General features: G+C 40.9%; 1 long non-coding RNA gene across 1 annotated transcript; it reads left to right on the forward strand.

Moving 5' to 3' along the window:
• The first annotated feature begins 16598 nt into the window (after positions 1-16598).
• LOC110218975 (uncharacterized) lies at positions 16599-55437 on the forward strand. The gene is made up of 4 exons (XR_002327463.2): positions 16599-16965; positions 44563-44747; positions 46104-46218; positions 54535-55437. It is a non-coding gene; the product is annotated as an uncharacterized LOC110218975 (long non-coding RNA).
• The last annotated feature ends 16652 nt before the right edge of the window (positions 55438-72089 follow it).

The following is a 72089-nucleotide window of genomic DNA, read 5'->3' on the forward strand; positions in this document are numbered from 1 at the left end:
TGTTGGACTCGAAACTTCTACTCATTTGCTCCTGGTCCTCTTCTCTAACGCCGGAATCAAACAAGTTTGAGCTTTCTTACTTAGGTTGTTGTTTGGTTGTGTCCAATTCTTCTTGACCCCATTTGGGGCTTTCTTGGCAAAGATACTGGGGTGATGCCATTTCCTTCTCCAGCCCATTTTGCAGGTGAAGAAACTGAGGAAAGCAGGGTTAAGTGACTTCCCCATGGTCACCCAGCTAGTAAGTGTCTGAGGCCAGATATGTACTCTGGAAGATGAGACTTCCAGGCTCAGCATTCTATCCAATGTGGCACTTGGCTGCCCTACGCAGGACAGCTCTCTAAGTCCCAGTGACTCCTCAAAATAAAACTCCCTTCCCTGACCATTCCCTTAAATGTGTTATCTCAATTTATTAGAATTTAAGCTGCTTGAGGGCAGGGACTGTCTTGATTTTGTACCTGCATCCTCAGCACCTAGTGTCGTGCCAAGCACACAGTGAGCACTAAATAAATGTCCTCCCTTCCTTTCTTCCTTCCTTCCTTCCTTCATCCCTCCTTTCCTCCCTCCCTCTCCTTGTCCTCCTCATCATCCTTCTTCTTCCTCCTCTTCTTCTTCTTCTCTGTCTTCTTCATCTTCTCCATCTCCTTTTTCTTCTTCTCTTTCTCCTCCTCCTCCTCCTCCTCCTCCCCTCCCCCTCCTCCTCCTCCTCCCCCTCCTCCTCCTCCTCCTCCTCCTCCTCCTCCCTCCCCCTCCTTCTCCTCCTCCCCCTCCTCCTCCTCCTCCCCTCCCCCTCCTCCTCCTCCTCCCCTCCCCCTCCTTCTCCTCCTCCCCCTCCTCCTCCTCCTCCCCTCCCTCCTCCTCCCCCTCCTCCTCCTCCTCCCTCCTCCCCTCCTCCCCCTCCCCTCCTCCTCCTCCCTCTCCTCCCCCTCCCCCTCCCCTCCTCCTCTCCTCCTCCTCCCCTCCTCCTCCTCCCCCTCCTCCCCCTCCTCCCTCCCCTCCTCCTTCCCCTCCTCCTCCTCCTCCTCCTCCTCCCCTTCCCCTCCTCCTTCCCCCTCCTCCTCCTCCTCCTCCCCCTCCTCCTCCTCCTCCCCCTCCTCCTTCCCCTCCTCCTCCCTTCCCCTCCTCCTTCCCGTCCTCCTCCTCCTCCTCCTCCCCCTCCTCCTCCTCCCCCTCCTCCTTCCCCTCCTCCTCCCCTCCTCCTCCTCCCCCTCCCCTCCTCCTCCTCCTCCTCCTCCTCCTCCTTCTCCTCCTCCTTCTCCTCCTCCTTCCCCTCCTCCTCCTTCTCCTTCTCCTTCTTCTCCTCCTCCTTCTCCTCCTCCTCCTCCTTCTTCTTCTTCTTCTTCTTCTTCTCCTCCTCCTCCTCCTCCCCTTCTTCTTCTCTTCTTCTTTGTCTTCTTCTCCATCTCCTCCTCCTTTCTCCTTTTTCTTCTCTTTTTCTTTGTCTTCTTCTCCATCTCCTCCTCTTCTTTCTTCTTCTTCTTCTTTGTCTTCTTCTCTCTTTCATAAAGGCATTGTGGTGTAAGTGGAAAGAATATTGGAATTATTACTATGATGATTGTCATAACCTACTGCTAGCCACTTCTGAAAGTGCCTTCATGCTGGTGTCTGGGAGCCCCTTCAGCTCCTAACCCCAGTGCTCAGCATGTTGAATAACGTGTAAAGCCCAAACACGTATTGTACCATGTCCTTAATTTAGCAGCATTATCATGTTTCTATAACTTCTAAGCTTGCAGGAATGAGGAATGATGAAAGGTTCCCTCCCCCTCCTCTCTTGTCTTTCTGTCTAAATATTATGGCACTGTTTATCATTGTAATACCTAGGCCTTTTGATGGAGAACTAAATTAAAGTGAGACAATGTGAGGGGGAGGGAGGAGGATGAATATTCTTTCCTTTATTTTGTTCCTTTAAAATTCCCTTGGCCTCTTAGCTTCCCAGAATTCTCTCTTGCATTGTATTTTCCAAGTACAGAAACAGCAAACTCCTGTCAGGTTCATCATTGTTGGAAATGCAGCTCACCAGGGATTAGGGTTGGTCTGAAAATTGGCTCTAATGACCAGTTTACAGAGCTCACCAAATGTCTGCAACATGTGAAAGAATTCCAAAAGCCTCTCTCTGTGTCACCCTCTGGTTTCAAGAGGAAAAGGGCTTTTGTCTCAAGGGTTGTTTGTGAGCACATGTCATTTGGTTCCAATATTATTTTCCCAGGAGCTGAAGACTGAATTTCCAGGAGCTGTAGAGATGTAGCTCTAGCTTCTATGCCAATTTTACTTAGGCTGGAGGGGAGGTGCCTTTCCATGGGATTTTACAGTTTGCTGAGTACTCTAAGCAGCAAAATGCAACTATTTAAAAAAAACAGAATAAGAAAAATTCCACCAGTCCAAGAACCCTGACAGACACGATTATTCTGTCTACATGTCCAGAAGAGTTTATTCCTCAGTGACTAGTGATGCCGCGCAATGTAATGGAAAGGACACTGCTTTTGGATTTCAAAGAACTGAATTTCAGTTTTTTAACACTTGATATAGGACTCTGGAGAAGTCAGTTTCCTTTTCTGCAAAATGGGGTTGATAATATCGGTATTCCCTATCTCAAAAGATTTGTGTGAGGAAAGTACTTTTTGTGCAGTAGATAGAGTACTGGGCTTGGAGTCAGGAGGACCTGAGTTCTAATCTTGGTTCACTCTCTTACTCACTATCTGTGTGACCCTGGGCTAGTCACCTAAGTTATACTAGCCTCAGTTTCCTTATCTGAGGGAGTTGGCTTTGAGGGCTTCTCAAGATCATTCCAGTTCTCAATCTATGATCTTTACAATCCTTAATGAATATGGGATATTAAGGCTATATAACTCTGACATAGTCTAAACTATATTATAATGGAGAGGGGAAAAGGGTAACCCAGTTCTTTAGACCTTCATTTTTTCTGAAAGAATATTAAACATCATTCAAACACAAGGCAGTTTTTCCATAGGATCTATAAGGGACTTTAGAGGTACTCAAGTCCATTCCTTTTATTTTACAGATAAGGAAACTGAGTCTCAGAGAAATAAAGTGACTTGTCCAGAGTCACACAGCTAAGTAAATGGCTGAGCCAGGATCTGAAGACTAGCCCTCTGGTGCCAAATCCAGAACACTTTCAACTGTATCAAGCTGCTTTTGCATCAGTAATATACATGTGTACATGGCAGCCATCAAAGCCTGTGTGTGGCATACAGATATCTTATCAAGGATCAGGCCCATCCCAACTCCCTGGGAGACTGTAATTTCTACTTTTGCAGTGAGTAGGAGGTGGGCTGTGCTGATAGTACCAGTAGTCTACTGGGGGAAGGCCATGAAGGATCCTGGTCTGTTTTGGCTAGAAGACCTATCCTTCATTCTCTGATCTCAATGAGGGGTATCTGGCTAAAATTATATTCTCTATCACATATCAAATACCTGTAGTCTAGGGTTAGGATAGGGGTTCAGAAATAAAAGACATTTTGTCTGATCACTCTCAAGGAAAAGGTTAATGGTTAACTTATTTTCACTGGCCTAGCCCCCTCTCACCAAACTCTGGTTATACAAAGACCATCACAAGTGACTAGCCAATCTCTTCATCAAAGTAAGCGATACATAAAAATTAAAGAAATTAAGTATATTATAATAGAAAAAGGAATACACAAGAATAAACGAGACGTTTGGAGGAGAAACCTATCTGCCTGTAAGGGGGAACTTTGTCCTGAGAAATCTCTAGGGTTGCAGGCTTTGGAGAGCAAGGGAAGAGGCTGGCTTCCCCACGTGTGTGGCTCCAGGGAGATCTTCCATCTTTTATTGAAAACCCTGCACTTCAATCTTCCACTTTTCTCTCAAAACTCTTCCCAAATTCCCTCTAACAACATAAAGTCACATCTCCCTCATGGGTGCTGTCTACAGTGTTGGGGGCTCAGAGTTCTCTTATCCCACTAGGAGTCATGCCCCCTTGCACTTATCCTTCAGAGAACCACCCAACTTGAATGAGTGGAGGGACTATATGAGTGCTTCTTATTTAGTGCCTCCTTCTACTCAAGATTACTTTATATTCTCATTGTCAAACTACTCTCCTGGCACCTAGAGAGAAGCTGGTATCAGGTAGCCATGTCAACCAAAGGATTTCAGTCCTCATGGCATCCACTGAGTTCAGGTTCACTCCTTGTCATCTCCAACTTATGGTCAATTATCTCCAGAAATGAGCGACCCATCACATTTCAACTTCTGCTTCCTAATCAGCCTGTGGAGCTATAAGTGAGCTTAATAAGGGAGAAGAAATCGTTCTGCTCTTTGTGTGGTAAGTGGTGAGTAGGAATAGAAACCCAGACCTCTGTTACAACTGGCCGACTCTCTGGGAGGAGGGGAGCCATTGGCTTTACCTTCATCAAATGGGAAGCCAAACGCTTACAAGTCATTCTCATTTTTAAAAAAATCCAATTACATTACAGGGTCTGCCTAATCAGTTGTAATAACCTAAGGGAGGCAATACAGCAAATGATATTAATGCCATAAATTACATTTTATAGAGTATGGTCTCCCCACAAAGAGGCTTCTTTGCAAGGGCCAGCAGGTGTACCATTGACAGAGGTCACAGCAGGAAAGGTGTGACTACAGGCGTACTGGGGCAGAGAGACAAGAGAGAGGGACATATACAACAGGATGTACAGGCTACCTAGAAATCAGAGCTAAGCTCTTAGCTTAGCCTCCATCTCCCACATTCTTTGTGGCTGGTGGATTGAACATGCTTAGCTTTCTAAAAAAAACCCAAACCACTCAACCCTGTAGCCTTTCTTTATCTTCTCTCCTTCCCTGTGCCTGTGCCTCTTTTGCCTATTACTACAATTATTTATCTCGCCAGTAGGCCATTATCTAAATATAGGATCGATAGATTAAAACAGAAAAGAACATCAAAAGCCACATTCCCCAGATGAAAGTGAAAGCCTCCTACAATAGCTGAGAACAGTGAGAGGCCACCAGAGCCCAGGGTTCGGTTCCAGCCCAGCCATTCATCACTATTGATTCTGCCAGTGAGAAAGGAAGAGCTTCACTGGTTTGACAAAGAATGATTTATCCTCCATCATAAGACAATTTGTAGCCTTCGGCTTCATTTGAATCATTTCCCCCAGAGTCTTAATTTTGACAGGAGAAACCCACCAAGGAATTAGGTTTTTTGTTGTTTTGGGGTTCAGTCTTTAATTACCTCTCATAGTAAATGGCTCTAAAGGTTGGAATTTAATGATTTTAAAGGAAAGAAGAGAAAAATTGGTTGTTGCCAATAGGTCTGAAATGCCGTGTGATAATGCTTATGCACCAGGAATTGATGGAAAAAGGAACGGCTCAGGAGTGTGAATAAGGATGCAAGAAAAATGCCCTGTTACAGAGCTTCATTTGCTTTTCAGGGAGCCCACCTGGTATGGCAGGTGCTGCTGTACCCAGGCTTGCTGTGCAGAATTCCCTGCAAGCATGGAAAGGCTAGTCCTTAGGAAGTGGCTTAATCTTCCAAACTATTCTGGGTGTGGTGGAAAAGACAGAGCAGCTGTTTCTTGGCAAGTCACAGTGTTGGGGTCATGGATTTTGTAGACAGTGTGGAGTAGGGCAGAAGAGACCTCAGCTCAAAGTCTCTGATGTTGATTAGCAATTCAACCGTGGGTTAAGTCACTTAACCTTTATGAGGCTTAGTTTTCCCACTTATAAAGCAACAATGGGAAGACAGTTTATAGTCAGAAGACCTGTCTCTGTGGCTGCCTCTATGACCTTAATCTTTTGGGTATGTGTAAAATACTTAACATGTATTCCTATCTCCACCTGACCCTAAAAGGGTCATTGGGTGGGTTTAGGGAACCCTCTATTAGCACAGATCAACTATACCCGGTCTCTGACTTAATAGGTCTGAGGGAGTTTACTGAAGCTCCGCAACATTAAAGAACATGCCAGAGATCATACAGGAGTCCCAAAGGCCTGTTTGGAGCCTAGTTTTTCCTGACTTGAAGCAAAATATTCAGTCCACTACATCATCCTGCCACATAGTGCTGTATAAATGTCAGTTATAATTATTATCTAATCAGTATGGTCTGAGGGCTTTTATGAGACTGGGAGCCGAATCTTGGTTATATTTCATTAACAAGAAGAGACAGTGGAAAGCGCTAGATCTGGAAGGAAACAGGCATTTATTAAGTGCCTACTATGTACTAGGTACTTTACAAACATTATTTCACTTGATCCTCACAACAACTCTGGGAGGTAGGTACTATTATTACCCTCATTGTACAGTTGAGGAAACTGAGGCAAGCAGAGATTAAGTAACTTGTCACACAGCTAGTAAGTGGCTAAGGCTGGATTTTAACTTGGGTAGTAATAGTAATAATTTATGTAACACATACTATGTGTCAGACACTGTGGTAAGTGCTTTGCAATTATCATCTCATTTGTTCCTCACAACAACCCTGGGAGCTAGGTGCTATTATTACCCCTATTGTGCAGTTCAGGAAACTGAGGCAAACAGGGTTAAGTGACTTGCCCAGGCTCACACAGCTAGCAAGTGTCTGAGACTAGACCTGAACCCGGTGTTCTCTGTCCATTGTGCTACCTGGCTGCCTCTAGGGTCAGAGAACTTGAGTATAATTCCTGACTCTGCTACTCCTTAACTGTTGATCCCTGGACAATTCATTTCACCTCTATAAATCTCAGTTTTCTCATCTGTAAAATGAGGGTATTGAACTAGATCAGAAGCTTCAAACTTATAGTCAGCAAACTCCCAAATGTGGCCTGAACCAGAATAAAATGTAATTAGGAAATGTTTAACAAAATAAATAAAAATATAATACAACATAGATAATGTTAATTTGTGGTTTTCTAAGTTACTATGGGCCTACAAGGATTTGGTTCTATTTGTGTTTGACACCATTGGACAAGATGGCCTAGAAGACATCTAGCTCTAAATCTATGATCCTAAATAGTTAATTACCAATATACCAAGTATTATGGAGGTTACAAAATAAATAAGACCTGCCCTCAGGGATTTTCCAATCTGGTCAAAGAGTTAAAATATACACACAAATGACTATCAGAAGGAGGATATAACTATGTAGGATATATATATAGCTATATATATCCCCTATCTCTCTCTCTCTCTTTTATATATATATATATATATGCCCTATTTATATCTCTCTCTATAGATATGGATACAGATAGGATAGATATACTTATCTCTCCCTCTATCTATCTATCTATCTATCTATCTATCTATCTATCTATCTATAGATACCTCTATCTATATACCCTATAAAGATCTATACTTCTCTATAGAGAGATATATCTATATATATGGGATATATATCTACATATTTAGGCAGATAGATAGATAGATAGATAGATAGATTGATTGATTGATAGAAAGATAGATAACTATGAGAGTGCTTAGAGAGGGAACAATCACTTCTGGCTGTTGAGGGAAAGTTGTGGAGAAGCGAATACTTGAGCCCAGCCTCAAAGGATGGATAGATTTCAAGAGCCAAGGATAAGGGTGGGAGTGTAGGGGAGGCAGTACATTCTAAGCACAGAGGATGGTATGAACAAAGGCATGAACAAATGTCAACTGGTCTGATTTATCAGGAGTATGTAGTTCTTGAAAGAAAGTAGTGTGAGAAAAAGCTGGGAAAGCAGGTTTAAGTCAGATTGAGGAAGACACTGAATGCCAGGTTAAGCAGTTCAGACTTTCTATGGTATACAAAAACAGAAAATATGGTAGCATGATCCAAAAGAAGGAATTCTGGTTTGGGATTGGAAGGCCTGGGTTCCAATTCCAGCACTGCTATTTTGTGACCTTGGGAAAATCACTCAACCTGTCTGTTCTTCTGCTCCTTCATTCATAAAATAAGTTGGCTAGACTAGAATATCACCAAGGTCCTTTCCAGCTCTGTCTATGATCCTCTGATCCCTAATGAAATAGGAAAAGGAAAAAGTCATAGCCTCAGAACAAAGAAAGAATGCATCCCCTTTGTTTGATAAAGTATCATTGGTGCTCAATACTATTTGATAATGACCAGCCAGCATCATTATTGTGGCATTCCTTGGCTAAGTGCTGTACTTCTCACTATGCCTTTTTAAAGCTGAAAGTAAGAGTTTGACATTCGGGGGATGAAAAATTCAAATTTCTAATCCATTAAACCTAAGTGCACCAAATAGGCAAGGGTGATTATTATAGTACTAAAAATATCATAGACACTAACAAGGGGGCTGACTGTATTGCCAGACTATATGATGTGTTGAGGGCACTTCACCCTAAGTTTACGCTTCTATGAAAGTAAAGGTGGGGCAGCTATGTGGGGCAGTGGATAGAGCACTGGCCCTGGGGTTAGGAAGACATGGGTTCAAATCTGGCCTTAGACACTTAATAGCTATGCGACCCCAGGCAAGTCACTTAACTCTGATTGGCATAAAAAAGAAAAAGTCAAACTAAGGTGGGTATCCTTGAATTTCACCCATGTTCTGTGGGAATGTTTTTCACTTTTTATTAGTTTGATTTGTATGGAATGGAATGGAAGGACACAAAGGTTGGAAGGGAGCTTAGTGACCATCTAGTCCAACCTGTATCAGGTTTTTTCCTTACCATGGAGCTGAAATCTGCTTGTCTGCAACTTCTTGTTGCTCCTACTGCTGCCTTCTGGGTAAAAAAAAATATCAAATTCCTCTTCCTTGTGATAGGGCTTTCATCAGCTATCCACCCCCCCCCATTGGAATGATCACTTTCTCTACTTTGACAACTAGTTCTTTCCCATTGGTCAAAGTTAGATTCAGAAGAGTAGTTCTCTTTTCTGATTCCTCCACTATTAGGAGAGTAAAATTATAATTTATTTTAGTTAATATTTTAATTAATTATCATCAACTTAAATTAAATTAATGAAAGTCAACCAACTAACAATTACTTGTGCTGGGCATTGCATTAAGTGTAGAGGATAAAAGGAAAAGGAAAAACCATCTGTTTTTTTACAAGTAATTGGAAAAAATAAAATATTTAAAGAATAACAAAATCAATAACCACAAAAACAAAGGAGAAATCATCCCTGTTCTTGCCTTTTTTTTTTAATTTGGTGAGGCAATTGGGGTTAAGTGACCTGCCCAGGGTCACACAGCTAGTAAATGTCAAGTGTCTGAGATCGGACTTGAAATTCATCCCTGTTCTTGAGGAGCTTACATTCTAATGGTGGAAACAACATATCTGAGTATGTATTGCCAATACATTCAAATTATGTAAAGAAGAGAGGGAAATCTCTGAAAGGAAGGTAATAGCAACTATGGGGTCTGGGAAGAAGATGGCATTTGAGTTGAGTCTTAAAGGAAGCCAAGGAATATGAGTGTGAGGATGAGTTGGAGAATATTCCAGGAAAAGGAGAAAACCATTGCAATGGGAAATGGAACATTACATACAAGGAAAAGCAAGTAGATCAGTATGACTAGATTGTAGAGTGAGCAGGTAAATGTTTAACATGGTTCTCTGGGGAGGAAATGTTCGTATGAGAAAATGGGGACTGAGAAAAGGTCATTGTGTTGGGCAATTAAGAGGATGCTGAATGATGATATTGGAAGCCAGATTGCATTGGGTTTAGAAGAGAATAAGAGGAGAGGAATCTGAAACATTGAATGTCAACAGCTCTTTCAGTTAGTTTAGCTGAGAAGGGGAGAAGATATATAGGACGATAGCTAGTAAGCCATGGTAGGATCTAGCGAACGTTTTTATAATGATTGTAGAGACTAAGACATGTTTGTAGGCAGCAGGGAATGATCCAGTAGATAGGGGAAGATTAAAGATGAGAGAGTGAAGGGGGGGAGGGGAGGGGGAGAGGGAGAGGGAGAGGGAGGATGAGATGGTGAGGGCAATTTACCAGACAAGATAGGAAGGCTTGGAAGCAAGGATCCAGGTAGAGAACTGTGCCTTGGCAAGCAGGAGTGTCACTTCATCATCAGAGGCCAAACTGAAGGATGAGATAATGGAAGATGATGTCGGAGAATTATGAGATGAGGGATATGGGAGAAGAGAGATCTCTCAGTGAATAGCCTTGATTTTTTTTTTTGTGAAACCAGGTCCTCAGTAGAAAGGATGTGGGAGAAGAAGTGGTATAAGAGGTTTGAGAAGAGAAGAAAAGATTTGGAACAGCTACTGTGTTGAGAGGGATAGGGAATCAATTAGAGAAAAGGAGTTGGATTGCCTTCCTGAAGTGAGAGCCCATTTGAGGTTATCTAGGAGAAATTTGTAGCATGAAATTTGAAGTGAATCAGGTCAGCACAATTTCATGATTTCCTCTATTTCTGTTTAGAGGCAGGTAAACACTGGGAGTCCCACTACCTGCCTCCGTGGTTCATGCTTACCTGCTGGATGGAGTTCAGTAAAATGTGATTGCTGATAGGACAAGGGAGCAAGGGATTCAAATGTAAAGTTGAATTGGTTCATCAAGGATCAAGATTGAGAAGGGAATGGAATGTAGCCACAGGAAGGATAATACTGAGCGAAAGAGGTCACTGTGAGGAAGAAGAATAGGTTTAGGGAGAGTAAGGCAAATGGAGAGATGGAAAGATAGGAGTATGATCAGATAAAGGAATTTATGCTACATTGATTTACATATGTACTTGTTCCACATTTTCTCTCTCCCTGCCTTACACACTCTCTCTGTCTCTGTCTCTGTCTCTCTCATTTCAGTCATTCCAGTAGCTTCAGCCCTTACCTCTAGTTGGATGATCCAACCCTAACCTCTCTCCATGGCTATACACCCTCATCTAGAGCCAATGGGACAATTCCAAATAGCTGTCTCAAACCCCATATATCCAAAAGGAAAATTATCCTCCTCTTATGTACTTATTTGAGCATTAATCAATTCTCCTAGTTATACTACAAGCCCCTTGAAGACAATTACCTGATCATTTTACCTCCCCCAGAACCTAATGCAATCCTTTGCACAGAGTAAGTGCTTAATCAATATTTGTTAAACTGTTGAAATCCTTCTTTCCAATTTTGGAGGAAGTTCCAGGGCTAGATATGCATAGGTGGAGTAAGCTATCATTATATAGTATTATTTCAGGGTTTAGGAAAGCCTTCATGCTGCCAAGTACCCCCTCCTACCTGATGACTGATGCCTAAAATTCGGTACTTAGAGCTTTATTCCTTAGCTTAAGGTTTCATCAGCTTGTTATAAAGTAAAATCTAAATGGAGAGGAAGATGGCATAATGAAATAAGAATTGCACTTAGAATCAAAAGAAATGGTTTTATGTCTCAGGTCCAACATTTCCTAGCCAGGTGTCTATGGACGAGTCACTTAACCTTGCTAAGCCTCAGTTTCCTCATTTGTAAAATGGGGATGCTGTATAAATGTGAATTATTCTTATTACCCCTGGCAGGGGTAACTCTTCAAGCAATTAATCACCTAATATCCTCTCAAGTTTGAATACGCCTCAGATCCTTTCCTGGCATATGTTTTGATACTTGAGAATGGGGAAGAAATATGAAAACATTAGGCAGATGAGGGAGGGCATGAGGAAGGACTGGGGCGCAAACTAAGTAGTGAAGACAAAGTTTTATCTAAGGCTGTCCTTGCTCCCTCTCCTTTCCAAAGCCGAATCCTTCATCTACACTCTGTAGCCTTATTCACCTTATCACCTCCAGAGGAGCTTTGCTCCTGCATGCACTTTCTTTAGTAGCAGGAATCTTTCCTTTTCCACTGGCTTCTTCCCTCTTGTCTTCAAATGTAAGGGCTTCCTCCCCACTTGTTGTTGCTTGGTCATGTTCAACTCTTTCTGATCCCATTTGGGTTTTTGGGTGGGGCAAAGACACTGGAGTGGTTTGCCATTTCCTTCTCCAGCTCATTTTACAGATGAGAAAACTGAGGCAAACAGGATTAAGTGACTTGCCCAGGGTCACACAGCTAGGAAGTCTGAGGCTGGATTTGAACTGATAAAGATGAGTCTTCCTGATTCTAAACTCAACACTCCATCCACTGCCCCAACTGGCTGCTCTTCTTCCTCACCTTGAAAACAAACAGCATCACCTCCTATCTTGACCTTATTCTTGACCTTATCGTTGATGACCTTATTCTTCCTTCTAGATTCTCCCCATTCATCTCATTTTACTGCAACACTCCTGGATAAACCATCTTTATATATTGCCCCCACTTCCCCACCACTCATTTCTTTCATAACCTCCTGAAATCTGTTTCTACTGTATCCCTTTATAAGGTCACTTATGAGATACTCTTCCAGACAAATCCAATGACCTATTTTTATTTATTTATTTTTCTGGCCAGCCTCTTAGATATCTTTTTGTACTAGACACTATATACACTGGGTGATGGGAAGTATGGTTCTTCGTATGTACTTGCAAAAGTCCAGAATTCATTTATGGTTTGTATGACAGTGCATTATTCCTGGTCCTCCTTTTACCTCTCTTACTGCTTCTTATAAATTTATATGTAGTTTGGGGGAGGGGGATTTGAACAGAACATGCCTGATCAGCTGATTTTACATCAGAGCAATTGACTGAAATCAGAGAGGATAAGGGCAGGCAGCAAAGAGCTTTGGTGAGAAGAGCAGAGAACATATACACGGAGAGAGGGGCACATGGAGGGAACACAAGTGGCCCAGCCAGCTCATACCTTCAGAACTACAAGGTCCCTACATCCTTTCCCTTCTAGAGGTATCCTGTTGCTACTTCCTCCGGGCATAGCATCTCTGATGAGCAGGTCACTCAGCTGGTCTTCTGGGGTCTGATCTTCTTCACAGCTCAACTCCTGATGGCCAGAACTGGCTTTCCTCTCTACCCATAACCCTAAAAATTATTTCCTCCAACTATTCTGGAAGAATGGGAACTATACCCAATTGGGAACTGTACCCAAAGGGCTATAAGACTGTGCATAACTTTTGACCCAGCAATACTACTGCTAGGTCTGTATCCCAAAGTGAGGGTCGTGTTTTTTTTTTTTGGTGAGGCAACTGGGGTTAAGTGATTTGCACAGTCACACAGCTAGTGAGTGTTATGTGCCTAAGTACAGATTTGAACTCAGGTCCTCCTAACTCCAGAGCCAGTGCTGTATGCACTGCGTCACCTAGCTGCCTCCCAAAAAGATTTCTTAAAGGGAAAAAGACTTGGATGTACAAAAATATAGCAGCTCTTTTTGTGGTGGCAAAGAATTGGAAATTGAGGGAATGCCCATTAATTGGGGAATGGTTTAACAAGTTGTTGTATATGATTATGATGGAATACTAATTTGCTATAAGAAATGGCAAACAAGATGCTTTCAGAAAAATCTGGAAAGAATTACATGAACTGGTGCAAAGTGAAGTAAGTAGAACCAGAAGAAATAGCAATATTGTATGATGATCAGCTGTGAATGATTTTGCTATTCTCAGCAATGCAATGATCTGAGATAATTCTAAAGGACTCATGATGAAAAATGCTATCCAACTCCAGAGAGAGAACTGATGAAATCTGAATGAAGGTTGAAGAATAGTTTCCTTTGCCTTTTTCATTTTTCTTGTTTGTTTTTTTAGTCTGTTTTCTTTTGCAACAGAGCTAATATAGAAATTTTTTTTTTTTTAAAAAAAGAACAAACCAAAACTCCTGTCTCCTGCTTCAGCCACCTCCTTAGCAAATATGTTTTACATTTTAAGGGACAGCCAGGGGCATGGCAGGTACTTGAAAGTCAATGGTGAACCTCCTTCTAATGCTGTTAGTTCTGATCCCTAGCTTCCTTTCAGCTTAAGAGCAAGCCTGCTACCTATTCTCCATCCTGCTCAGAATGCTTAAATCTATGCCCTACTGCTTGAGAATGACAGGAGCTAGTTTTTAAATCCCCAGCAGTCCTGTTGATCTCTGTCCTCTTCTGCCAGCTCCCCTGTGATACAACCCACTGGACCTCATAAGGTAAAACTGTCTGCAGGTAGATCCTAAGGTGCTCAGCTCTTTGTGCCAACACAGCGTGCCCATCTTGTGTCCCTAGATACTAGGCTGCTGACATCCCCTTACTTTCCTGGCTACCCAGAAGGGATTTCCTTTCCAGCATTTAACTATGATTTCTATGCATTTGATTCTCAAATCTACATGTCCATCCATTCCCATCTCCTCCCTACTCATCCTACAATGAGTCCATCCAGGAAATCAAGTGGAGATCTGAACCTGGAAGGGCCTAGACTGTCCCCCAATTCAACCTCTTCCTTGTCACTCTCCCATGATTTTAGTAATCACACTGATACCCCTTCCTCAGAGTCCTTTGAATTCCTTTACACCTATAACCTTCCTCTCTGCTCTGTCAGCCCCTACCAAGATGGGAGGCAGGGCCTTGAGCTTGTCCCCAACAGAAAAAAAATGTACAGCATCTCCCCTCTTCCTACCCCAGGATGTGTGGGAAAGAGTAAAGAGAAGGGGGAGGTAAGTGAAGTTGAGAGATGAAGATCAGAGAGGAGAAAAGTAATGAAGTAAAGGAAAAGGACCATCATGGACTGGCTAAAAATCTTAACACAGGATTTGTAGTGCTAAATAACAACAAAATACAAACATGCCCTGCCTGGTATACAATTGAAATGTGGAATGGGAAAAGAAAACTGACTCTTAAAGAACAAAAATTAAAATGTAAAGAATATATAAAAAATAAATCACAAATATATCCCATGATTGCACTTTCCAAGTAAATCCTTGTGCAATGCAACCTAGAAAATGTTGACTTTTCAAATTACAATGCTCATTTAATGCAACATAATTGAAATTAACTACTTGTAAAATACACCTGCTTTTTGTTTTTCATTAGAGTGTTAAAATTTCAGTTTCTGTAATTTTGGCATGAGAAACTATAATTAGAAATAGTTTTTAAAATAAAGTTTATTTTTGGTAAAAAAAAATAAACATGTTGGCCATTTAAACTTTTGTAATTAAAGAAAAACAAATATATATATATATATATGTATGTATGTATGTATGTGTATATTCTTATAACAAAGTAAAGTTATGCCCCAAATTCCCATCATATAACTTTATTGATTAAAAAAACTACATTTAAAATCATTAATTCAGGAAAGTTTTGATTTCACACAATGAGATGAGACTTCACTGTCATATTGTCAGTGCAGAAGTAAATGTTCCATCCCTCTAGAGTCAGAAATATTTGGAAAGGCTAAGTTTATAGAACAGGTTTAGCATAATTTTCAGAATGGTGTGTGTATTAAAGATGAAATATATATATATACACATATATGCTTTGTTGAGGGTAACCTTAAAATATAATGTAAAATATAATTACATTATAATATATATTATAATATATAATATATAATTGCATTATATTTCAAATATGTAATTAGTAGTTCTCTGGTTGACTGGAGGTTTTATTGGCTAATACCTGGTAGAATTCTGTACATCATTCTTGTTTTCTTTGGAAATTCACCAATTTTACCATAGACATTATCAGTAGATAGAAAGATTGACAAACAATAATGCAAAATAGATGGGTCCCAGTCTCCCTTTAGGAGCACAGGAGCACCCTTCAGATAGTTTGTATCAGCTTCTTCCCCCACCCCTACTTTTCTTTGACTTGGTCATAGCACCTCAGATCAACCACGCCATTCATTGAAACTGCTCTCCCTTCTGGGACTCTGAACTCTGGCAGTCTTCTTTCATTTCCTCTTTTCCTCTTCTTCACTCTTATTGTGACTTTCTCTGACTGTTCTTTTTAATCAATCAAAATCATTCACTTCTTTTTTTTATCCCCACCCAGGTAAGACCCTAGGGGCAGGTCTGTCCTTTCACAGAATTATGGAATCTTAGAGTGGAAAGGGAGCTCAGAAGCCATTGAATACAAACTGCATTGGGAACAAAATCACCAATACAACATAAGTTGTGACTTAAGTTCCGTTGGCCTTTGACTGAAAACCTCTAGGAAAGTGGAATCCATCACTCCTTGAGCTACCACTTCTGGATACGTCTAATTGTTAGGAAATGTTCCTTTCTATCAAATCCATATTTGCTTCTATGCAACTTCCACCCACCGCCCCAAGTTCTGCCTTTGGGGGTCAAGCCACAAAAAAAAAGATCCTTCCATCTTCTGCATGATAGCCCTTGAATCCTTGAAAAGGACTTTCTTTCCCCCACCACTCCTCTTCTCTTTTCCAGTGTAAATATTCCCAGTTTCTCCAATTAATCCTCATTGAATGATCTCAAGTCCTTTCACCATCTAAGTGGCCTTTCTAGGACCTCTCTAGCTTCCCAATGTCTTCTGACTTCAATAAGTCTTCTTAGGACTTCTCTAGCTTATCAATGTCTTCTGACATCAATAAGTCCTTCTAGGATCTCTCCAACTTTTCAATGTCTTCTAACCCCTCTTTTTCACCCTTGAATCCCTTGACCTCTTATTGTAATCTAACATCCCTCACTTTCAATATGGTGCCAGCCTACTTCCTCTTCTGATCATGCATGCCCTTGATGTCCAAGGACAATGACATGAAGGTATTGTTTGACAAAACTGTACTGTCTAAGGACTCTGGGAAAGAGATTCTATCACTGATATAGACAGATCTATTTATTCGTTCCATTGGGAGTAACGACTCTTGGGAGTTCCAGGTATGCAATCTCTGCTCCTTTAAGAACATCAGTGACATTGATGATGACCAGATGAAGGCCCTTTCAGAGTCTCAGAGCTTTTCAAATGCAGTATAAATTCTTCCTCATTATTCATCTTACCCATGATGCTGCCTACAGTAGTCTTAGAACACTGGGTTGTGGTATCCTTCTGTCTCCCTCCCTCTTCTAATCAGGTGCTGGGAGGGAAAAAAAGAAAAACAATTTTAATGAGGTAGTTTTGATCCTTTATTTTGACTTGTAAACATATTTTGGCTGAGTTGCTGTCACTAGAGAAGAGAGAAGTCACTCCAGATCTGTAAGTCTCTGCACCACAGCCCCTGAAGATCCCTGGAAAAGCAGATGAGTTTAGGTAAACCAGAAGAATTCTCCTGGGCACTCCTGGGCCAATGGGTTTAATTGGGTTGCAGCTGGTCGCACTCTTCCCCAGAGTGCTTTTCCGTTTCATTTCATAGACAATGGGGATTTACCAGCTAATTGGCTGTTTTTCCAATTGCCTTTCCTTGAGGCGTTTCCCTCTTTCCTCTGTTGTTACAAAGCACTGCTCTTAAAAGTGTTTGCTTTCCTAAAGACACTAAAGGTGAGTGGGGCCAGCTTTTTTTTTTAATCCTTTGGGTCTTTAAAGAAAGCAAATCGATTTGGGTAAATGGGTCCTGTTGTGTGTCTGAGCTATTTCAGTGAACGAGGAATCCAGTTGGACTGCAGCTGGTAACATGGATGATATAGTGTGGTGAGGCATTGGTCGAGTTTCATGTTTCAGAACCAGTCTGACCAGTTAACCCAGTTTCTTTTTGTTTGTAGCCACTGAGGGGAACAGAGGACACTTTGAGCTCAAGCAGGTGAATATTTTACCCAGGAATTGTTGAGAAGGGTTAGCCAGCTAGGATTTAGATTTCCCAGACTTTTGTGGCCAGTGTGGTCTTTTTCTGCTAAGTCCCAGAATGGCAAGAGGCCCACTGGCTCCACTAGTTTCCTAGCTCTGCTTTCATGCACGGGCTGCCAACTCTTGCTGAACTTGGCTAAGACTTGGCATGACAGTTGGCCAAGATCAACACAGCAGGTCAGTTTGTGTGTCTGGAGAGCGGCAGGTTGCATGATCGTAATGAGTCTGATGGTGGCCTGGATCTCCTCCTCTCCTCATGCTGGGTCAGAACCCTTCTACCTGCCAAGCTCACACAGAATTCTCTTCTTTACTTTCCAGTGGCAAATATTGTTGAATCTTCGATGTTTAGGATACCTCTTTTTTCATAGGGCTCTCTTCATCTCATAATAAGGAATTTTAAACCCCTCCTATGCCAGATCTAATTTGGGTTCCCAACACATCTGATTATTTTTTTGTTTTTTGTTTTTTAAACAAGTTCTTACCCAGGGAGATTAAATGACTCAAGGTCAGAAAGCAAGTTAATCTCAGAGGTAGAGTTCAAACCCAGGACTTCTGATTCTAAATCCAGGGTTCTTTCCACTGTACCATTAGGTCTACTGAAACAGCAAGTACATTCTGGCTTGCTCAAATATTATTTCTCCTGGGAACCTTGGAGAGGTTGTACAAACACACTGTAATCCAGCTCGGTGATAGGTTCATGTTAATAATAATGATTGCCTTGCCAGTACAAAGTATTTAACAATGCCTATTTTGCATTTTCATAATACTTTTCCCTTTTCAGATGCAGAAGTATTTTAAATCTTTTTATTTGGGGGAATGGGAGCAATTAAGTATATCACTTTGAGTCACCTCCTCCCTTTCCCCACCTCACCAGAGTGAGCTGACCAACTGGAAAAGTATATGAGGGGGAGTGGTATTCCCTGGAGGCCAGCTGGTCATGGGGAGGAGCAACTTCATGGCTGCCTCCAGGACCTCTTCTCTCCTCCCTCCCCTTTCCAGGCTGGAACAACTTTATTCCTCCCCTTAATTCCTCCTACAAGTCTAACTACGTGCATTAGAGCTATTAAAATGCATATGTCATTGGGCTGGATGCAAGAATCTTCTAGTAATGGGGTCCCAGAAATCATTATGGGGCATATAAAAATGTAATTAACTGGGAGAGGGACTTCCAGCTGGGATCAGGGTATCCTCAAATTGGTCAGTGCCCTAAAGAGCCCTCGGGTGGTTAAAGCCCTAATATATAATCTCATTTTGTCCTCATTAAAAACCTGCTCTCTCATCTGTAAAATGAGGGGGTTGGGCAAGTTCCCCCTCCAGGTCTAAATCCTTTTGATCCTAATGATACAAGTAAGACAAATACATTGTGTTCTCTCCCAGAGTGAGAGAGACAGTTTGTTGTGAGAGACTGAGAGTCTGAAAACTTGGGTTTGGGGTAGTCAAATCACTTAAGCTCTTATCTGTAAAATGGGGATTATATAGTATTGGTCTGAATGAAGGTTGTACATGTCCCCAAAATCTGCCTTCTTCAAAACCCATGTAGCCTGTAATTATACTCTTAAAAGGACAGCCAAAGAGATGAAAGGTAAAGGGGGCAGTGATGATAAAACTGAAATAAAACATTTTTATTTGAATTGAAAGAATTAAAAAGAACCCTTCCATATTGATCAGTAATGCTGATTTCCTTTTTGTATTTAAAAATCCTATTTTTATATGAAATGGCTCTTTGGGAGGGGACGGGATACTGGGGGAAATTATGGTGATGTAAAAAAAAAGACATCAAAAACTTAATTTAAAAAGAAATAATGAAGGTGATATCTCAGAGAAATCTGGGAATGCACACAAATTGATGGAGAATAAAGTGAGCAGAACCAGGAGATCAATTTCTATAATGCTGAAAAGATAAGCAACTCTGAAAGTGACCAACCACTATTCCAGAGAACTAATGATGAAACATGCTAGCCATATCCTGACATAAAGGCGATAGGTTCAAATTGAGATATAGTTTTCTGGACACAGACAATGGAGGAATTTGTTTTGCTTGACTACGTGTATTTATTGTAAGGGTTTTGTTTTTCTTTCTTTTTTAATGGAGGGTGATGTTGGTGGTGAAGAAGAGAAGTAGGATTTTTAATAATTGAAAAAATAAAATCGAAAATGAAAATGAAAATTTCCACAGTAAATGTTTTTACGTGGCAATTTGGTGAGTGAGCTACAGCTTAGCCTTTCTTCCCTACCCTGGGCTCACACCTGGTGGACTGGGTCTGATTTCAGAGACTGACCCAAAGAGTCATATTCTCCACCCAGACTTTAACCTGGAAAATCTCCCCCAAAGCTCATGTCTAGATTTCCGAAAATGTTTACAACAGCTCCTGTACAAGTACTCAAGGTAACAAATGCATATTGAGTACAGTACAATCTTTATTTCATACCACAGAAAAATGGAGAAAATGCAAAGTACTCATAGGTACCCAAAAGTAGATATAGGAAAAAAAAACGCTTTAAGTAATAGTTTCCCTCAGAAGGGAATTAGACTTGGGGTTTCCTATGGGGCAACTCTAACATTTGGGTGAAATTCTTCTTTCCCACAGCAATCGACACAGTTCCTCCCAGATCTACCTGTGTGTGATTTGGGCTTCTACTCAGAAGGAATTGTGCTTTGGGAATGCTAGATAGTCTTCTTGCCAATGAATCTGCACATTCTAAATAACTCACTATAATAGCAGAAGATTGGGGGAGAGACAAGGCCCGATTTCTTGCTTTCCCATGTTTTATGATTTATCTACTTTAATCTCCTCTAGCCATGAGGCCTTATGGGTGACCTTTTCTTTCTCCAAGAAGCAAGCTGCTCAGAAACTCCACTTCTGTCTCAAGAAAATCTAACCCTCAAATTCTCAAATTTGGAGTTACTCTTGACGGAACCCCCAAGCCTAGTATGGCCCCCAAATCTCCCTTATCTCTAGAAAGCTAGATTCAGAAACCATACCTCTTTGTATGAAGAAAGTTTTCTCAGAGGCAGGAGCTCAAGAAAACTCAATTAATCAACTATCAAAAATCAGTCAATTAATAATCATTTATCAAATGCCTACTGCAGAACAGCCAATCTGAAAGTTTCCTCTCTGTGAGTTCCCTATGCTAATAAAATCACGAGTCCAATAAAAACAACAACAAAAACCCATCAGCAACAGCAAAAAAAAAAAAGGTGCCTGATACTGTCCTAAGTGAAGTACCAGGGATACAAAGATTTAAAAAAAAAACAACAACCTGTCCCTGACATCAAGGGGTTCAAATTCTATTAGACAGTAGGTGACACAGCACACAGACTGATGGACTTGGAGTCAGGAAGACCTGAGTTCAAATCTAGCCTCAGACACTTACTAGTTGTGTGACCCTGGGCAAGTCACTTAACCTCAGTTTCCTCATCTGTAAAATGGAAAAAATAATAGCATCTACTTCCCGGCACTGTTGTGAGGCTCAAATAAGATAATCGTAAAGCACTTAGCATAGTGCCCGGCACATAACAAACACTATATAAATATTAGCTATTCTTACTTCCAAGGCTTGCTAGGTGATGCAATGGATAGAGTGCCGGGCCTTAGAATCAGGAAGACCCATCTTCCTGACTTCAAACCTGGCCTCAGACACTTACTATCTGTGTGACCCTGGGCAGGTCACTTCACCCTGTTTGCCTCAGTTTCCTCATCTGTAAAATGAGCTGGAGGAGGAAATGGCAAACCACTCCAGCATCTTTCTCAAGAAAACCCCAAAAGGAGTCACAAAGAGTCGGACAAGACTGAAAAAAACAAACGACTAAACAATAACTCATGTCATTACGGAATTGCTGTGATTCCTCTCCTCTCTCCTATTCCCTTTGTCTATTCAGTCACTGTGCCCTGTTAGTACTTTCTTTATGTGGTTACTGCAGTAACCTCCAGTTGAAAGGTACTTGGTTCTCCTCCCTCCAGTCCACCCTCACTATCTTTGCTTGAGAAATCTTGCTAATTCTTTGCTCAACGTTCACTTCTCCTTTAATCACTATTCACAGAGTTGTGAGAAAAACACCTTATAAATCCTAATAAATGTTGAAGTGAATTGAATAAAAGTATGATTTTTAATAATAACTCATTGATATTCAAAAGCCTTCAGTGATACCCCATCTTCTTTCACTGCTCATTAAATAAAGTTTAAACTCTTCATCCTACCACTCAGGTCCCTGTACAGCTGGTTCCAGTCTGGACACAGCACCTCAAACATGTGGCCTGCACTGCTCTCCATTGAGGCCCAAACCAGATTAAAGTGGAATTGGGAAATATTTAACAAAACAAATAAAAATACAACAAAACATAGATAATATTACAACTTAAAACTAAGTCAATCTGGGCCTATAGGGATCCTTATTTCTAGACTTTGACACCACTGCTCTAGGGCATTGGGCCTTGATTTGTTACAAGAAGAGGTGGGTTTGAATCCCAATTCTGCTATATGTGTACCTTTAGGCAAGTTCCTTAACATTTCCTGCATCTCAGCTTCTCACCTGAGAATAAGGGAATTAGCTAATTGTAGAAGGCAGGATGATATGTTTGGAGCTTGAAGGGACCTCAGAAGTCTAATTTTCTCATTATACAGATGAGGAAATTAGGCCCTGAAAAGATGAAGTGACCTGCCCTTCCAAAGTGACCTTGAGTTTTAAATGTCTGTGGTTCTGGGGACCATTGCCAGTTGTCCTGACCTGTGTCTTACCCTTGGATTCTTGATGACTCTGGAGGAGAGAGTGAGGCCGATGACTTTGCACAGTCCTGCCTCACTTAAATCCAATTCACCTGCAAGTTATGACATCCCCCTCCTGATGTCCTCTCAGAGAATGAAGTATCAATCAATTGGTGGTTCTATTGCACTTGGATTATTTCTCCCCTAATACACCTCAAGCCTCCCGAAAGCCCTGTGACATGTAAACAGACCTCTCAGATCAGGTTAGTTTGTGGGTCTGGGCAGCTTCCCTTACGGCACTCCACTAAGTAAGTAGTGTTAGTTTACAGATGAAAAAAAAAGAAAAGAAAATCAAGTTTCAAGGTGCTACTGATACTTAAGGATCCCCTAGACTAGTTCCAAATGAGTCATAGGGCTCTTCAGTTCCTTTTAATGTAATTTTAAGTCCTCTGGTTGAAGTCCATCTCTAAGAGGTAGTTAACACTCAGGGCTTCCAATTCCCCTAAGGCCTCATTCAAAAGAAAACATGCCTCGCTCAGATAGGGCTAAAAATAAAAATAGGATTTTGTCTTACCTTTTTCCCCACCCCACTAATGTGAAAGCTAAAATTTTTAGAAAGTAGTAAGTCCTATGGCCCCCACAATGGCATCCTTGCCTCGACTGGACTTTAATTAGATATTACAGTATTTGCCTAAATGGACAGGCAGGAGTTTAACTCCTGAACCGAGGTGCAATTAGTTGGGCATAAAACAACACTAAAGGGATACTAATTACATTCAGAAAGATGAATTGAGTTGAGCCAGAGGAGCAGAAAATTACCTTTGCTGAGAATCATCTTGGTTGTTTAGAAAGGGAGGGCTTGTTGAAAATGCCACAACCAAAGGATGATGGCTAAGAGAAAGCTCTCTACTTTTTGGAGGTGTGTTCAGAGGTCACGATGGCAGGAACTTTGCATTCGGATTCCATGGAGGATGCTAGACCAAGTGGTCTTCCTCTGCTTTGCTCAGCAGTGCATATGCTTAGCACCAGACCAGTGGGGCATTCGACATTTTAGGATAATGACTCCTCAAAGGAGGCTTTTTGAGTGGGATTTCTGCCCTGCCTAAGTGCAATTCATATGAATTCCTTATAATATGTAGGTAGGTGGGGTTTTTTTTGCTTGCTTGTGTTTTTGCCTAGATTTGTATTTTCATCAGTGAAGGGAACTCCCAGGTGAAGAAATTCCCTCTACTATTGCAGATCTGTAACTATCCTGTAACTTGTAGTCTTAGGAAATTGCTTGGGGCAGTAAAAGTAAAGTGACTTGTCCAGGATCATGTGGCCAGAGTTAATATTTTAACACAGGTCATCTAGTCTGTAAATGTGTATATGTATACATATGTGTGTGTGTGTGTGTGTGTGTGTGTGTAGGTAGGTATAGTCATTCCTTACACATTGCAGGGGTTAGGAATGTGGTGCCTCCAAGATCTGGAAAATCCCCATAAAAAATATTAGCCCTCCTTTAGTAACAGGGAAGTCTGATTTTTTTCTTTTTCCTTCATGGGGTGTTTTACAATAACTTATTGTAAAATTTGGTTAAGTATTTGGTCATAGTCTCTGTATAGCCTGCTGGCCTTCGCGTTTCATCTGTATCTTCTGCAAAAATCTCCCAAAATTCCCATTTAATTTCTTATGCTGACTCATGATATATCAAAACGTGTTGGGGAAAGTCATGATGTGGAAGAGATAACTGTAGATACATAGATAGATGAATGACAGAGTCCTCCTACTGGCTGCAGATTTGAAAGAGTTAATGACGAAGTAGGTGTACAATCCCTCATCTCCCACTTCTTTTCCAGCTTCAAACCTACATATATCCTAGATAGAGACTATGCCAAGTTAGATACTATAGGGAGTAGCTTCAAACCATGCAAAGAAGACCAAAAAGAAACTTGTAGTTGAGAAGAGAGGAAAATGGATTGGCCCCAGACAGCCTTTGGCATTTGGAGGAAAGCTACTAAAACATTTCTGAAGATTCAGTTTGACAATTGGATATAAAGCAGGAGTTGCAAGGACTTTCTAACCTATAGTCATATGAATACTTGGGACAGAGACCCTTCCCTTGGTGATAAGGCAGTAGAGATTTAAAAATGGACCCAATGCCTATGGATACTATTTAGCTGACTGACTGCTCTATGTTCAAAAAAGACTTTGGCCTGGAGACAAAGAATCCCCTTTTCAAAAAGGAAAAGCTTATTGTAGCCCAAATTCTGTGAACTGATTGTCCCATGGGGAGGAAAGAAACTAAGGTCTTTTCCATAGGCTGGTCTTGTGTCATAGCATCTGTGTATACCTATGTACTAGTTATGTGAGGAGCCTGTCTTTCTAAAGGAGGTGAAGCTTATTACATTAAAAGAGAAATGGTAGGATTCACTCCTCTTCTTCTCATGGTGAAGAAGTAGCACTGAACTGAAAACTGAAGCCAGAAGCAAGATGTAGAGAGCTCTACAAGCAGAACCATGCCTGGTACCAGTGGAAGCATCATAAAGGAAGAACAGCTTTGAAGGACTTTATAACTCTGATGAATGCAACGATAAACCATGAGTCCGAAAGACTCAAGATGAAACATGGCACTCAGAGGTGATGAACTTAAAATTCAGAAAGAGATATGCATTTTCCAACATGGCTAATGTGGGAATTTGTTTTGTTGGACTATGCAGTTACATCATTATGGTTTTCTCCTTTCTCTTTTTAAAATTTGCTCAACAAAGATGGGAGAAGGTAATAAGAGAGACAGGTTATTTAAAAAAAAAACATTCCCCCAAAAAGGTTTGCATCCACTTGATTGAAGACTACACTGGTCAACCCCCCCTTATACATTATATAATATTAGTATTGTTATTATTTTGGGAATAATGGGAAATTAGACTAGAAAGAATGTATTTTTTTGGAGTTTTCCAAAGTCTAATCAAAAGGGCTTTAAAGCAAAGAAGGGAAGAAAGTGGGAGAAAACTCGCCTACATATATCCTAGATAGAGACTATGCCAAGTTAGATACTATAGGGAGTAGCTTCAATGTAGGGAAAAGAATAATAGTAAATATATACAAACTTCACTGGATATAAATTTAAGAAAGGAGCTAGTGACAAAAGCCATGTCCTCAAATGTCTATGTCTATGTGGATACAGGACTGTATCGCATAACAAGGTGAATTGAAATCCTAATTCAAGGAGACAAACTGGAACTCATAGATGAGGTATGACCCATGACTTATGATTCTGGAAGGAAATGCTTTATGTACATATTAGAACCATTTCTCTATTGACTTGAATTTTGGAGTTGAAGATAATGAAGATGGTGGATCTTGCAGTCAATATGTGTCTACAATAAAGAATAGGCTGCGAGAAACTTATTATCCTGCCATTGCCTTGGCTCAGAAAAACACCAGTAGAATCAAAGATGTACAATGCCCAAGTTCAGTGTCTAGATCTTCAGAGAGGTGATAGGGTCATTAGTTGAATCATGATTTCAAGCCCACAAAAAGCCAAACTGCTACAACTGTTCTCTACCACTTTGTAGAGAGAATGGGAAACTTACTAGCTTACAAAATAATCCTTGAGAATGGCCAGGGCCCTAAAATACAATGTACTGTTATCATCTGTGTTAACTGGCTTCCTGATAAGCCATCAGACAATAATAATGGACAGTTGCCTAAAAATATTTGAAGAAAAAGAGCCAATCTGCCTGTTATAGAAAGACTGACAGAGGTGTAACTCAGAAATTTATGATGTTTTTGATGAGGATGAAATTATCCCCCAAAAGATCAGAGGATTAAATTGAGATTATTTCAGTCATAGGGGCATACAATTCTGATGAGAGAGGATTTAACCTGGAGGCAATCCTAATGTTCTAGTTATAAGGAGAGAATAGAGTGCACCCATATGAAACTGTGTGATAGCCGACTAACCAATTTACAAGCTCAGTTACCATTACATAATGCTAATAACCATCTAGAAATTTAGAAAATCAGGATAAGAGTATAATACCTATTAAGTCAATGAATAGGCTTACACATAATGTACCAATATGATTGACCATGAAGCGATAATTTATACAGCTAATTGCCATTCCTTAATGGTGTAGGTGTAATATGTGCTTGTATACAACTACATTTTGTTCTGGTGTATGCCATTCATTATTATTATGAAATGTTTTTCACTATAAAATTATATCTATGCTTTCATGTATTCGTATTGTTCACATATATAATTTGATAATGCATGTCACCGGTGTATTTGCCATATACAGGAATGTTATATATGAGTTATGCTTTAGTTGTTTATGTGCTATATAATTTTTGTATACATATATATTGATTGTTTTGAATGAAGAAATTACATTTTATATTGAACTAGTGTAACATATATTATGTAAGGTATTTGAAATTATTGGTTATATGCTGTTTGCATACAACTTGAAATTCTTATTTCTAATTTGCAGAGACTGCAAATGTTCAATGGGGTTGGAGTGGGAGGGAGAAGTAAGATAAGTCCCTTTCTTATTCAGACATTTTATTTATTGAAAGGGGTAGGAAAATGACATTTGTGTGAGACCTGACTAAAGCAGCTTCTCAGCACTTGGACAGAGACACAGCAAGTTCTGGAGATCTGAGACAAAGCAACATCTCAAATATACTGAGTACCTTAGGGGAAAAAAAACAGTTTCTCAGGGGGAAAAGCATACTTATTGTAGGCAAATAGAGCCAAAGTACCTTATTTCCCAGTAACTAATTTACATATGATTATTGTAAGGATTTTGAGCTCTTTTGTGGTGGCAAATAATTGGATATGGTGGGGATGCTCATCATTTGGGGCATGTCCAGACAAATTGTGATATATGATTGTGATGGAATACTATTGTGCTATATGAAATGATGAGCAGGATGCTTTCAGAAAAATCTAGGAATATTTACATGAACTGATACAAAGTGAAATGAGCAGAACCAACAGAACATTGTACCCAGTAACAGCAATATTGTTCAAGGGTCAACTGTGAATGATTTGGCTATTCTAAGCAATACAAAGATCCAACACAGTTCTGAAAGACTTATGATAAAAAAAAAAATGCTGTCCACCTCCAGAGAAAGAACTAATGGAGTCTGAATGCAGATTGTAGCATACTTTTACTTTCTTTATTATTCTTGGGTTTTGGGGTCTATATCTTCTTTTGCAACATGGTATTATGGAATCTTTTACATGACTGCAAAAAAAAAAGCCACCTGTAATAGGTGTCTCTACTTTCTCTCCTTTTACTTTCTTCTTAACTCCTTACAATCTAGCTTCCAACCTCATCATTTCAACAAAACTTCTCTCTTTGAAGTTAATGATTGGACTTCCTGGAGCCAAAATGATGGAGTAAGCAGTAAATTGCTGTAACTCTCCCATATTCACCTCCAAACCACCACAAAAATGCACCCCAAAACAAATATTGGAACAACAGAACCAGCAAAAAGAGAGGGTGAAACAATCTTTAAGCCCAAGAAACGTGGAAGATCAGCAAGAAAGGTTTGTCTCACTTGGGTAAGAGAGAAGCAAAGTCAAGGACAGGAAGTATCCCAGCAAGCCCCTCCTCAGCAAACCAGTGGGACATCCTGAGCCTTCATGATGGAGCAGGCAGATACCACCACCAGGACTCACCATGTGCCTCAGCCTAGCCAGGGAAACTGGTAGACTCCAGCTGCAGGAACTACCACATGCTTCAGTGTAACCCTGAGCAAACAGGCATCCTCCAGTGGCCAGACCTCCATGTACTTCAGCACAGCCCTGGGCAAACAGTCAGATGCCAACACTATGGGTGCCTAAGCAAACAGGCAGCCACCAAACACAGTCCTGGGGAAACAGACAGCTTCCAGAGGCCAGACTGCCAAGTGCTTCAGTGTAGCCCCAGGAAAAGCAGAAACACCCCACCAGCACACACCACCAGACACTACCACTAGGATCTCAATTCAGCACCAGGTAAGCTGCCAGACCCCTACAGCCTCCAGCAGTGCCAACTACCTCCCACCCCACCCTCTCAGTGCAGCACCAGACATGAGGGCCCCATGTAGGCCACAGGGCAATATCAGTGCAGCACCGAGTAAACAGCTAGGACCTGCAGCCACTGGCACAAGAAGCCTGAGACAGTGCCCCTTCCACCCTGGGAGCAGAGCTCAAATTTAAAAGAAAGGGAAATGGCAAAATAATAATAATAATAATAATAATAAGCAAAAAGCAGCAACAACAAAAAAGAATCTGACCATTGAAAGTTATTATGGTGACAGGGAAGACCAAGACATAAACATGGAAGAGGACAACAGTGTCAAAACACCTATGGGCAAAATCTCAAAGTAAAATGGGAAGGGATCTCAAGTACAAAAAGAACTCATGGAAGAGCTCAAAAAAGAGCTTAAAATCATATATAAGAGAGGGAGAAGAAAAATTGAAAAAAGAAATGAGATAGATGCAAGAGAATTATGGAAAAAAGAGTCAACAGCTTGTAAAAAGAAAGCAACTGCTTAAAAAGTAAAATTAGCCAAATGAAAAAGGAGATACAAAAATCCATTGAAGAAAATAACTCCCTAAAAAGTACAATTGGCCAAATGTAAAAGGAAGTACAAAAGCTAACTGGAGAAAACAACTCCTTAAAAGTTAGAATTGGGCAAGTGGAAGCTAATGATTCTATAAGGCATCAAGAATCAATCATATAGGGCAGCTAAGTGGTGCAGTGGATACAGCTCCAGCCTTGGAGTCAGGAGGACCTGAGTTCAAATCTGGCCTCAGACACTTTACACTTACCAGCTGTGTGGCCATGGGCAAGTCACTTAACCCCATTTGCCTCACCAAAAACCAAAGAGCAAAAAAAAATCCATCAACAAATTGAAAAGAATGAAAAAAATGGAAGAAATATAAAATATCTCATTGGAAAAACAAATGACCTAAAAAATAGATCCAAGAGAGACAATGTCAGAATAATTGGACTACCTGAAGGTCATAATCAAAAGGAGGATCTGGACAGCATCTTTCAAGAAATTATCAAGGAAAACTGCCCTGATATCCTGGAACCAGAGGGCAAAATAGGCATTGAAAGAATCTACTGATCACTTCAGGAAACAGATTCCAAAATAAAAACTCCAAGGAACATTATAGTCAAATTACAGAGCTATCAAATCAAGGAAAAAATACTGCAAGTGGCCAGAAAGCAACAATTCAAATAGTGGAGAGCCACAATCAGGATTACACAGGACTTAGTAGCTGCAACATTAAAGGATTGGAGGTCATGGAACATGATAACTTTGAAGGCAAAGGAGCTAGGACTACAATCAAGAATCACCTACCCAGAAAAATTAAGCATAATACTCCAAGGAAAAAATTGGTCATTCAATGAAATAAAAGGATTTCAAGCTCTCATAAGAAGACCAGAATTGAACAAAAAATTTAATCTCTAATATCAAGACCCAAGAGAAGCCTAAAAGGGGAAAAAGGGAAAAGAAAACATATGGGATTCAATGCAGCTGGATTGTTTACATCCCTACATGGGAAGATGATACTTGTAATTCTTTAAAATTTACCAGTAATAGTACAGCTAGAAGGAATATACTAGACAGAGGGTACAAGTATAAAATGAATTTAAGGGAATGACATATAAAAATAATTAAGGGATGAGAAAGAGGAATACACTGGGTACATAAGGAAGGGAAAGGTAGAATGGGTAAATTATTTCAATCAGTTGAATTTAGAAATCTATCTTACCAGACGGTAGAGTAGGAAGGGAAAAGATTGAATAAAGGCGGGGGGGTGGGGAGAAGAGGGGAAATGACAGAAAACAGGACAGACTGGGAGGGTAGACAGAGGCAAAATTGAAAAAGGAAAAAGTGAAAGTGGAGAAAGGACAAACAGGAGGAAAAATAGGATGGAAGCAAATAAACAGTCAGCAATCATAACTGTGAATGTGAATGGGATGAAATTTCCCACAAAAAGAAATGGATAGCAGAGTGGATCAAAAACCAGAATCCTACAATATGTTGTTTAAAAGAAACACAGTGAGACACACACAGAGTAAAGGTAAGGGGCTGGAGCAGAATCTATTATGCTTCAGCTGAAGTTAAAAAAAAAAAAGCAGGGATAGTAATCCTGATCTTAGACAAAGCTTTAAAAAGATAGAAAAGGAAACCACATCTTGCTAAAAGGTAGAATAGACAATGAGGTAATATCAATTCTAAACACATATGCACTAAGTGGTATAGCATCCAAATTCTTAAAGGAGAAGTGAAGTGAGTTACAGGTTCATGACCAAATAAGAGATAGAAAGCATTATGAAATGTAAAATAGATAAGTTTGATTATATTAAATCAAAAAGGTTTTGCACAAACAGAACCAATGCAACCAAGATTAGAAGGAAAGCAGAAAGCTGAGGAACAATCTTTATAGCAAGTGCCTCTGATAAAAGCCTCATTTCTCAAATATATAGAGAACTGAGTCAAATTCATAAAAATATAAGCCATTGTCTAACTGAATGGTCAAAGGATATGAACAGGCAGTTTTCAGATGAAGAAATCAAAGCTATAGGCATATGAAGAAGTGCTATAAATCACTTTTGATTACAGAAATGCAAATTTTAAAAACTCTGAGGTACTACCTCACACCTATCAGATTGGCTAATATGACAAAAAAAGGAAAATGATAAATGTTGGTGAGGATGTGGGAAAATTGCGACACCCATGCACTGTTGTTGGAGTTGTGAACTGATGCAACCATTCTGGAGAGCAATTTGGAGCTATGCCCAAAGGGCTACCAAACTATTCATACCCTTTGATCCAGCAATACCACTACTAGGCCTGCATTCCAAAGAAATCATAAAAAAAGGGAAAGGACCTAAATGTGCAAAGATATTTATAGCAGCCCGTTTTGTGGTGGCAAAATACTGGAAATTGAGGGGATGCCCATCAATTGGGGAATGACTGAATAAGCTGTGGTATATGAATGTAATGGAATACTATTGTGCTGTAAGAAATGAACAGGCAAATTTCAGAAAAACCTGGAAAAGCTTGTATGAACTGATGCAAAGTGAAATGAACAGAACCAGGAAAACATTGTACACAGTATCAGCAACATTGTGCGGTGATCAACTATGAATGACAGCTTCTCTCAGCAACACAATGATCCAAGACAAGTACAAAGGACTCACAAAGAAAAATGTTATCCACATTCAGATAAAGAACAGATGGACTCTGAATGCAAATCAAACATACTTTTTTCACTTGATTTATTCTTTTTTGTGTTTTCTTTTCTTTTGATCTGTTTCTTCTTTCACAACTGTGACTAATATGGAAATATGTTTTATATGACAGCACATGCATAACCTATATCAAAATGCCTATCATTTTAGGAAGAGGGGTGGGGAAGGAGAGAGAAAAGTTTGGAACTCAAAATCTTGTAAAAATGAATGCTAAAAATTGTCTTGACATGTAATTGGGAAATAAAAATAAAGTACTATTTAAAAGGGGGAAAAAGTTAATGATTTCTTAACTTCCAGCTTCAGTTCCCTTTTCTCAATCCCTGTTCTTTTTTACCTCTTTGCAGCCTTTGGCATCATTGACCACTCTCTTCTCCTTGATACTTTCTTCTCTATATATGTTCAGGATATCACAGTCTTTGGGTTCTCCTACCTATCTGACCACTCCTTCTCAGTCTCCTGTGTTGGATCCTCATAAGAATCATGGCCTCTAACCTTAGGCATCCTTCGGGGCTCTATCCTGGGCCCTATTCTCTTCTTTCTCTATTCTGCATCACTTGGTAATCTCATTGGCTCTGATGGATTTAATTATCAATCCTATGCTCATGATTCTCAAATCTACCTATCCTGTCCTAACCTCTCTGCTGACTTGCAGTCTCACATCTCCAACTGACTTTCAGGCATTTCAGACTACATGTGCAGTAGACATTTTAAATTCAATTTATCCAAAACTGAACTCATCCTCTTTCTTCCTAAACTCTGCTGTCACCCTCTAAATTTCCATATTACTGTGGAGGGTATCACCAACCTCCCAGTTCCCCAGGCTCACCACCTAGCTGTCATCCTTGACTTCTTACTCTCACCCCTCATATCCAATCAGTTGCTAGGACTTGTCGATTCCCTCTTTGAAATATCTCTCAAATATATCCCCTTCTTTCCTCTGATACTACTGCCACCTTGATACACGTCCTCATCACCTCCCATTTGCACTATTTCCATAGCCTGCTGGGTAGATAAAGAGCTAGAAGGGACATTAGACCTCATCTAGCCCAATATTTCCAGATAAGGAAACTGAGGCCCAGAGAGATTGTGATTTTCTTGGTTCAAATAGGTAGAACTAAAATTTGAACTAGGTCCTCTAACTCCAAATCCATTATTCTTCCAACTGCCTACCTCTATTCCAAAGGTAACAGTGGTTTTGGATACAGGAAAGCCTGTGTTTCAGCCCATAAAAAGTGTACAAGAAACATAGGATTAATATTTTCTTGACTCAACTTAGTGGTAATTTCATCCTTCTATAAGATGCAGAGATGAGAAACATAGCATTGTATACTCATGAGAAGAAATCTGGTATTTAATAAATTGTGTGTTTTATTTAAAAGGAAATCAATTCTATTGAAATAGAAACTTTTACCCCTTCAAATTCATGTTTCTCTTGAAGCCCCTGGGTAAGAGTGGGGTGGGGGTCTTTGGACCCCACCTCTACAACTCCTGATCTAGACTGCAAAAGGAAATCGAAAAGGATTTTGCACTTAACACAGTGCCTGGCACGTAGTAGGCACTAAATGTTTATGGAATAATTGATTTAGGGAAACAGAACAATGGCTTAGGTGTAATGTGGTAGGGATAGGACATTTCAATCATTTAGACATCTAAAAGGCGGTGTGACGTACATAGAGTGCTAGGTTTGGCGTCAGAAAGACACGAGTTCAAATTACGCTTCTGACACTAGCTGTGTGGCCCTCTCCAAATCACTGAATGTCTCTGAATTTCAGTTTCTTCATCTATAAAATAAAGACTAGGATCACAGTTTTAGAGCTAAATGAGACCTTAGAGGACATTGAACTGATGACCTCTAAGGTCCCTTCCAACTTCTGCTTTAGCTCTCACTTGACCCAAAGCAGAGTAGCTGAGAATTTCTTTTTTTTCTTGTAGTTTTCTTTCTTTCTTTTGGTAAATTTTTATTCATTTTAAACTTAAATACAAAATGAGAAAAGAAAAAAAAGAACATTTTCATGTACATAGCAGAACATAAGAGATGATTCAATATAAAACAATAAAACCTATGTAATAAATACTACACCTTGTTTTCAAAGCTATCCAGCTTTTCTTTGCTTCCTTGTAGTTTTTTTTTGTTGTTCTCAGCTGTGCACTTTTCACTTTATCCTTTCCCCACTCCCCTCAAAGGCTACAATTAAATGTCGATAGCTAATAATTTCTTCGACTTAGTGGTAATTTCATCCTTCTAAAGGTAGAGGAACCAATGAGGCAAACCACTTATTTGATCAGGTTCTCAGCAACATGGAGAAACTATTTGCTGGTTTAGAAATGATAGTAACCTTTGGGAGGGGCTTGAAGTAGCTACTGCATTTTAAAATTTATGATAGAGAAGGATGAGGAAGCCCACCATAGTCACACGTATTCTTTTAGGAGAGAAGATTTCAGGGGTTAAGAGAAAAGATAGGTAAGATCCAAATGGACTAAAATTCTGCAAGGGAAGTCAGTCTGGGAAGAATAGGAAGCTTTCAGTCATAAAGAGAAGAAATTCTGATGGGGAGGAGAAGGGTAAATTATGGAAAGATAAGATGGAACTCATCAATTCATTTATTTTAAAAGTTATGTGTGTGTGTGTGTGTGTGTGTGTGTGTGTGAAGAAAGGACAGGAAAGAGAGGATGAATATACAAGCATCATATAATTATATATATGTATATATGTGTGTGTATATATGTATATATATGTACACACACAATAAAAAAAAATTATCTAGTATCTACCATGTGCCAGGCATTGTAGTAAGAGCTGGGAATACAAAATTTGCAACTTTACATGTTTTCTCATTTTATCATCTCAAGAACCCTGGGAAGTAAGTGGCATTATTATCCCCATTGTACAGATGAAGAAAATGAGACAGGCAGAGATTGCATAGAATCACACAGCTAGTAAGTGCCTCCGGCTAGATTTGAACTCAAGTCTTCCTGATACCGGGTCCAGCTCTCTATCTGCCGCACCACCAAGCTGACATGGTCCTCTGTGAGGAGTGTCCAGAATGCTAAAGCTCAGAATAAGTTGAAGCTGGAAATTACAGACAACAACAAAAAAAGGATTTATTTTAAAGCCATATTAAGGTAAAAGGAGTACTGAAGAAGAGAGAGGACTGCTCTTCAGGGGGCCAAAGATGATTATAACTTAGGAAAGAGAAGGTGGAGTTGCTCAATTTTTATTTTGCTCCTGTTTCCTTTGCCAAGAACAATGATCTTTGGACTGAAAGGATAAAACCAAAATGACTAATAGGGAGTTGTTACCTAAGATAAATAAAGACATAGTAAACATGTTACGTAGATGCCCTTGATGAGTTCACGTCACCTGGACGAGATGATCCATAACCTTGGGTATGGAAAGAACTGCCCTATCACTATCAGAGATGTCTTTAAAATTCTGGCAAATGAGAGAGAGAATTAACACATAACTGGAGAGGAGAAAATGCCCCCACCCCTCCCCCTCCCTTTTTATGGAAGAAGAATGTGAAATAGGAGCCAAGAGGCAACCTATAGACAAGTGGGCTTATCTTTTATTCCTGGCAAAAATTCTTGAATTGATTTGCAGCAAGGGTGTAAGGGAGAGTGGAATTTGAACCTGCCTTATCCTTGGGAGTGGGCCTATGGGGCCAATTCCATGGAGCATTTGTAGCACTCTTGGGATGGGCGTCTTTGGTAAAGCGCAGGAAGAGTTGCCTCCTCAGTAGACTTTAAAGGAAGAGATAACCTTTGCTTTCATCCTCTTCTTCCTCTCTTCTGAATACATGGATTGGAACAACAACAGCTCTCCCTTGGACTACCTGGTAGGGTGGGGAGGGGATTTCTTCTTCCTCTCCCTCTTAAGAGTTGTGGCCACTGCTCCCACCTGTCAGTAAGAGTATGTGCTGGCTGAGTCTGTGACTAGCCCTCAGCATTCTCTTCTGCTTTGTATCTTTCCTTGAGCACAGGTGACTGAACAGCAATCGTGACTTCCCTTAAACCTGATGGTGACTTTGGGAGTCTAAATAATAATAGGTAGCATTTATATAGTGCTTTAAAGCTTGAAAAGCACTTTACAAATATCTCATTTGATCCTCTCAAGGTAGGTGTCAGTATTATCCTCACTTTATTTATTTATTTTTTGCTAGGCAATGGAGTTAAGTGACTTGCCCAGGGTCACACAGCTAGTAAGTGCCAGTGTCTGGTCTGAGGCTGGATTTGAACTCAGGTCCTCCTGAGTCCAGGCCTGGTGCTTTATCCACTGTGCCACCTAGCTGCCCCTATTATCCTCACTTTAAACTGAGATAGACAGTGACTTGCCCAGGGACAAACAGCTAGAAAGTATTGAAGGTTAGATTTGAACTTACATCTTCCTGACTTTGGGTCCAGCATTCTATTTACTAAGCCACCTTTCTCTACAAAGTAGAGTTTTAAAGGTCATGGGTTCCTCAGGCAATGCTGGCTACCCCATGGTAGGTGCTCCCTGTAACCCTTACAATGTTTCTTGGAAAAGAAGATAACCATCAATACGAAGATGAGCCCAAGCTATGACCTGGCTTACCAGAAAATATGGACCTTGAATGAATTGTTTGAGCAATGTAGAGCCAAGGTACAGGTGCAATGTTTGTTCAAAAGTACTACAAAGTATTTCATGTTTTAACGCTGTAAGCATCATCTCCTGGGAGAGTACAATAGGAGTAATGGCTTACTATATCATGCTTTAAGTATCAGAGCCTTAAAAAGCAAGGAGGGGTAGCTAGCACATTGGATGACAAATGTCTGGACAGGCTAGAACTTTGGGCTGAAACTAATAAGATGAACTTTAGCAAAGATGAACATAAAGTCTAACACTTATGTTAAAAAAAAAAACAAATGGGGCAGCTAGGTGGCACAGTAGATAGAGCACTGGCCCTGGAATCAGGAGGAACTGAGTTCAAAACTGGCCTCAGACACTTACTTGCTGTGTGACCCTGGTCAAGTCACTTAACCCCGAATGCCACAAAAGCAAAAAAATCAAACAACTATGAGAAATGGTACAGCTAGACAGAAATTTTTAAAGGACTTGAAGGTGTTAGTGAACTGCAAGGTCAATATGATGTAACAGTGTGACATGGCAGTCAACAAAGTTTAGAAGGCCATAGATTACAGTAATTAAAATTCAGACTGCCCAGGACTAGGGATATGATAATCTTACTATACTTTGCCCCGATTAAACCACCTCTGGAGTGTAATTCTGAGCTCTAGGTACCACATTTTAGGATGACATTGATAAATTAGAGACCTTCTAGAAGATGATGACCAAGATGGTAAAAAGCCATTAAAATGCAGCATACCATAGTGGATAACAGGCTGCACAGGTGTGCAGGCTTGAGGTTATATGGCACAGTGGGTAGAGTGCTGGACCTAGAGTGAGGAGGACCTGAGTTCAAGTCCCACCTCAGATGCTTCTTACCTGTGTGACCCTGGGCAAGTTACTTAACCTTCTTCAGTTTTCTCATCCATAAAATAGAGATAAAAATAGCACCTACTTCCCAGGGTTGTCATGAAGATCAAATGAGATAATATTGGTAATGTACTTTTCAAACCAGCACTACATAAATGCTAGCTACTGTTACTGTCAAATTAGGAAGACTTAGATTTAAATCCTGGATCTGACATTCTATGTTATCATAAGGCAGAGATTTAACCTCTGACTCTCTGTTTTCTCATTTGTAAAATGGAGAGATCAGTAGACTCTATCTCATAGAATTGTCCTGAGGCAATGCCATTACTAGATCTGTATCCCAAAGAAATCATAAAAAGGAGAAATGTACATGTACAAAAATATTTGTAGCAGCTCTTTTGTGGTGGCAAAGAATTGGAAATTGAGGAGATGCCCATCAATTGGGGAATGGCTGAACAAATTGTGCTGTATAATTGTAATGGAATACCATTGTGCCATAAGAAATGATGAGCAGGCAGATTTCAGAAAAACCTGGACAGACTTACATGAAGTGATGCAGAGTGAAGTGAACAGAACCAGGAGAGCATTATACACAGTAACAGCAACATTGTGTGATGCTAAACTGTGATTGACTTAGTTCTTATCAGTAATGCAATGATGCAAGACAATTCCAAAAGACTCATGTTGGAAAATGCTATGTACGTATAGAGAAAACACTGATGGAGTCTGAATGCAGATTGAAGCATACTATTTCACTTTATTTTTTTTTCCTTTGTTCTGTTTCTTCTTTCACAACATGATTAATGTGGAAATATGTTTTACATGATTGCACATATATAACCTACATCAAATTGCTTACCAGCTTAGGGAGGGAGGAGGGAAGGGAGGAGAAGGAGAACATTTCGACTCAAAATGTTACAAAAAAATGAATGTTAAAAATTGTCTTTACGTGTAATTGGAAAAATAAAATACTATTTAAATGAAAAAATAAAATAAAGTTGTCAGACAAAAAAAGAATAGTCTTGAGGCACCAATGGGATGTGTGTAAAGTATTTTGTAAAACTTTAAACAGCTATAGAAAAGTTAGCTATTATTATTATTATTGTGTAAGAGAACCCAGTTGAAGGACTTAGTGATGTTTAAGCTATATGTATTGGGAGTGGAGGGATGAAACTAAGCATATGTCCTACCCCTCTCTGGTGGTCCAAACACCCTGGTACTTCTGGATAAAGGACAGGCATGACAAGTGGCTCCTATTTGGCTGTGTTTCCCATGGCTTTTCTTCCTCTGGCTAAAAATGCCCAGTTTCTTCAACAAATTCTCATTGTCACAGACTCAAGAAATAGACTCATGTCTTTTGTGGTGAAGAAAATTAATAGCTATTCTATAGCTGATATCTACTTTGTACATTTAATATCTTTTTCCATGACTTAGGTCTATGTCAGTGAGGACTGATGACTGAGTTGGAAAGAGCTGCCCAGTCCATGGGAAATAAAGAGAGAAGAAAGATGTCATCTGGACTCTTTCAAGGCAGCACCTTTGTTTGGACCAAGTCAAAGCCAAATCACCTGTGGATTTCCAGGGAAGAGAAGGCGGGGATGTCTTGCCTTTCTCCCCTCAATTCTGGCAACAATGGTGACAAACATACACAACAGTGTAGTTCAGTGAACAGAGTGCTGGGCTTAGAGTCAGGAAGACCCGTATTCCAATTCTGCCTTAGACACTTATTAGTTGTGTGACCCTGGGCAAGTTACTTAATCTTTCTGGGACTCAGCTTCCTCATCTATAAAAAGAGGTTATTGGACTCAATAACCTTGTAGGTTCTTTTCAGCTACAGGTTTATGATCTATGACCTAAGGGATCCAGGGATTGGACCTCATGTCTCTTATTGCCTCTTCTGTTTTGTGTTTCTTTCCCTGAGTTCAGGTTACCTAATAGCAACCCTGAAAAATGGATATTTCCAACCCTGTTGATAACCTCATGGTTTTAAGAGGTGACAGGCGGGTTGCCCATTAGGAGATGGTTTCTGCTACAACTTCTTGGATGAGAAGATTACAGCCAGGAGGATTACCGATGCCTGACTGCCCCAAATATCTGGACTTGGTGGGGTGTTTGGACAGTATAAATCTAAGGTGAATGTGAAATATGTTCACAGCAGTCCAACAAAGTAGTCTTCACCTCCTGGAAGAGCATAAGTGACAATTCCATGTTTTAAGTATTAATGCTTGTTAGTCTTTTATGATTTAAGCATCTCACTGAATCATAGAACTGCAGGATGTTACAGCAAAAAGGGATGTCAGTGGTCCTCTAGTCCAACCCAAACACAAAAGGAATCCTTGCTATAACACACAGAAATGGTTATCCAACATCTCTTAGAAGATTTCTTAGGAAGGGGAACTCATCACTTCTCAAGGACCCATTCCAACTTTAGGTAGCTCTAAATGTTAGGAAATTTTTCCTGACATCAACTCTCTTTGCCACTGCTACCCGTTGCTCCTGATTCTGACCTCTGGGACCACACAGAACAAACCTAATCCATTTTCCATTTGGAAGCCTTTCAGATACTTGAAAAGACCTACCATGTCCCCTTCGGATCTTTTCTTCCTCAGGCTAAAAATGCCCAGTTTCTTCAACGAATTCTTATTGTCATGGACTCAAGAAATAGACTCATTTCTTTTATAGTGAGGGAAATTAAAAGCTATCCTATAGCTGATATCTACTTTGTACATTTAATGTCTTTTCTAGAAGAGACTGTGTTAATCCCCTTTTAGGGAGACCCTAGACATGAGCCATACTTAAGCCTTATTCATGAGAGTTTCCTCAGAATCTTAGAGTGAGGGGCAATATGACAGAAGAGAGTTTGAGAAAAGCCTGATGTCCCTGTATTTGGGGTCTAGCCCAGGCCCAGGTCCAGGACTAATTTGGGTCCACTTGTGCTTAAAGTTGGTACCCCTTTTCTAGGGGAGGAGGGGTAGAAAGGGAGTCTGTGCTGCAGGTGACATGCTGAAAAAAAGATAGGGTGAAATAATAGCTACCTTTGAATATCTGAAGAGTTTGGCCAAAAAAGGACTGAATTGGTAGCAAATGACTGAATGAAAAGCATTTATTAAGTATTTACTATTGGCCAAGCACTGTACTAAACATTGGAGAAAGAAATACTAAAGCAAGATAGTCCCTACCTTCAAGAAGTTTACATTCTAATGAAGGAACCAACACAATGGCTGAAGAAAGGAATAATCATCAGGGAAATCACAAAGTTGGCAAGTGGTAAAAATAGGGCAATCTACTGGCATACCCTTACCGGAGGTAATAGTAGTGGTGATTTGATGACAGTTCTTGAAATAGGTGGAAAGTGATAGGGGTAGGGTTTGGGGTAAGGCCATGTGCTCAGTGATAGGAAAGGATATGTTCAAGATGAAGATGAGGATGAAAGTTTCCAAAGAGTGCAAAGCCATTTGGCTAACATAGCTCCTCTCAGCCATGGCCTGTATTGATCCAGTTTGAAGCAGGGAGGAACAGCAGCAGCAGCAGGAGTTGTAGGTTGAAAAGGGTCCCAGGGGAAGATGAAGATTCATGGTAGAAGTTGCAAAGAGGCAAATTTAAACCAGTGTAAAGAAAAACTTCTTAACAATTAAAGCTATCCAGAAGTGGCACAGCCTGCATCAGGAGATAGTGGGCTCCCTCCTGCCTGGGATACTCAATCAAAAGCTGGATGATGGACCGTCAGAATGTTGTCAAGAGGATCTTGTTGATTGGTGGTTTGATGAGCTCAGACCTTTTAGGATTCTATGATTTGGGGAAAGATACCTTTGGGTCAGATTGTTGAAGACCTTGAATTCCGTTCCAGAGAGTTTTGCCTCATAGAGTGATTAATCTTGTGGCAAATCTACTGGATAGATTAGAATCCCACTGGTTTTGCTAGAAGATGTATCTCGTAACAGGATTATTATGTAAGCACTCGAGGTTCAACATTCACATGTTTAACAAAATTCTTGTTCAGTTCTTCACACACGGAACTTTTTATTCTTAAATATCTATGGTGTCCCTTTCCTTCTTCCACCCACCTCCAAGTTAGATGTAAAAGGAGTTTGTTTCCGCCTACATCACTACCTCTCTTCACTCATGTTATGTAGGTCGATTTTGCACTGTCTCCCTCTTCCTTGTGTTCTGAAGTTGTAATCTCCCAGGGGGCAGAAATCGTTCCTTGTTTACATACCTCCTACCCATTGCAAAGCTCAGTGTGTGCTGACAGCTCCTAATAAATTATGAATGTGGATGGACTGCTCAGGATGGGGTAATCTCAGCATTGCCTCCATCCTCTTTACAAGCTCAGCATCAGCCACTGGGGGGGCTGAGGGTATGGTATGTGCTCACGCCCACTCATTATCCAGTGGGGTTGGCCTATAAATTAGCTTCCTCTTCATTCCCCTAACAACCCTGATTCCACTTGATTCAGTCGACTAGTCTTGGCACCAGAGGAGAGACTGCTGTTCTTTGGGCTAAAAGCCTTGTGTTCCCAGTGTAAAGAGAGCTGGCAAGAGACAAAAATCTCCTGAATGGACTGAAGCTGATAAACGTTTGTAAAGGGTACAGGTTCCAATAGCCCCCTGCTGTAGCAAATCTGTTAAGAGCAGCCTCCTCTCACCTGGGAGGAGTGGATTCCTGGTGTGTCTCCACAGAGTTGTATATCAGCATAACATGGCCCGGCTCAGCCTGTCACTGCTCTGAACATGCAAGAGCTGAGACTGCATTCTATCAGCTTCCCCATAGTCAATAGTAAGCCTCTGCTGTTTAATCAACAAAAGAACAAAGGCTTCATAGCCCTTAGGCATCTGCACTCCAGGAGCTTGTTTTAAGTTGGCACCTTTTAAACTCAAATCTTGAAGATGTGGCCCTAGATTCTGCTGAGGTTCAGAGAATACTTCAGCTAAAATCTGTTCATCAGATTAACTCTCTACCCTAGAGGAACCCAGTGGTGAAATTTCATCTATTCTCCCCTCCCCCCCACCCCCCCCCCAAACAAACCTAATACATTAAAATGACCAATTATGTTATTCCCCTGCTTAAAAAATAAAATCAGGGGGCAGCTAGGTGGTGCAGTGGATAGAGCACTGGCCGTGAAGTCAGGAGGACCTGAGTTCAAATCTGGCCTCAGACCAAACACTTGATACTTACTAGCTGTGTGACTCTGGGCAAGTCACTTAACCCCAATTTCCTAAAAAGAAAACAACAGCAACAACAATAAAATTGTCAGGGGCTTCCCATTGGCTCTCATATGAATGGATGGATGGATAGACAAATGGATGGATGGATGGATGGATGGATGGATGGATGATTGAAAAAAACATTTATTAAGCACTTACTATGCATTGAGAATACAAAAACAGAGGAAGATGACATAAAAGGTGAGGTGGCCAAGGAGGGGTACTCCTTTAAAGAAAGTCACAGGGATGCACCTCAGTATGGTGGCCCCAGAAATGGTAGTAGTGGCTTATGGTCATGTTAGCACCTGGAGGCACCTGTTAGTGGAAACCTATTTTGGCTCTATGGATGCTATTCACTGTTTATATTTGAGATATTGTACTCCTTGAAGATTTTACCTCATGCCTCATGTGGTAAAAGATTGGGGGGGGGGGAAGAAGGTAGTTTGGCCTTTCCTTTCTTTGTCTTTTCATGTAGACCAGATATTTAAAAGGGTAGATGATGGATAGAAGTATAATGTGCAACCTGTGATATGCTATTTTTTTAACTTGGATGGGAAAACTAGAATCATGGAATCACCAAGCCAGTGGCAGTGGTGGCATTCTCTTGCCCTTTCCCTCCATTTCAGTACCCATTGTTTTTCCTTTCAAATATTTGATTGCGTTAGCTCTTTCCTTATGAAAGACTTCTCCTTATTTAAATAAAAAGATAAAAATAAAGACTATTTGCTTTCTCAAAAAAAAAAGTTTCAGGGATTGTTAGTGTAGCCTTAGGGGAATAGAGTGACACACCCTGTCCAGGAACAATAGCAGTATTGATTTGACTAGTATTCTAGAACTGGAAAGGAGAAAATACAGACTCCTTGGTTGGGCAGTTATCTTTCAAAGTTTATTATACATTATTCCCCTTCATATTTTCTCCATTCCAGCCATACAGGTCTACTCTGACATTCCCTGAATTTGCCTCTCCATCTTTCACATCCTTGCCTTGCCTGGGCTATCTCCCATGGCTCCTCACCCTTCCAGAATCGTTTTGAGGGTAGGGACTGTCTTTTGCCTCTTTCTGTATCTCTAGTACTTAGCACAGAATGTTGGATTGATTTTAGAAAGCCTAGCTTTTTTCAAGGCACAACTGGTGTGCCACCTCCTCATGGAAGCCTTTCCTGAACCCTATATTTGTTAGTGCTTGCTTTTTCCTCCTGAAATTATCATGTATTTATCTGTTTACATGTTCTGTCTCCCCAGTAGAATATACATTCCTTGAGGCAGGAACTGGTTTTCATTTTGTCTTTATATCCCCAGTGCTTAGCCCAGAATAAATATTCGTTGGATTGCCAACTTTTGAGAAGAGTTAGAGGAGGAAATGTGATGTTGGAAACTATCCAAGTCAGGACGCTTGAATTGATTATCCCAGTGAGTGACTTATTAATGCACATATAACGTTGTTAAGTTACCAGTAGCTACCAGTATCTGTTTCTTTGTTTTCCCTAAAGCTGTTTTAGATGGAACCAAGGCTCAGGGAAGGAAAGGAAGGATGGGCTTTTGGGACGAAGAGAGAATGTTGGCTTCAAGTTCCAAGCAACAGATTTTAAAAAGAAGTCTTTGGAACACAACCCGAATGGGTTTCCCATCATTGAAAGTTTTTAAGCAGAGACTAGATGACTACATATTCATTAGGGTCAGTTTTCAGTGGAAAGAGTGCTGTGTCTAAAGTCAGATGATCTGGGTTCAAATCCTGGCTCTGCCTTGTGATACCTCTGTGATCTTGAGCAAATTACTTTCTCTGGGCCTCAGTTTCTTCAATTGTAAAATGAAAAGGTTGGAGTAAATTATCTCTAGTTTATGTATATATATATATATATATATATATATATATATAAATATATATATTTATATATAATATATATTATATGTATTTATATACAGACATACTATATATTTATATATAAGTATATATTTATATACATATAATATATATTTATATATAAATATATTATACATATTATATATAAATATATATTATATATATTTATATACATATAAAATAAATAATCTCTAATCTATCATAGGAACTCTAAACCCTATGATCATCTGAGGAGAAAAGGATTCTGATTCAGTCACAGGTTGAACTAAATGATTTCTAAGGTTCCTTCTATTTCCAAGATTCTGTCACTATGAGTCAGTCTTTGGTTTAAATTCAATTCAAAGAACATTTATTAAGTACTATACTGCAAGGCACCAACTACACAAAGACAAAAACATGGTGGTCCTACCTTTAAGGAGTTTGCATTATTTGCACAACATAAACAGATATGTAAATGTAAGATAATTTGTCATTTCTTCTTCCTTCTTCCTTTTTTGAAGTGACATCACAGGTGATGTCTTGACTCATGAGTGAATTGGATATAAGTGAAGCAAAGCTGCAAAAAGTCATCAGCCTCCCTCTCTCTTCCAGATCATTGAAGTCCAATGGCAAGACAAAAGTCATGATGACTGGTGATGGCCTGAGATGCAGTGAATGCCCTTGGAGTCTTCCATGTCTGATCAAGATCTAAGCTCTCCACAGCCACCTTCCTGGTCTTTGGAACAAATTGTTCTCATCTGCCCATTCCTCTAAGGCAAAGTCTTCTCACGCTTAGGGTAGGCATCACCCTAACTCACCAGTGTGTTTGAGGCTTTGTTGGGTACTAATTTAATTTAGCCCATCTGCTAAGAGGGTTTAACTGGGATGTGGCCACTGCACATGCTACAGCTTCTTGGAGATGCAGGTGAGAGTTAGGTGACAGGTGGATGCCAAAGGTGAATGAGCAGCCCTGAATAGGGCTCAGCAAGCCCTCATACCACAGGTGCTAGTCCTCCTGAATACCCCCATAGGGAGGATCTGAATGATCAAGGGGATCAGGAAAGGCTTGTTGTAGGGGGTGACACACGTGCTAAGTCTTGAAAGAATGCTAAGCATGGTGTGAGCAGATCACTTCCCTGGTCAAGAAGCTTCACTTGTTCACTATTGCTTCCAAGATAAAATAGACATTTGGACATTTAAAGCCCTTTGCTATCTGGCTCTAACCTACCCTTCCAGACTTATTTCAGATTATTCCCCCTAATGCTCTGTATTTTCAAGCCAAACTGATCTGCTTGTTCTGTATGCAGCAAGTATGCTCTGGACTCACCATCCCCAAATCAGGCTGGCTACATCTCACTCTCAGGTGCTACTACAAGGCCTGAGGGATTGGGACAGGGGTGGGGTGTCTCTCCTCAAACACTGATTGCACAAGGCCTCATTTCCAGTGTTCCTCCTACTTAACAGTAGGCTAACTAAGGCTAAGGCCTTAGTGACTTGGTATCCTAGGGCTATTTAGTTAATTAGCATCAATTAGCTTTTACAATGTGATATTTACTGTGAAGGTATAGCAAAAATAGAAGTGCAAACATTCCCCACCTACCCATCCAGTTTCTTAGGAGAACACTTTACATAACCTTGGTCCCTGAGGAGAATGGCAGAGCTATCACGTAGCATTGGTCTCACCAACCAATTTCACTTACAAAATGAGACATTACTTCCTGATGAGTCTTTATCTCAGTTTACCTGGGCTGAGTCCCAAAGGTCACTCCACACTTCAGCTTCAGATGAGGAGAAGGTCTGAGGTCTGTCCCCCAAAGCATTGTCTCTCATCCCATGCTGTCAGCCCAGAAGAAGCTAGCTAAAGAGGACAAAGCAATAGGGAAAGGCCTTTGCAATACCCACTGAGCTCAAACTCTGGAGCCATACCCACACCCAATCCAGAGGCTGTTTGACATATGGTCAGCTAACAGAAGGTCAACACATGCCCTCCAGAGCAATTCCATTAAATGCCCACATTCCTCTCCTGGAAGCAGGCTCCCCAACCTCTTCTACGTGAAGAATGACAATAGCACCAATCTTCTGTATGTTTGTCAAGCCCAGGCTACACCTGTATGAGATGTCCCATCTTCTGCCTTCATTCTTCCTCCCGCCAGACTTCCAGACTGACTCCATTCCATGTGCCGTCTGTTTGGACCACCACCTACCTCTTCTTCCTCCTCCCCACCAGAGTAACCTGGATTCCACCCCTGGATTCCTCAGCTCCAGTAGGTGAGATTTTTTTCTTATCTTGATAGGGACTTAGACCTCCCCACCACTTCAAGCCTGTTTTTTGCCACGCCATCATCTCTCCTTCCTCCTCATAGCTCCCCTCTAAATGTTGTCTTCTTGCATTATATTGTAAGCTTTCTGAGGTCAGGAACCACCCAGCTTGTTAATGCTTAGCACAGTACCTAGCTCTTAACAAACGATCTATGTACCTTTGTACCTAAGTATGTATCAATCTATATGTCTGTCTGTCTGTCTATCTATCTATCTATCTATCTATCTATCTATCTATCTATCTATCTATCTATCTATGCACAGGCTGTCCCCCATGCTTGAAATGCACTGTCTCCTTAACCTCCCACTCTTAGAATTGAAGGAAGCTAGGTAGCACAGTGATGAGAGCACTGGACCTGAAGTCAGGAAGACCTGAGTTCAAATCTGACCTCAGATATATAGTAGCTGTGGGACCCTGGGCAAGTCACTTAACCTCTGTCTGCCTCAATTTCTTCAACTGAACACTGGGGATAGCACCTCCTTTGTGTGAGGATCAAACTGGATAATATTTGTAAAGCACAGTGCCTGGCACCTAGTAGGCACTTAATAATGCTTGTTTCCTTTCTAAGAATCCCTACCTCCTTTTAGGGCTTAGTTCAAATACCACCTTGAACACTAAGCCTTCTGTGATACCTCCCAGTTGTTAGTGACTATCCCTACCAATCCAACCCCCCACAAACACACCAAAAATAAAATTGTGTTTCCTTTTTGCATATATGTTTTGCTTCCTCTTGTTGAAAGCAAGTTCCATGAGCACAATGTCTTGCTCATAATGAAGATTAATAAATGCTTTTTGCAGAAGAGACTAAGCAGAAGGAGGCTAAGCTCTCCATGAAAGTCAATCCAATGAACATTCTTTGTTGTGGGTTTGTTTTTAAAAGGTCGGTTGTGGGTGTGGTTCCAGACTTGGTGAGTGTGGTTTCATTAAGGGAATTCTCTGGCTAGAAAGCTCCCTCTACTCACTCAGATGGGCAACTCCTTTATAATTTATCATATTTTCAGAAAGTTAACTAGAGTTTATCATGGTAGATGGTGTGAAGTATTAGCCTAAATCTAATTTCTGCCAGACTGCTTTCCAGTTTTCCCAGCAGTTTTTGTCAAGTGGTAATGGAATACTAGGGGCAGCTAAATGGCGCAGTAGATAGAGTGCCAGCCCCAAAGTCAGGATAACCTGAGTTCAAATTCTGCCTCAGACATTGTGTGACCCTAGGCAAGTCACTTAACCCTGTTTGCTTCAGTTCTTCATCTGTAAAATGAGTTGGAGAAGGAAATGGCAAACCACTCCAGTGTCTTTGCTAAGAAAACGCCCAAAATGGGCCACAAAAAGCCGTACAGGACTGAAACGGTTGAAAAACAGCAGCAACATCCTTCACCATGAGTCCTTTGGCATCATGATTTGGTCATCGTGTTAATCAGCGTCCTTAAGTCAAAGTTGTTTGTCCTGACCATGCTGTTGACTTGCCCAGGGTCACACAGCTAGTAAGTGTCTGAGGTCAAATTTGAACTCGGGTCTTCCTTATTCCAGATCCAGTGCTGTATCTACTGTGCCACCTACCTAACCCATGAATTCTGCTACCCATCTCCTAACAGAGAAGTGATGGACTCAGGGCCCGGCATGAAACAGACATTTCTGGACATGGCCAATGTAGGAATTTGCTTTGCTTGAGTGTGCGCATTTGTTACAAGAGTTTCATTTTTGTTTTGTTTTGTTTTGTTTTTTTCAGTAGGGCAGAGGAGATAGAAGAAAGCAATCACTTATTAAGTAAAAAAATTAATAAAAAGAAAAAGACAATTGTCCAGGGCAATGAGCGTTTAAGTGATTTATTTGCCTGAGATCACACAATTATTATGTATCATAGGTGGGGTTTGAATCCATATCATCCTCAGTCCAAGGCTCTATTAACTGTTGTCTGGATGTCTTATTCAGCCCCTTCTTTATTTTACTGTTTGCTCAGCAGAGATATATTCTGGTAATGGGTACACAGAATTCTTTTGAGAGAAAAAAAAATTGCTTGTTTTTGAATGTATGGTCTCCTGTCCATATCTCATCGTCACATTTCTGCCTCACATCCGTTAGGGACACTGGGGAGCCTGGGGAATTGTTTACTTTCAAATGGAATGTCCGAATCATATTGAGAGGAAATGATCTAAGAGACTGGATTCCCAAACAGGCAGTTGGACCAGATTATTAAGATTCTTCTCAACCACAGGTTTGAAGGATTCAAGAAATACCATGGGCACTTTCAGAGTGACTTTTTTTTTCCATTTTTAATCCAAATCACCTGTGAGGGAATGCTGAAACACTTTTTAAACAGGTTCCCCAATACTTTCTTTGGGGTGAGTCCAAAGGCAAAATGATAGAGATGACTCCAGTACCCCTTCACCCCCTTTCCTGATTTCCTTCTTTCTTTTGGCAACTTTCTTCACCCCCATTCCATGTGCTTGTCTTACCTCTACACTGCCCAAGTCTCTCTTCCATCATGCTCTGGACTTCGGTCTTTTTCCATCATCAGTATTTTCCTTTCTTCTTTCTCCCACTCCCTCAACACCTTGCTATGGGTGTGTGTCCCTAGGCCCTTCCCCCTGCCCCCCAGTAAATCATCCTTCCCCTTTGCTTTCCTTTTGTTCCTCTCCTATAAAATCCTGGGCTGTTCAGATGCCATCTGAGCCTGGCAGCAGAAAGATCTATTATTGGAGGTACCCTTCTGCTTTCCCTTCCCTGACCCCTGGCCACTCAGGTCCCAAGTGGGTCTACCAGGTAATAATAATAACAGCAATACTGTGTCATGCCCTTTACAACTATTATCTCATTCAATCCTCACAACAATCCTGGAAGATAGGTGCTATTATTATCCCCATTTTACCATTGGGGAAACTGAGGCACAGGGGTTAAGTGACTCACCCAGAGTCACATAGTTAGTCAGTGTCTGAGGCTGCATTTGAACTCAGGTCTTCCTAATTCCAGGCTCAGCACTATCTACTGCACTACCTATTTGCCTAAGATAAGAAGAAGGTAGACAGGGATCCCTTCCCCTTTACCTTCTCTTTGGCTCTCCCTCAGTACAGGCACCCAAGACTCCATTGTGGGAGTTGGGGGGCGGGGTATGGGGAGAGCAACATGGCTATCCATACCACATGGATGAATAGCCTTCTGGTGGATTGGTGGACCACCAGGTCTTGCTATCTGGCTATCCCTGCAACCTAAAGTCCCCCAGGTCTTGGGGAGGGACAGAAAGAAGAGGGAATGAGGGAATTGTAAAGGGCCTGACACAGTATTGCTGTTATTATTATTACATGGTAAAAGGAATAAACACTTTTTAAGCACCTACCATGTACCAGGCCCTGTGCTAAGTGCTTTTTAAATATCATCTCATTTGATCCTCACAACAGCCCTGGGAGATAGGTGCTATTATTATCCCCATTTTCCAGTTGAAGAAAGTAGACACAGGCTAAGTGACTCTCCCACAGTCACATAGATACTAAGGGTCTGAGGCCGGTTTTTAATTCAGGTCTTCCTAACCCAGTGCTCTATCCATTGCACCACAGGCATCTGCCCTGTCATCAGCGCCCTCCCCACCCCCTGACTCCTGGCCATTGTCATTCATTTGTTGGTATACCTTAAAGAGCCATGAGCTTCGCTATCTGGCCTACACACTGCACCTTGAGATTTCTGGGCTTTTCCATCAGCTTTGCCACGGAGCTCTTATATACATATTGTCTCAACCAATTAGAGTGGGAGTGAGTGCCTCTTCTAAGTCCCCTCCAGCCCTAATAAAAGGTCGCCTTTACATAACTCTTTAAGGTCATGGCATTATAAGATAGATTTGGGGCTGGAAGTGACCTTAGAGATAATGTAGCCCAGCCTCCTGAGGTTTGCCAAGCTCTTTCCTCACACAGCCCTGAGAGGTGGGGGGTGCAAACAACATTCTCATTTCGAAGAAACTGAGACTTCAAAAGTAAAGGGACCTCATTGTGCAGAAGTAAGGGCATGGAATTTTCGGTATTAGTAGGGGTTACTCAGCCACATTTTCTGTTTCCTTCTTGATTCTCAGCCAGGTTTTGGGTAGGTGAAGTTGCCAGGTATCTGAATTCCAGAAGCATGAGGTCATTACTGTAAGTTCTATTGTTAAACTGTCCAAACTCTTTATTGTAGTGAGAGCAGAGGGGCATAAGTGTGGTGCAGAGAGCTGGTTCGATAAGAGATGAAGAAAGTTAGAGAGCTGGAGGGAACATTCCAAAGACAGATATGGAGCAGCTGTTCAGTGGAGCTGACCAGTGAAGTGCAAAAGGACCCGAGCGGATCTAGGGCCCCCCAAACATCCTTCTACACCCAAGTGAAGATTAAAGAGCAATGTTAACCTGGAATACAAAACACAATCCAGATGGAGCTTAGAGCTAGATAACTATCTCTCTGCTCTTCTATACCCACTGCAAAGGAAGGGTCCATCCCATAGAAACTCATTGTTGTTATTATTCAGTCATGTCCAACTCTTCCTGACCCCATTTGAGATTTTCATGGCAAAGATACTGGAGTGGTTTGTCATTTCCTTCTCCAGCTCGTTTTATAGATGAAGAATTGAGGCAAACAAGGTTAAGTGACTTACCCAGGGCCACACAGCTAGTAAGTGTCTGATGAGTCTTCCTGACCCCAGGCCCAACACTCTTATCCACTCTGCCATATGCACTATTCTGCCAAGCCCAGGCTCAATCAATCTGTCATTACTAAGTGATCATAACTGATTTCAGTTCTTTGCCCAATCTGTCGCCACAATCCATAGGCAGACAACATTATTGGGAGAAACCGAGAGAAAGATACACAAAATAAAAACACATGCACATGGATTTGCAAATAGACACATTCATATAAATATTCACAGAGATAGGTAAAGATAGAATATGTCTATAGAGAGAAAAGAAACAGAAATACACACATGCAGTGATGTAAAGAGCATGTAAAGAAACTTTCAATCAGCAATATATCTATATTGTGGCTTTTTAGGACATTGTAGCCAAAGACTACTTTTTTTCCACTTTAGGCATAAATTTGACTTTAGACATATTTAGATGATTCACTAGACCAGCAAGCCCCATAGTTATATATTTCAGCGGACTAATGAGCCCAGTACCAGTGAGGTATGCCTTCTGAGGGCAAAGATTGCCATCCATCCATGCTTTCTCATCGCGTCTGTCCCATAGGTTGAATAAAACCCAGTCAAAGGCTGGATCTGGCCCATAGGTTGGAAGCTCCCCAACCTGTAGTCATGGCTGATGGATTTCTGACAATCTATGACTCCTAGATCAAGAGTAAATAATGTGGTAATTTTTGTTGCCAAATTCAGTTGAGGAGATATTTGGGGGGCAGAGTTGGTTTTTTTGGGTATACCTCAAATCACATCACATAGTGGGCTGTATTCGGTCCTTGGGTAAGGTCACCCTTGATCTTGACCTTTTCAATCCCTTTTAATTGGTCTAATCCTCCTGGTTCTGCCCTCTGAGACCAAAGAGTGCTTATCAATCAAACTGCTGACTCATATTGAGCTTGCAGTCAATTAAAACCCACAGATATTTTTCAGACAAATTGTTGTCTAACCAGATGTCTCTATTTTGCAGATGACAAAACCAAAATTAGGTGGCTTAACTGTGGTCATATAGCTAATAAGGCTAATAAGTGTTAAGGGTAGGGCTCAGGCCTTAATCTTAGTGTTTGGATAAAACACTAGGCCTGGAATTAGGAAGACCTGAGTTCAAATTCAGCCCCAGACACTTACTAGTTGTATGACCCAAAGCAAGTCACTTTGTCTCAGTTTTCTCAACTACAAAATAGTGATAATAATAGCACTTACCTTGCAGGGTTGTTGAGACAGTCTTTGTAAATAGCCCTTAGCATGGTAACTGGTATATAGTAGGTGCTTAATAAATACTTATTCTTTTCACTAATCATTTTAAGTTCAAATTCATCAATTTATCACATTATGCTTACTCTTTGAAGGTAACAGTTTGTCAACTTTATTGTAACAGGACTGCCATCTGGGTCAATGAGTAAGGGCCCAGGACACTGGTTGTCAATCATGTCAGCCCTTCTACGTTCCATACTGGGCTCTTTATCTAGGCATGTTCCTAGCCCCCCATCTACTTCCATCTACTAACTCTGCCTCCGTCTACTAATTATGCCCCTCTCTTCTCAGACACATCGTGTTATTTCAGTCACTTACCCCTCTTCCTTTTCCTCCCCCCCAACGTCAAAGTTGAGCCAGTGCTTAATTAGATTAGATATTAATATTAGACACTCATCATAAAGCATATTTTGATACACCTTTCCATTTTCAACTTTCCAAGGTGAACTCTCCACCCTCTTTGTCATCCTTCAGCCTCCCAACTACAGCCCCCAAGATTCCAGAGAGATAACCAAGAAGTATAGTGTCTTACCTCCCTCCTCCTGCCATGGAAGCCATGAAGGGAAAGAGCATAGTCATTTCAGCCCTGGGCAAATATTGGGCAAGATGAAGACCATCCCTCCCACCAGGGTCATTGCTGCTGCCACAGATGCTGGAAAATGAGGGAGTTGCTGCCAGCCCTAGCTCTATGGGGCAGCAGTCTGGCTCAGCAGGGAAGCTCAGAAGCAGTGTCTTGCCTGCTCTGGCTGGATCAGGCACCAATCTCACTCAGATTGCTAGAGCACAGCAAAGAGAAGGAGAAACCCCTCAACAAGTCCACCTGGGTGAGGGGAAACAGCAGGAGATATTACAATTTTCTGCAGTTTTGCAGATTGCCATTTCTTTTTTCCTCCTTTAGCTTCCAAAATTTTCACTCTTGAGTCAGTCATTCCCATTCAAGCCCTGTGATTCCTGGGAGAAAAAAACAAAGATAAAGCTGTGTCAGGATGTCAGAGTGCTGGCAATGGGCAAAGATTCATGTCCCTCTTATATCAGAATGCTATAGAAATGTCAGTTATTATTGTTGCTGTTTTTGTTATCTTTAAGTGGTAGCAGGAAAAAAAAATGGAAATAATTTCTTTTTCTAAGAGTTTTCCACCTTCCCTCCTTTCTTGCTTCCTCCTCCTTCCTCCCTCCCTCTCTTCCTCACTCCTTTTCTCCCTTCCTCTCTTCTTCCTTCCCTCCCCTTCTCCTTCCCTTTTCCCCTTTTCTTGTCTTCCTTACTTTCCTCCATCCCCTTCTTCTTTCTCCCTTCTTTACTTCATTCCCCCTTCCTTCCTTCCTTCACTTCCTCCCCCTCTTCCTCCCTCTCTCCCTTTCTTTACCTTCACTCCTTCCTTCTCTTCTTCCTTTCTTCCTTCCTTCCCTCCCTCCATCTTTCCCTCCTTTCCTTCCTTCCTTACTTCCTTGCTTCTTTTCTTCCTCCTCCTTTCTTCCCTCCTTTCCCCCTTTTCTTCCCTTCCTTAATTTCCTCCATCCCTTTCTTCCTTTCTCCTTTCTTCACTTCCTTCCTTCCTTCCTTCCTTCCTTCCTTCCTTCCTTCCTTCCTTCCTTCCTTCCTTCCTTCCTTCCTTCCTTCTTTCCTTCCTTCCTTCCTTCCATCTTCTTCCTTCCATGCCTTTTAAAACAGTTGCTGTTTCCAGGGCACTAGATCATTGGTTCTCAAACTTCATTGGGTCATGGTGCAGTATTCCTTGCCGTGAGACAAAGAAAAGTTCCCAGGCAGTCAGTTCTCCAGACGCAGGAGGATTTTTTTCTCTTCTTCTCCTCCTCCCTCCCACCCCATTCTTTCTTGACTTCCCCAGGACTGGAGGAGGAGGAGGCAGCTTTGTACCTCCATGGATAGAGCTGTTTTTAGGATGTTCCCATTGCCAAGCCAAGCAGAGCAAGCAGCAAACTGTAACTGGGAGCAGGCTGTTATCGAAGCCTAGAGTGAAAGAGACATTTAGAGGCACATGTACAGAAATCTTCAGCATGGCCCACCCTTTGAGAACTGTTGTTCTAGATGTTATTATGGATAAAAAAAAGAAAAGGAGGCCCAGTTCCTGCCTTCAAGGAAAGTATATACTGATCAGGGAACTAGAAGAATAGGAAGCAATAAATTACTTATGATACAAAATGCAGGAAGTCCAGGCAAGATGTAAGTTCTATACACAATTGCTTGGAGAATGACCATGATAGTAGGGTGGGCTTCTTAAAGGAAGCTTGTTTTGAAAATCACAGTCGTAGAATCTCAGTGTTGGATGGGAACTCAGAGGTCTAGTCTAACCCTCACCTGACCCAAAATCCCCTCTTCCACAACTCTGACAAGGGATCTTCTTTCTTTTCAAAGAGCTCCAGTGATGGGAGAAACTCACCCTCGTCAGACAGCCCATCCCAGAAACAGGCCCTGGAACAACAGTCATCCCAGCCATGCTAAAAATGGCACTGTTTACAGATCATCAGCCATCATTTCTCCTGACTGACTGAGGGCTGGGAGCCAGAAGCACAACCCAACTCATCCTTCTTCATTTTCCCAACTCAGCAGGGATTTCTGATCCAAGAGCAGTCGACTGTTGGAGGGGTTGCCTCTGTAGAGACCCGAGGCCAGGGTCCCCTGCGTAGAGCATGGCACAGCTCAGCATCACTTGCTGTTCCCACAGGCTTATTACAGCAAACCCCCAGAGAAGAAGGATGCCTCTTGTATGTCACACTCCTTTCTGGTGCTTATGACAGTAATCAACAATCTGCCATGCGGAGCTGGCCTGTGGGATCCAATGAATGGAGTTGAATGCAAGGCAAATGCCAGGATCATTTTCATACCTGGTCAGCAGTGCACATCCTTGTGAGTCAGTAAATAGAGGCATAAGTTAGGATGCTGAGGGGGTGGGACATAGCCCATTAGGTCACATTTCTGGTTAAAAAAGGAAAAAAACCCCGCCTTCTCTCCCACTGCACATTCAAATCAGAAACATATTTTGCTGCCTCCTAGTTTTGGCAGCCCAGTAAATTAATTTAAACCTGTCGTCAGAGCAGTCGGCCTGTTATTTATAACTAGGAGGCTTTGTGAAAATCGCTCAAGCACTTTAAAGACCTAAAGGCAGTCGTTGCAAAATTAGCACCGGGCTTGATTTTCAGCATTTCTGTGCCTGAGAAATCTTTATATTGCTGCTGCATCCGCCTAATGGCCTCTGCTTATTGAAGAATCCCTAAGTTTGGAAGAGGCTATAAAAATAAACAGCAATTTGTAAGTCAATTCATGCCTGTTACAAAAGTAAATCTCTAGCTAGGAGGCACCTATGTCGTTCCATGGCTTTAGACAAGAAGTTGAGTTTTCAGAATTTTTTTTGAAAGTCTTGGTAATCTTTGCCAATGGACCAGGCAGTTTTGTGTGATGTCTAAGTCTGGTGGTGAGAAAAAAAAAAAGAGTGGGGCGCTTTTGTAAAATGGGAAGATTTAGAGCTAGAAGAGACCTCAGAATTTATCCAGTCCAATCCCTTTCACTTTGCAGATGAAGAAACCAGGCCCAGAGAGGTCAATGACTTGCCCAAGGTCAAACAGGTAGTATCAGAGCCAGCACTTGAACTTGCATTCTCTGACTCTGAGCACTTATTCCAGTTGATACTAGTCCCTGCGTTGGGGTATCACTAGTCATGTCATGCTCTCCCTCAGAGGAGGGAGAATGGTCTACTTCTTAGAGAATGGTTAAGTGGAAAATTGGGGATGGAGCACCAAAGGTTAGTCATTAAAAAAAAAAGCTTCTCTAATAGCTGGTACTTACGTGGAAGCGATTTGCAAATAGCATCTCATTTGAGTCTCACCACAACCCTGAGAGGAAGGTACCGTCATTGTCTATGTTTTACAGATGAGGAAACTGAGGCAAATAGAGGTTAAATGACTTGCCCAGCTAGCAAAGGGCTAAGATAAGATTTGGACTTAGGGCTTCCTCCCTCCAGATCCAGTGCTCTATCCATTGCTCCACCCAGCTGCCTTTAGCAGCTTAAGAACGGTATTTAGTAGTATTTAGTATTTAGTAGATAAGTATTTAGAACTGGAAAGGACCTTAGAGACCCTTAGCAAATGAGGAAATGGAGGCTCACAGAGGTACAGCAAACCACCTCAAGATTACAACTGTGAATGAAATTTACTCAAAGTCAAGCTAGACCATTTCCAAAGGGAAAGGAAGCCAGAGAAGGACGCCATTCTCTTTTTGGGTCAGAGAAGTATACTTGGGAGAATCATGATGGGCCAATTGGTCACAGGAAATTTCAGCTGAGTAGGATAGTTTAAGAAACTTGGGAACCTTCCAGTCTGCACTAGGTAGAATTCTTTCTGCATTTTTGACCCTTATTATCAATATTCCTATTAGTATTCTTTCCCCCTTGTAAATATATAACTTAAGAAGATCCTAAGTGTGGCCTGAAATATTCCATTGATGGAGGGAGGGTTTGAGCACCAGAGCCAGGGCACCCTGCTCTGGAGACAGCAAGTCTTTGGGAGGCTTTAGATCAGATTATAGCTAGAGCAGAATGCTGAGCTTTGGTTGTTGAATCCCATACTCAGAAATTATCCAGCAAATGTCACTTAAAATGAAGTAAGTAGGAAGCCTTGGATCAAGGACAAAGATTGCCCAAGGGATTCCAAAGAATCTGAGTTCTTCAGCTCACCTTACAGCCTAGGGGGGAAATTCTGGTGAATCAGAGAAAGCTTGATGGTAATGAGGTAAAGGTTATTGGTTTCATCCCTTCAGGGTAATGGTTGGGTTACAATGAGGTATAGATGGTTTCTTTGGCCAAAGTCAAGGAAATAAATAAAAGTATAACAGTTTGTTGACCCATATCATTAATGGCCAAATACTTAAGGATGAATCATGAGCCCTGGAGATGAATTGATAGGCCTAGATAGACTTTTTTGGTTAATAATAATAATAATAGTTAACATCCATATAGTGCCAGTAATGCATTAGGCATTGTGCTGAGTGCTTTACAAGTATTATCTCATTTGATCCTCACAACAACCCTAGAAGGTAGGCACTATTATTGTCCTCATTTTGCAGTTGAGGAAACTGAGGTTAAGTGACTTATCCAGGGTCACTCAGCTAGTGAGTATCTGAGGTTGGATTTGAACTTGGGTCTTTCTGATTCATGCCACTCTATCCACTATCTAAAGCACAGAACCCCAGTGGGTTGCCCCACTTGAATCTCCTCTCCTTAGCCAAGTGCCTTTGCTTTGAAATAATTATACCCCCTGAATAAAAGTGATCACATCAGTAGGGGCACTTGAATTATAGTTTTGATTGAATGTGGATTTACAGAGTACCTTGAACTTGGAGTAGGTGTTCTGGGGACCCACGTGTGAGGGTGAGTTGCTCCAGGTGCTATATACTATATATCATAGTTATATTCTTCTCTGACACTCCCCCGCCATGTGTCAAAGAAAAAAGGTAAGAAAAGCAACTAGCATTTGACAGCATGGGCACCACTGTGAGTCCCAAAGCCCACCACACTTCTGCTGAGAATAGAGGGGCAGATTTCCATAACATTCTTCTGGATTGTTTGATCATTGTATTTCATTTGAATTACAAAAATATTTTAGGTTTGGACTGTCTTTGTGAGATGCGGTTTTGTATAACAGGTAGAAGGGAAAGGGAAGGGAATAGGCATTTACACAGCACCTACTGTGTGCCAGGTATTTTGCAAATAATATCTCACCTGATCCTCACAACAACTCTAGGAGGTAGCTATTATAGTCCCCATTTTACATATTTGAATTCAAACTTTCCTGACTCCAGGCCCAGCACTCCACCCATTGTGCTACTTGGACTGCTAGATGAAGTCAGAAACACCTGTGTTAGAATCCTGCCTCAGATATTTTTCTTCTTGCTGTGTTACCCTGGATAAGTCACTTAATCTTGCCATGCTCCAGTCAACTGTCCACAATGATACATTGCAGAGAAGGTGCCAACTTGCATGACTGGAGAGACTTTTTTCATCTGGGAGTTTCCTGTATATCGGTGACTTCACAGGTCCAATGCTGAACCCTACCTAACCTTTCATCCATGTACCTTAATTTGTTCAGCCATTCCAGTTGAAGGCCATCTACTTTATTTCCAGTTACTAAGAATATTTTGGCATAAAGAGAACCTTGCTTTCTGTCTTTGACTTCTCTGTGCTCTATATTCCAGTACCGGAATTGTTAGGCCAAAAAGTATGAGTGGTTTGATTACTCTTCTTGCATATTTCCAAATTATTTTTCTGAAGAGTTGGTCTAATCCATGGCTCCATAAGGGTTGTGTTAGTATGCCTGTCTTCCCAATAGCCCTCTGACATTGACTATTTCTGTCTTTTATCATCGTTACCAATTTGGTGTGTGTGAAGTGTCATCAGAGTTCACATATATATTGTAACAAAGACCTTTTGGAGATCTTGATTGATTTTGGGGGGTCTTCCTATTATACAAACTTATATAAGTTGAGGATAAAGGATCTTCAGTACTTTTAAATATCAATTATTTCTTCAGAGTCTGTTCTGTTTTGACCAATACAAATCATAACTACTCCACGCTCTCCACATTGTGGTAGGTTGTATCGGGGAGATTCAAGGTTTTGGGACCCTATAGTCCTTTGGAGCCTACAGTCTCATGATGCCACATACTCAAATGATTATAATATAGTATTATAACACACATGAGGGACACATACCCACGCATGCATACGTACTTATGTGTGTGCAGATCTGCACACAATGGTCACATGTGTGTAGATGTGTGTAGATGTGTGTAGTGTGTATGCATATACACAGTATAATACAGTATAATGTGGGAGAAAGAAATATAAACAAAGCACTATTATGAGGGCCAAATGGGGAAAAATGATCATTTTCTCACCAGGAAGATATCAGGAAGAACATCATACAGAAGATGGCCTTTTAGTTGGATTGGCTTTAAAGGATGGTTAGGAATTCAGCAACCCAAGAGGAGGGATTTGTACTTGGGTCTTCTTACTTAAAATCCAATGCCCAGAGCTATAATTAAAAATTTCTGCATCCAGGGCAAGTAATATTACTAACACCTGTGCTGAGCAGAATGAAATGGGGCAGGGAATAGGAAGTATAGTCTCTGGTAGATTGCTATTTTAATTAATTATTCCTGCCAAGTAGGTACTAAGCTCTATTGTTTCTAAACTTCTAAAGGACTGCAAGTGCCCCCCAAATTTAATGCCCTAGGACAAAAGCTTATTTGTCTCACCCTAGAGATAGCTTTTTCATTATACCAGGAGAATGTTTGCCCCATAAATTTCCTAAGGAGGCAGTTATCCCCAGCTATTTCTAGGGTCAATGCCATTGTCCTCTAACTCTCAGCTCATTCTTTTTTTTTTTTTTGGCTGCACACAGCTTTCTCAGAAGTGCATGTGTGAGGAGCACATTCTAGAGGGAAGGACTTTTGGATTCATTGCAACATCACCATAGAAATGCCAAGGGAAAAGAAACATGAGAAACAAGCCAAGAGCAATCTCAATTGTTCTTACGATTTTCTATGAGCAGATTCTCCTGGTATAATGAAAACACATTCAACAGGATGCAAAATTCCCCTGTTGAGGGATTTTCTTTTTACGTTCAAGAGCCAAGACATTAAATGACATCTTAAGAGAACCTTACATTTTCTAGCTTCTGAAATCTCGCAAGGATTTTGAGAATATTAAAAACATTTTTTAATAAGTCCATTACAAGTAAAATGATGAGAGTCCCCTGAAGTCCCCCAACTTGGGATAGAATAGCAAGCTTTCCATTGTTAACCCCACGGTTCCTCTCATATTCTACAGGCTGTGGGGATTCGGGAATGGAGTCTCTTGGTATATTAGAATGTTTTTACTCAGCTAATTTGATTTTTAAAATAACCTGGGTAACCTTGATAGAAGAAGGTATAATAAAACCCACTTGATAAGTGTCCGAGTGCTGAGAAGACCTTGGAATTCTAAATTGAGCAAGACTTTTCACTGTGGCGGGATCCCTTGCGCAACAGTGATGGATGAAGGCAAACTCTTTTGCCTATATGGTAAGTAGATGCTTGACTTTGCTGCAGAGAAAGGAGGTAGAGGAAAGGCTAGGTACAATCTCTGCCTCTACTTTCATAGATGTGTGTATGCATGTATTATGCATGTGCATATGTATGTATCATGCATATGCATACATATGTTTATGTATATAGACTCCCTACATACACATATACCTAAAGCAGTACATTTTTCTATTTATTTCTATATGTGTTATGTATATATATAGTGTCCTAAAAGTTTAGTGCCATTTTAAGATATTAAAGCTGCATGTACATACATGCATACATATATGAATGTTCCAAAAGCCTTTTCAGCTTTAATAAATGACATGGAGATTTTGGGGATACCCTGTTTATGTGTGTGCATGTATAGATATAAATGTGGATATAGATATATGTGTACATACAACACATGAGGGACACACATGTGTGCATGTACACTTTTATGTGTGCAGACCTGCAAACAATGGTCACATATGTTTATATGTGTGCTGTATGTTTGCATACACATATGTCACTGTATATGTGTGTGTTTGTGGTGTGTGTGAACACACATTAGGATATAACATGCATGTGTGAGGGGAGAAGGATGCTAAAACACACCCACACACAGACACATGCACACATAGTGGGAGTGGGAAAACACAGAAAACCTTATAGCTATTATAGAGAACTGCAGAAGGGTGATTGTCTAATGCTCAGAATCAGAGCAGCACCGTGGACAGGTCACTGGATGCCTGTCTCTGCCCCTCCCTAGCTCTGTGACTGGGGGCAACTCAGTTTCTCTGACCTTTAGCTGCCTGCTATCATACCTAAGAGGTTCCCTCCTTCATGGATTGTTGTTTGGGTCAACAATGATATATTATGGTGAGTAAAGTGTTTTGCAAACCCTAAAGCCCATATATATGTCTGCTACTTTAAATATTGTTATCATCTCATTCTTCAGATAGACAGTCTTTTTTTTTTTTTGCTTAGGCTATCAAGGTTAAGTGACTTGCCCAGGGTCACACAGCTAGTAAGTGTCAAGTGTCTGAGATCGGACTTGAACTCAGGTCTTCCTGACTCCAAGGCCAGAGCTCTATCCACTGCACCACCTCAGATAGAAAGTTTTAAGGAAAGTTGTTATCTTTCTAGTATTCTTTTATATTTAATGTTCTCTGGATCATTGAGAGGAAGCTTAGCCTAGTGGATGAAGCACTGGGTTTGGAGTCAGGAAGACAGAATTTTACCTCATACATGTGCTGACTGTATGACCTTAGACCAGTCACCTAACATCTTTCAGCCTCAGTTTTCCCATCTGTAAAATGTGGATAATAACAGCACCTTCCTCACAGGGTTGCAATGAAGAGCAAATTGAGATAATATCTGTATATTGCTTTGTTAACCTGAAAGAACTGTATAGATGTTAGCTATCATTGTGCATACAGGTAAATAAGAAAACGGGTTTTTTGTAATTGAAGAAGTGTATTAGGAAGAAGCTCATACACTGTAGGCTCACTGAAAGCAACTTTGGGACACCTCCAGGAGCAGACAGGATAAAAATGATGATGAGGAGGAACAGCTAGGTGGCGCAGTGGATAGAGCACCAGCCCTGGAGTCAGGAGGACCTGAGTTCAAATCCGGCCTCAGACCAAACACTTGACACTTACTAGCTGTGTGACCCTGGGCAAGCCACTTAACCCCAACTGCTAAAAATTAAAAACAAATTAATTAATTAATTAATTAAAAATGATGGTGATGAGCTGCATAACAGGGATGTTTGTGAAGAAAACATCTATATTCCACACCCCCATTCTTAAAGTGTCATATAAATTTGAGCTATTAATATAGCCTTGACTGCCTTTCCTTCATGTTGCAGTTAGCAATTTGGGCAGAGGAACTGTTAACAAAAATTGTCATCTTCAAGTTATTGGCAAGGGATTTGGAGGTTTCATAAAAAAATTCCAGGAAGCCAGAGGCTTCTGGGTAATGTGTGAATCACAGAGAAGATGCATTATTATTATTATTTTTTGCCTAAAGGCAAAAGTGTAATGCAAAGATGTTAATGATATAAAAATGCTAAAGGATCATGGGACCTCTGTCACCTTACCTTTAGTTGACCCTTTTAAAAGACATAATAAAGAATGACTCAAAGTCACCTGCTCTGGAGTCATCTCAGATTTTCCAGGGAGAAATCAGTCTCTGCTGCAAGTTTGGAATCGTTAAGGGTCTGGGACTGGCTGGGCCGCTCCACAGCTCTCTCCCCAACTGCTGGCTCCCAGCAAAGGGCAATCCTCTCTTCTTTCCAGTCCCACCCATTTGACTCCTGTTTCCTAGGCACCCTACTGGCCTTTTCATAGAATTTACTTCCTCTCTGATTCTTTATGTAACTAAGAACCCTATGTATTCCAGACATGCTTATCTCAGTAAGGGCCTTGACAGGTCTCTGGGGCTTCCTTCAGAAACTTAGTTGCATTTTAAGCAAGGCTGATTCTGAATCTCTGCCTTGGCACCTCTGTATATAACAGGGCCTTATCAGGATTCAGGTCCTTTGCATTTTCACATTGCTGCTCCTGGTATTTATACTGTGATGGTTTCTCTGGATATTCATTTACATTTTGAATGATTGGTTTGGACTCTAAGCTTCGACATTTTGTACCTCAAATTCTGTTATTTGGCTGGATAGTTAAATCTGCCTACTTTATTATTGACCTACTCTCAGAGGAGAAGGTATTTGTGTAACAATGGAGTGTGTTCTGTTTTGCATATATATTCCCCCGATCAGAAATTTAGAGCAGGGTATGTTCTTTGCTTTGACCAAACTGCCTAATAATTATTATCCTAAACTTATTTGATCCGTTGCGTATTTGGGAGTGGGTATAAGCACAAGTAAGAATCTTCTCCATTCCTAGCAGCCATAGGAAATCCCTAATCAAACATGGGTGTATGCCTAACACTCCTCCCCACTCTTCCCCACACCACTCCACCCTTCATGACTGGCCTCCAATAATCCCAGAACATTCACCTAAAGCAAGGGTGGAGAACTTAATTCTATCCAGCTGGTCCAGATGCAGTCACCCTTCTTGAGAAATAAGATGCAATATGTCCACTTGTGCCCCAAATTGTGAAAATCCATGCCTTCTTTAATAGTCTTTAATGACTCTTAAACATCCAAAGATGACATCACAAAATGTCCAAAGATGAGTATATTGTTCCATAGGTGTTTGTCTCTTTCTGTCTCTCTGTCTCTCAATGTGGCTCTGTCTATCTCTTTGTTCCTTTCTATGTGTGTGATCCTCACACATAGGCTTGCAGAGAGCTACCCAAGATTCAAAGCACTTTGTGGGTCGGTCTCCACTTAAAACCATAGCTCAGTCAGAAGATAAATTAGTTCAAAGCAAAATATTTAATCAAACAACGTAACGAATCAATGACAAGAAAAATTCAACAGACCTCCAAGGATACTCTCTCCTATAGGCTGTCCCACCACCAATAAATAGAAGAAGGGACAGACAGAGAATACACGTGACCAGGAAACATGCATGGAAGCATCCACTCATTGGGAATATAGGTAGCCTGAGAAATCATGTCAAGGGCTAATCGGGTTGAGGGATGTGTGGTCAGAGTAATTCTTGCCCCTAACATTGGAGAGCTTTTCTAGTTCCCTGGCGATAACATCTTGCTGCTTTCTTTGGGGCTTTCTGCTGAACTTCAGAAAGGCCCTTCATAACCTGGTGACCCTCTCCCTTCCACCCCTCCATTCTTCTTACACCTTCATACCTCCCCTGTACTCTGAGATCCAGTGACAATGGTCTCCTTGCTGCTGCTCTCCTGACTCTCAGCAATTTTCACTGGATTTCTATCCCCATTTCCTAGCTTCCCTGGCTTCCTTCAAGTTTCAAACAAAGTCCCATCTTCTGCAAGAAGTCTTTCCCAGTCCTCCTTGCCTTCGCTCTGAGATTACCCCCAGTTTATGCTGTCTATATCTTATTTGTGCATAGAGTTTTTTACATGTTAGTTTTACATGTTCCTCAGTTAGACTGTGAGCTCCTTTAGAGCAAGGACTGTTTTATTTTCTTTTACCTGGCACAGAGTAGGTGCTTAATAAAGGCTAATTGATGGACGGTTCTCAGCGGCTCTCTGCTGGTCATCAGTTGTGCTATAGCTTCTTTAGTTAGCTGCCATCTGGAGGTCTTTAACTGTAATGTGACTTCTTCCCCACTGGGAGACTGGATTTTTAGCTTGAAGCTCCAAGAGCTATCTTTAGCTCTTTTGTGATGCAGACTTTAGCCAGCCATACACGCATGCATTTTAAGTCTCTTTTGAACGGTTCTTTCCTCTACTCCTATTCAGAATTGTGGAATCACAGAAGATTAGAGTTGGGAAAGATCTGTAGAGCCATCTAGTCCAACCTATAAAACAAATAAACCCAAACTCTACTGGAACATAGTGAACAAATGGTTATCTAGTATCTACTTGAAGACCTCTAATAAAGGGACATTCACAACCTTCAGATATAAATTCTTAATATGGCATCATCACAAATTTAGAGGTGTAAGGGAACTTGGAAGCCAATCAGTACAACCCCATTGTTTTACAGATGAGGAAACTGAATCCCAGTGATGTTAAGTGGCTTGAATAAGGTCATATAGATTGTTAAATGGCAGGCCCAGGATTTGAACCCAGGTTCGTTGGCTCTCTGACTCCAGAGTTCTCTCTATTTTATCAATCCAAAATTTCTTTTAATTCTTATCATATCCCTGGGTTGCTAGTTTGCATCTTATAACTTCCAAGTAATTCCAGAGACTCTTTTTTAGCAAAACTACAAAGGATATGAGTGAAGCTCAACCCATAATGTCCTTGGTTGCCATACAGTTGTACAAGCAAAACTGAAAAGGTCTGGGTAGAGCTAGTAACTTTATGTCTTCCTAGCAACCAAAATCACTATATTTCTCACTGAGTGTCTCTGTTCTTTGCCTCTTCCATCGTGCATCTCTGTTATTTTCATTACTTTTTTGTTTTTCTCCTTCCCCTTTCCTTCCCCTATCCCCTACTTCCTTGGTCATAAGATAGAGGGGAAATATTTATTTTGTTATTTCTTGCATTTAATGAATAGAACCTTATGTTGCTTGTTTTTAAATTTTAAAACTGATAGGTAGAATTTTTCATTTGTCTTTTAAAAAATAATGAACTATATTAATTTGCTCTTTTACTCACATCACTCTTAATTAAGTTTTTCTTTTTCTCAGTAGATGTCTGATGAGATTCTCTACAGGAAAAAAAAATTTTTCCCAGCCCTACTTAATGGTATCTCTGCCCTTAAGTTTCTAAATTATCCTCTGGATTTTGCTCTCCATTTCAGCCATTGAAGTATGCCCCCTTACTCTCCTTGTTTCAGTCCAATAATCCTGACACTGTGTGTGTGCCAAGAAGTATTCTTGTCTCACAGGCAAGAATGTCAGTCAGTTTACAAAAGGTCACTCTGCCTTGAGAGAGAAAGGAGAATTGAGCTAATCCAAGAATCCCCAAGTCTATCTCAAAAGTGAAGTATTGGGCACTCTTGGCCCTCCTAGTCACCTATTTTTCCTTTTCTATTATGGACACCCATTTTTCTTGAGGCAAATAGAGACCCTTATCAGATTGGAATGGAAGTGCTTCTTAATGTGGTTTCTCCCCAAAGACTGGATGAATTTCTGCCCCTTCAGAATGCCATCTGCTGCACAAACCTATTCAGAGCAAGGAAAAATGGAAGAGAAAAAGTTCCAGTTTAGTCATTTTAAAACAAAAAGCAGTGGATAGCTAGCTCCTGGCCTCACAAAGGCTAAATCCCAGCAGTATGCATTGAATTGAAACAGAGGGTGCAAAGAGTAATGCATTGTGCCCTGTGACTCTGCATAGCTTTTCTTACAAAGAAAAGATGCCTAAAGAATAGGAAAGAAGGCTCAGTGCCAGTTTGCTTCCATACTATAGAAAATGACCATTTGATTTGCTGACTGGTGCATGAATCATTAGCTATGTTGCCTCTTCCAGGTGCCATTTAATGAATTGTCATTACTGCTGCATCAGCCCCCTACCAATCATGCGAGACCAAGTCTGTGCTCAGAGATACACTGGGTAAAGGTGACATGAAGATTTAATGTAAACTACCATCAGCTAACCCAGCTGTACATAGCCTGACAACTTGCTTTACCAATATGCCCTTTTATTTGACTAGCAAATCCCACCCTAAGTAGCTACCCAGTTCAGACATTTACTAAGGTGATATTATCGTTTATGTTGTTTAGTCATCTGTTCAGTCATGTCTGACTCTCTAGGACCCCATTTGGAGTTTTTTTGGCAAAGATACTGGAGTGGTCTGCCATTTCCTTCTCCAACTCATTTTACAGATGAGGAAACTGAGGCAAACAGGGTGAAGTGACTTGCCCAGGGTCACATTGACTCCAGGCCCAGCATTCTATCCATTGTAACACCTAGCTGCCCCTAGTAAGGTATATTGAGCATTAAATACAACATATACATAGACGCATACATACATACATATATATATACATATATACATATATATATATATGTATATACACACATATATATGGATGGAGGGAGGGAGAGATGTCTTATTGGTGCTCTGTGCTTTTTTTTTTTTAACATTGCTGTCACTTCTCAAAGAAACCCTTCTCCTTCCCCACCCCCATCTCTCCTTTGCAACAACAATTACAAAAAAGCACATTTAGGCAAAAACACACAAACGCACTGGGCGAGTTTGCCTCATTCTTCCCCGATGGTTTGCCACTGCTTGGTGAGAAGTACGCTTCACTGTCATGCCTCTGAGGTCACCTTCCATTAGCCTTTGTGGAACAACCAAGTGGAATGGTTTAAAAAAAATGATTTTATATTATTTCAAGTGTGTAAAAGTGGTTGAAGGGATGTAGTATTAATCTCCAACAAGAATCTTCCACTCTGGCTAAACTGGTCTCTCCATTATCCTTCAAACAAGACCAGGCAATTGTCCTGCCTTTACATACTTATGTACTTGCTCTACTCTTTTTTTATTCCCAATTTAGTAAGGGGATCATTGAGTCAACAAGCATTTATTAAGTGTTTACCATTGTTTTGGGCACTATACCAAGTACTAGGGATACAAAAAAAAGTCAAATCAGATAAACCCTTGCCCTCAAGGAACTTATGTTCTAATGGGGAAAACAGCATGCAAATAATTACGTATGTGCGAGTTATGTACATTTTAAATGGAAAGTGAACTCAAAGAAAAGCCACAAAGTGGGGAGGGATGTGGTGGGAGGAGAAGGGAGACAAGTCAGGAAGGGTCTCCTACAGAAAATGGGATTGAGTTGAGTCTAGAAGGAAGCCAGAAAACCCAGGAGACAGAAATGAAGAGGGAGAGCTTTCTGGGTATGGGGAAAGTCATAGATACAGGAGGTGGTGGGTGCTGGGTGAAGAACAGTGAGAAGGCCTTGTCACCAATCAGCAAAATATAGTAAAAGAGGAAATATTGGTAAATAAAGGAGTAAATATAGTAAAGTAAAGGAGTAAAATATAAGACACTGGAAAAGTTAACAAGCTAACCTATACACTGTGCTAAGCACTGGAGATACAAAGAGAAGCAAAAGATAGTTCCAGCTCTGAGGAGCCCACATTTTAGCAGGGGAAATGTCACATAAAAACTTGCACACAAGATATATGCAACACAAATAGAAAGCTCTGTTGTTTGTCCTTAGTTTTTAAAGCAGACCAATGACGTCATCAATGACATCTTGACTTGAGTATGAATTGGATTTAAGTGAGGCAGAGTTGCACAAAGTCATCCACTTCCCTCCATCTTCCACAGTCTAGTGGCAAGACAAAATTCAAGATGACTGGCGATGGCCCAGGATGTAGTGGGTGACCTTGGTGTCTGATGTCTGGCTAAGCTCTAAGCATTCTATGGTGCCTGCTTCAGCTGCCTTCATGTCTGTTGGAACAAATTGCTCTCATCCATCCATTCCACCTCGGGAAGTCTTCGTATGCTTGAGGTAGATGCCTCCTCAACTCACCAACAAGTTTGAGGTCTGTTGGTTACCCTCAACCTGGTTCAGCCTATCAAAACAGTATGACCGCCATGCATGCCACAACTTCTTGGAGCCACAGGTGAGAGTTGAATGCCAGGTAGACACCAAAGATGGATGAGCAGCCCTGAAAAGGGCTCAACAAGTCCTCGCATTAGAGGTGCTGGTCCTCCTTGAATACCCCATCGTACTCCGAATGGAATGCAAATTAATCACAGAGTGTCTGTGTTGGAAGGGATCTCTGAAGCCTTCTAGTCCTACCTGCACCTGAACACAACTCCTCCCTGATAAGTAGAAATTAAGGCTTTTTCTGGAAGACCTCTAGTTAAGGCAAACCCATCTCTTCCTGAGACTACTCATTCCTCTTTCACATAGATTACATCAAGTTTTTCCTGGTATCAGGTCTCATTTGCCCCTTGGTGACTTCCACTCATTGCTTCTGACTCTGTTCCCTTGAGCCACGCAGAAAGATCTCACCTTTCTTCCACATCATAGCCTTTCAAATACTTGAAGCTATTGCCATGTATCCCTCTGGGTCTTTTCTTATGTAATCCAGTTCAGTTCAATTCAACAAATATTTATTTTCTAATTATGAGCAAATGTTGTGTCAGACCTGGAGATACAAAGGCAAAACTACAGAATCCTTGCACTTAGGAGCTAAAAGGCCATTGGGAGATTCAACTTTTGCACACAGAAAAATAAATAAAAGGTAATTTGAGAACAGAGAGATACTAACAATGGGGGAAGTCAAAAATGTCTATATCCTCAGTGCTTAGCAGAGAGGAAGAGTTTAAAAAGTACTTCATTCATTCATTCATTCATTCTCAAGGTGGCACCTGAGTTGGATTTTGAAGGAAGCTAAATATTCCTAAAGGCATCCTAAGAGGTCAAGAGGGTGTGCAGCCTCGGCAAGGCAGACAGATGGGCAACACAAAAACATAGAGTTTGGAGGTGGAATTTCAAGTTAAGGGAGTAGTCCAGTTTGCCAGAATGTAGAACACATAAAATATGGTAAAAGGTAGGTTGGAGCCAGGTCATAGAAGGCATTAAATACCATACTGAATTTGTATTTTCCCCCTAGAGGTATTAAAAGAACCATGAATGATTTATGAGCCACTGACAATTTTTGAGACAGTGAGTGATGTGGCCAGACACGTGACTTGGGATGATTTTGTTAGATGGTCAGTCAATCAACAAGAATTTATTAAACACCTACTGTGTGCCAGCCCCTACTATGTACTGAGCACTGAGGATATAAAGAAAAGCAACATACACACACACAGTCCCTGCCCTCAAGGAGTACATATTCTGATGGAAGAGTCAATGCATAAATAATTAGGTATATGCTATACAGAGTAGACAAAAGAGAAGCTGAAAGTGGGGAGGAGGGCAACTGGGAAAGGCCTACTGGGATTTGAGCTGAGTCTTGAAGGAAGTCAGGGAAACTGAGGGAAAAGGGGAGGACACAGAATTCTAGGTGTGAGGGATAATCAGTACAAAGTCATAGAAACAGGAGATGGAGTGTTGTGTTCCCAGAACTGAAAGTAGGCCAGTGTCTCTGATAGAGACATTGTACAGTGAATTAAGGGTGGTGAGGTAGAAGAAGAATGGAAAGGTAGGAAGGGGTTGAGAATGGAGACAGGAAAACCAGTTCAGAGATGATTAAAATAGTCCAGATGAGAAGTGATAAAGGCCTGAATTATTAGGGTGATGAAAAAAAGAGGTCAGTGGCAAGAAATGTCATTGAAATAAAACTGACAGGTCTTAGCAACTGATTAAGTGTGAGGGATAGGAGATTGGTCAGAATCAAGAAGCTTGGGCAAGTGGGAAAAGGGTGCAACACTCAACAGAAAAAGGGATGTTTGGAGCAGGGGTAGGTCCATCATTTAGTTATTCATTCATTCATTTGTTCCTTTACTTACTCATTTATCTATCTGTTTGTTTATTCATTAGGAGGGACAGTTTTGGGGAAGGAAAATAATGAGTTCTGTTTTAGACCTGGTGTTCAGATGGTGACGGAATATCCAGGTGATATCCAGCCCTTGGAGAAACTGGAGTTCAGAAGAGTAATTAGATTTGGGAGTCATTTGCATAGAGATGATTGAACTCATAGAAGCAAATGAGATTCCCTGAGAGAGTACAGAGAGAGAAGAAAAGAGAACACAGTGAAGACAATTCAGAGAATAGAGGACACAGTAGGTGGCACACAGTAGGTACTTAATAAGTTCTTGCTTGATTAATTGAGAAGAGGTTCTAGGGCAGCATCCTAGGGGGCACCTGAGGGTGGGAGCTAAAGGTGGGTGGTGGAGAAGGAGCAGTCAGCCAGGTTAAAAAACAATCAGGAGAGGGCAGTGACAGAAGAGTCAAGGGAAGAGAGAGTTCTCAAAGGAGTCAACAGGGTTAAAAGCTACAGAGTGGCCAAGTAGGATGAGGGCTGAGAAAAGACCATTAGATTTAGTAGTTAAAACATTGATGGTAACTTTGGAGAGAGCAATTTTAGTAGCATGGTGGGCTTGGAAAACTGGTTGTAAGGAGCTGAGAAATGAGTGGGATGTGAAGAAGTAAGCATTATGCCTTCATCTCTCTATATTTACATTTTAACCATCTTTAATGGTCCAACTAGATGGCAGCTAGGTGGTGCAGTGGATAGAGTGCCAGGCCTGGAGTCAAGAAGAGTTGAAATCTGGCCTCAGACACTTAGTAGCTGTGTGACCCTGGGCAAGTCACTTAACCCTGTTTGCCTCAGTTTCCTCATCTGTAAAATGAGCTGGAGAAGGAAATGTCTTACCACTACAGTATCTCTGCCAAGAAAACCCCAAATGGGGTTGCAAAGAGTATGAAATGACTGAACAAAATTAACAGAAATATTAATTAATTAAAAATTAATTAATTAAGAAAATTAATAGAAAAATAGGATATGAAACTCATAGAGCCCACGCAATGGTTAACTATTATTATATGTAATGAAGAATTGATCAAAGGAGTGCCTCAATTAATTAAATGAGCATGCCTCTCCTTCTACAGAGTTGTTGTTGTTTGTCCCTCATGCTTGAAGAGGACCATGACACAGGGAGGTGATGCCATGTCATGCAAGTGAATTGGATTTAAGTGAGAGAGTGCTGTGTAGTCACCAGCCTCACTTTCTCCTCCGGAGCCATCTGGGTCCAGTGGTGGGATAGAGATCAAGATGACTGGAGATGATCCTCTCTATAGAGTGTGGACATGCCCATTGGCACTTTGTTAGGAGAATAAAGACAACTCTTGATTGGGTTTTGGTGCCTTGGGCTATACCCAGTATGGCTGAGCCTCTGGAGGAGATGTACCAAGGAGGTTTTTGGACCATTCAGCGTTGAGAGGAAGGGAATGAAAAGGAAGGGAACAAGCATTTAAGTACCTCCTATGTGCCAGTCCCTGATAGTGTATAGGAGGTGATAGCACCCGGGGCAATGGTATGGTATTGAGATTCCTGCAGAATCACATGGCTAAGAAAGGCATGTGCTTACTACTGTTATCCAACAGGGTAATGGAAAATATTCCTGAACCAGAATGAGGCAGCATCATCCCCAAATCTAGCCTTCTAGAAGAGAAGGGAGATTTGGAAGGAGTGATAACATGGGGAGTTCTCTTGACAGTCTAGGGATCTGACCTTCTAAAGCAGGGGTTCCTAACCATTTTTGAGTCATGGACCTTTTGGTAGTCTGGTGAAGCCAATATACTTTTACTTAGAATAATGTCATTTTAAAAATTCAGTTGAAGGAAATTCCAAATTTCAGTTAGAGGTTAGTGAAAATAAAGAAGTAATTTTCCCCATCCTAAC

The sequence above is a fragment of the Phascolarctos cinereus genome, unplaced genomic scaffold (assembly GCF_003287225.1).
Source record: "Phascolarctos cinereus isolate Bilbo 61053 unplaced genomic scaffold, phaCin_HiC Scaffold_5;HRSCAF=322, whole genome shotgun sequence".
NCBI lineage: Eukaryota > Metazoa > Chordata > Mammalia > Diprotodontia > Phascolarctidae > Phascolarctos > Phascolarctos cinereus.